This window comes from Pantherophis guttatus, chromosome 2 (genome assembly GCF_059756535.1).
Source record: "Pantherophis guttatus breed Tessera chromosome 2, ASM5975653v1, whole genome shotgun sequence".
NCBI classification, from domain to species: domain Eukaryota; kingdom Metazoa; phylum Chordata; class Lepidosauria; order Squamata; family Colubridae; genus Pantherophis; species Pantherophis guttatus.
In genome coordinates this window covers 252,554,218-252,625,645 of record NC_142064.1, presented here as the reverse complement: position 1 = coordinate 252,625,645, position 71,428 = coordinate 252,554,218, and the positions used below count along the sequence as shown (strand labels likewise).

Below are 71,428 nucleotides of genomic sequence, written 5' to 3'. Positions count from 1 at the left end.
TTGCAGGCACTGATCTACTCATGTATTTTTGCAGGCACTGGTCTACCCATTTATTTTGGCAGGCACTGATCTACTCATGTATTTTTGCAGGCACTGGTCTACCCATTTATTTTGGCAGGCACTGATCTACTCATGTATTTTTGCAGGCACTGGTCTACTCATTTATTTTTGCAGGCACCAGTCTACTCATGTATTTTTGCAGGCACCGGTCTGCTCATTTGTAGGGCGGCCCTTTGAAGCCCCTGCGGCAAGAGTTTAAACAGGTTTTTCCCCTCTAGCCATCAGCTGGGACTCAGGAGGCAGCAATAGATTGGGGGTGGGGCCAAATAAAAGGTAAGAATAACTGCGGGGGTGGGGGGCGGGGGGGCAGAACTGGCTCGGTGATGTCATATCATCACCGCTACCGGCTCAGTGGAACCGGGCCGAACCGGGAGGAACCCACCACTGACAATCATGTTATAAACTTAACAACTATAGTGATTCACTTAACAACTGAAAATATGACAAGAAAGGTTGTAAAATGGAATAAAAACTCAACTTAACAACTGTCTCACTTAGCGAGAAATTTTGGGCTTAATTGTCATAAATCAAGGACTACCTATAGTTTGCAGGGAAGGGGGTCATCCGGGATGATATTTGATGAACTGTCTAAGAGAGGAAGGGGTCAACTTATTTTCCAAAGCACTTGAAGGCAGGACAAGAAGTAATGGATGAAAGCTTAAGAAAGAGAGGTTCAATCTAGAATTAAAGATAAATTTTCTGACAGTTAGAACAATCAATCAGTGGAATGGCTTGCCTTCACAAGTGCTCCAACACTGGAGGTTTTTAAGAAGAGATCGGAGACCCATCTGTAATGGCATCTGTAATGGCATCTCATTCTAATCAAGAGCCTGGTGGCGCAGTGGACTAAGTGCTGTTAAAGTAGCTCTTAGTTGCCAGCTGCCTGCAATTACTGCAAGTTCAATTCTCACTAGGCTCAAGGTTGACTCAGCCTTCCATCCTTTCGGAGGTAGGTAAAATGAGGACCCAGATTGTGGGGGCAATAAGCTGACTTTGTATAAAAAAGAACACTGCTTGGGGGGGGGGGGGGGGCAAAGCCCTACTAAGCGGGTATATACAAAAGTATGAAGGCTATTGCTTAATGCATTGTAAGCCACCCTGAGTCTCCGGAGAAGGGCGGCATATAAATCGAACCAATAAATATAAATAAATAAATCTGTAATGGCTTTTGCTTGAGCAGGAGTTTGGACTAGAAGACCTCCAAGGTTGCTTCCAACTCTGTTGTTCTGTATTCTAACTCATCTACATTTTATTTGGTTTGGTTTTTCTGTTTGAGACACGTTTACTGCTTTCTAGATGCCTCCAGTTTTCCTTATCAATTCCCTGCTGTCTAAAAAAGCATCTTTATCTTTTCCTTAATCTCTCTCTCCATTTTGCTTTCGTCTCTTCAAGTATTTTCTTTATTTATTCTCTTTCCTTCCAGACCGCTACAACAAGAATCTAGCATTCAGCCCCTTTTCTTTTCTTTTTCGAATACCTGCCACATTATACCACAACTTCATTCATTCGTTTATTGTTCGGCTGTAACCAACTGGTTGTTTTTGTACCTGCTTTTATTCTTTTCAGATGACCACAGGAATCTCTGAGGAGCAAGAGTGTCTCCAAGGGAGAACAGATGTGAATTTGTGGTGGAAAGAAGGTCCATGTACTTCAAAGGAGAGAACAGGTGCGTGCTTTAGGGGAAAAAAGAGAAGGTATGGCCCCAGAAAGGAAGATAAAATCTTGTTTTAGCCTCATATGCCTCCACTCAATTCTTTTGTTTAGTATTTTGGAAATTAATTGTGTATTTAGATGAATCTTCATTGACAGGAAATATTGAACAGGGGCATGCATCTTTCTCTGTGTTGTTAATGTTGATCATTAGGCCTTACTACTTACTATGTACCCCAAAAGGTAGAATTTGGTAGAATTTGGAGTAAATTTTTTAAATTTACTCCAAATGAGCAAAACAGGATGATGCAAAATCCCAAAGGCCACAGCTTTGTTGAATAGCTACAGCTTTATTTGCTAAAGAAGTTCAAGGTTGGTTAAATCAGTGGTATCTTTTGGCTGTCATGGAGCAACAGATCCTGAAAAATTAACTTTTTTTAGTTGTATAATTGCATTTCCTTTTCTCCTTCGTTTGGCAATCTATACTGGAAAAGCAGAACTGGATAATTCTTCTCCACAAAGTGTCATAGTCTTATGGTTACTGCAGCCAAAGGTCTAGATCTAGTGTATGAGGCATATTTACCGAATATGATGCAACTGGGGACTCTCAGGTTGTGTAATCATTTATTGTTTTAACTATTGACCAGCTGCAAATGTTTGTTTATTTTAAACTTTAGTATGTTTAGAAATAGGAGGGAGATGGATTGTTTACAGGGTGTAAAATTCAAGGCCTGCAGGCTGGATCCGGCCTACAGGGCTGCCCTGGAAAAGGCAAAGGATTGGCCTACAGTGCCTCTGCCAATGAAAACAGAGCTCCATTTTCACTGGCAGAGGGTTGCAGAAGGCAGTTGCAGCAGAAAACAGAGCTTGTGAGGGCTGCGGGCGGGCCTCCCAAGCTCCGCTTTCACTGGCAGGAGGCCGTCGCAGCTGAAAATGGAGCTCGGGAGACACAAGTGATGTCGAGTTGGCCACACCCACTCCGGCCCCTCGAGGTCAAACACAACCCTGATGCAGCCCTCAATGAAATTGAGTTTGACACCCTTGGTCTAGAAACATGTGATATAAACAAGCAAACAAATGTCTACAGGTTTGGCTGATCCACATTGTGGACAGGACCTTTTGAGTCAAACTTGATTTCTGATGACTTCATTCGCATGTCTTTGTAGTTCTTCCAGCAAAAATATGGAAGGCCTCTTCAGTTCCTTCTTTGGAGATAGCTTTCCTATTTCCCAGGCAAGCCCATAGCCTTACCATTCCTGGAAGAATTCCCTAACCAAGTGCAACCCTATTTGTCTTCTGAGGCCAGGTACTGCCATATGCTGTATCCCATTGACTAATGACTAAAGATGATGGGCTAGATTTTACAGCAGCTGGTTTTCTTTTCATTTTGGTCTCTTTCTGTCTTTCAACAGATCAGAGCCAAGGTGTAAATTCTGATCCTGGGTCATATACGTTCCAATTGCTGTCATGCCTATTCTCCTCCCTGCATTCCTGGGACTTTGTTTCTGCCAACTGATTTCCGGCGACATCTCTGAAAATGACACCGTGGTGGTCACCAGCTCTGGATCCATTAAAGGCATGAGAGTCCTAACTAGATCTGGTGCCGTAAATGCCTATCTAGGAATTCCATATGCTGAGCCTCCGGTAGGGAGACTGCGCTTCCAGAAACCTGTCCCACATCAACCGTGGAGCCATGTCTTGGAGGCTACCCGCTTTGGGAAACCTTGTCACCAATGGACCTTTTTTAGCTATCCTTCAAGAATATGGGTTGCCAATAAGCCCCATTCCGAAGACTGTCTTTTCCTCAATATTTGGGTGCCTCACCCCCAGCCCTCTGTGTCAGTCCCTATCCTTGTTTGGATCCATGGTGGAGGATTTACTGTTGGTGCAGGGTCTTCGGACTTATACAATGGGTCAACATTAGCTGCTACCGAAAATGTCATTGTGGCGTCTATGAACTATCGGGTGGGGATTTGGGGCTTTCTCTTCTTCCCACCGGAAGCCCCAGGGAACATGGGCTTATGGGACCAATACCTGGCACTGAATTGGTTGAAGGAAAATGCAGCAGTCTTTGGTGGAGATGCAGATAAGTTGACTCTCATTGGCCACAGTGCTGGAGCAGCCTCTGTGGGTTTCCACCTCCTCTCTCCTATAAGCCAATCCCTTTTTGACCGAGCGGTGCTCCAGAGTGGAGCTCCCAATGCACCCTGGGCTTCGATGCCACCTGAAAAGATCCAGAAACGTACCGTTAATATAATTGGTCTGTTGAACTGCAGAAAAAGGAACGACAGTGCTGTGATGAGCTGTCTCCAAAATAAGGAAGCCGATGCGTTTCTGAATTTCAGTTCTTTTTTCTTACCCACCTATGATGGCGATTTCCTTCCCGAAGATCCAAAGATACTTCTACAGAAGGGGAAAATTCCAGCAAAGCCACTACTTATAGGTATTACAAGGGAGGATGGCACAGTCTTTATACCTCGAGTTCTGAACAATGTAGATGACAAAAATAGGACCTGGGAGCAGGCCTTATCAGCTGTAGGCATCATATTACGAAGAGATTTTGAAGAAGATATTGTCAAGGCTGTATTGCTTAAGTACAGTGAAATGAAACACGGGTCAAATCTGAACCGTCAGATCTTAGCTCATTTTAGCAGAGATTACTATTTTGTGTGCCCACTCATTGAAGTTGCTGCAAGGATGGTGGCAGTGGAGGGCTCTGTGTATGTTTATTCCTTCGATCACCAAATTTCGACTTCCGTCTGGCAAGAATGGATGGGTGCAGCTCATGGAGTTGAGGTCCCTTTTCTCTTTGGAACCCTCTCATCACTTCCAGGACTCAATCAATCAGATGAAGAAGCTGACAGGGTACTAAGTCAACGGGTGATGCACTACTGGGCCCAGTTTGCCAGAAGTGGGTAAGACACACTTGTGAGATGTGCTTAAGCACAGCACTAGGGCAGTTCTTCCATGAATCTGGGGTTCTGGTATTTTTATTAGATAGACAGTATGGAGGAACTGGGTATGCCTAGTTTAATGAAAAGAAGGACTACGGGTGACGTGATAGCAATCTTCCAATATCTCAGGGGCCACCACAAAGAAGAGAGGGTCAACCTATTCTCCAAAGCACCTGAAGGCAGGACAAGAAGCAAAGGGTGGAAACGAATCAAGGAGAGAAACAACTTAGAACTAAGGAGAAATTTCCCGAGAGTGAGAACAATTAATTAGTGGAACAATTTACCTCCAGAAGTTGTGAGTTCTCCAACACTGGGGTTTTTTAAGAGATTGGATAACCATTTGTTTGAAATGGTATATAAGGTTTCTTGCTTGAGCAGAGGAATGGATTAGAAGACCCCCAAGGTCCCTTCCAACTCTGTCATCCTGATGCTGAAATGACAATTTCACCGAAGTCAATTTTGGCTCACATCAACTTCTATTCCTGAAGGAATGAATAGTAAATACCAGGGATGGTATTCACTTACCTTCGCTACCGGTTCGCAAATGTGAGCGTGCGCGCTCGTGCGCTTGCTTCACTCACACACACCACTTTTGCGCATGCGCAGGGCCTTCCGCACATGCTCAGAGCATCAAAAACAGGACGTGATGATGTCCAGACGGGTGGGTGGAGCCTCCTACAGCCACCACTATGCTATGCTGGCTGGAGAATTCTGGGAGTTGAAGTCCACAAGTCTTAAAGCTGCCAGGTTTGAAGACTTCTGCTCTAGGCACTGTGACCTGCCTTGTGATTGACTTCCACTGCTGAAAATAATTGATTTAGGAGTAACCAAAACTAATATCACTTAAAAATGCTTGTCAGGAGGGAATGTGAAGTTGACATGTCAGTCACTGTATCCTTAATCTTGTAGTTCAAGTTGACTGTTGTTTGTAATCTGATCATTTTATTTCCTTGACAGGAATCCTTCCAAATTCACTCCCGGTGAAGTTCAATGGCCACATTACAATGCTACTGAACAAAACATCTACCATATCAGCACTGAGGCACCTCAAATCATGCAGTTTTTGCCACGTGAGAAGTGCAGTTTTTTGGAAACCCATGTTTATAACACAACAGGAATTGGTGAGTTACTACTCCGTTCCTTTATGTCAACTCAAATCACTTCACATCAGCCATTTTTCCTTCCTATCATATATAGTTGCCAAAGATGCATTTGATCTCAATTGGCCCCCAGAATCACTAGCCTTGTGCCACTGAATGGTGTAAATCCGAATATTTTGGATTACGTCTTGATTAAAGTTTGATTTAAACTGTGAGTGGCTTGAAAATGCACAAGGCAGTTGTATCACTTTAAGGATTTTAATTTAGTTGTTTTTTTTTATCCTGCCTTTATTATTTTTACAAATACCGTTAACTCAAGGCAGCAAACCTATCTCATACAGGTAAACCTCAAGTTTAAGTAGTGACTGTTTGAAGTTACACAATAAGCGCCCCCTAGTGTTTACGACCAAATCCTGAAATTATGAATGTTGTAGCACCATGGCAGTCATTCTTTACGAATGACCGCAAAGGCTCTGCAACATTCACTCTATTTCCCCCCTCTTCCGCTCCCCACAACTGCTTCCTCCCCCCCATCCTGCTGCACCAGACTCATTTACTTGCAAAGATTTGTCTCCTCTCTGCCATGGTTTCTTTCCCTTTGAGGGAGAGGAGAGCAGGATGATTTTGCATCCAGTGTCTGGTCAGCTTGCAAACGCTTTTCATGCCAAGAGTGAAATGATCTTGTGGGGAGGGGGGAAGCATGAGGTATCTCAGGGAGTAGGGGAGGCCTTGGGAGCTTGTTCCATCACTAGCCACCCCCTCCATGGCCTTCCCCGCCCCGAGATACTTTGTGCACTTAACGACTCACACATTTTATTAGCGAATGCATGGGTGAAAGCAGGAAGTGGTCATGTTCCAGTTACGTGATTCACTCCTATGAATCCTCGAGTTATGAATGTAATTGGCAGACTCCATTACATTTGTAAATTGAGGATTACCTGTACTCCTTCCTTCTCCTATTTTCCCCACAACAACCTTGTGAGGTGAGTTGGGCTGAGAGAGAATGACTGGCCCAAAGCTACCCAGCTGACTTTCATGGCTGTGGTGGGAGTAGAACTCATAGTCTCCAGGTTTCTGTTCTGACCTAGGCTTCCCAAGAGCATGAAGCAGACTCCTTGTCCCGACAAAAACCCCTTTCTATTAAGTTACTGTGAATTCCTCTCATTCACATCCAGCAAAGTCTTTCAAGGGAGAATTTACAGTCACAGACCTTATCTGGCTTGGAGAGCTGCCAGGCCGATATCTTCAAAACTTGACAAGAAGTCTCTGAAAGTCACAAACCAATTAAGCGAACTAATTGTCTCCTGCAAACTCCCCTCCCCTTTCACTCCTCTTTATGGGAGGGGCCATTCACCGTCTACCTGTGGCTTTACTCCTGAGTCGACCCTTGTTCCGTAGTTGTTTCCTTCTCCTGGCAGCTCTGACATGCACACACTGGGTACAGGCTCCAGCTGTTCTTCTGCCCCACTGATGTCCGACTCCAAAGGCAGCTGACAATTGTGAGATGGCCCTGGCTCCATCTCTGCCTCCAACGCAGAGCACTCATCAGAAACTTCCCCAGACTCCAGGATTGGCCCACGTTCCTCCCCAACCTCCTCACTGTCTGAGTCTGCCACCTGCTCCGCTGGCTGTTGGCGGCCCACAACAGTTTCATCTCTAGCTTTATGCCACTGAGTGGTATAAATCTGAATATTTTTTATTATGATTTGATTAAACTGTGAATAGCTTGAAAATGGACATAGCAGTTGTGTTATTTTAAGTAGGGTGATATTATGCCAGTGTTTCTGCAAAGCATTTGTACAAGGAAACTCCACTGAACTCTGGTGTTTTTGTATCATTACTACTGTACATACATTGTGGAATCACTGACAGTTACACAGTAATGGCTCTAATAATTTCTTTTTCCCTTTTTCAGGTGCAGCATAAAGAGATCAGACCAAACCAAAGACAACCACTGACCAGAATTTAATGAAAGGAATTCTCAGGCAACTTTACCGTGAAATATGTACAGGAAAATATAGTAAAGGAGATATACGGAGAACAACTGAAAGTGGATGTGAATGGAGAGGATTTTCTTAAAAATCATACTCAAATAAAAGAGTGATAGAAACTTCAGGTGCATGATTTTGTGTGGTACACAAGTAGCCCTCAACCTACGACCACAATTGAGCCCAAAATCCCTGTTGTTAAGCAAGACAGTTGTTCAGTGAGTTTTGCTCCATTTTATAACTTTTCTTGCCATAGTTGTTAAGTGAGCCATACAGTTTGTCAGCCATCCTAACTTGGTCAGTTAGAAAAGAAAGACTCTTGAATCCATTGTTAATGAAAGTATACTTTACTAAAGTCAAGTGGTTACAGAGTAGCAAAGCCGGATCTGAGGTTTCCTGCTCAAAGCAGCTAGTGAACTTTTCCCTTCTCCCTACTTTTTCCCTGGCTATCTCAAAGTGTCCAATTACATTCAAACAAATGACACAAAGAGTAGTTTCAAGTCCCCTCATCCAAACCTCCCCTTTATCTCCCTGCAACTCCCCCCGCCCCCTTATCTATGGCAGACTGGCATCTGGCGAAACATGGCTGGTGCAGCAGAATGACAGTCCTGAATCAGTTGTTAACTTAGTAACATAGTTGTTAAGTGAATCTGTCTTCCCCATTGACTTTGCTTGTCAGAAGGTCACAAAAGATGATCACATGACCCCAGAACACTGCAACTGTCATAATTCTGAGCTTAATTACCAAACATCCGAATTTTGAAAATGTGACCATGGGGATGCTGCAATAGTCATAAGAATAGAATAGAATAGAATAGAATAGAATAGAATAGAATAGAATAGAATAGAATAGAATAGAATAGAATTTTTTATTGGCCAAATGTGATTGGACACACAAGGAATTTGTCTTGGTGCATACGCTCTTAGTGTACATAAATTAAAAGATAACATTCATCAAGAATCATAAGGTACAACATTTAATGATAGTCATAGGGTACAAATAAGCAATCAGGAAACAATATCAATATAAATCTTAAGGATACCAGCAACAAGGTTACAGTCATACAGTCATAAATGGGCGGAGATGGGTGATAGGAACGATGAGAAGATTAATAGTAGTGCAGACTTAGTAACTACTTGACAATGTTGAGGGAATTATTTGTTTAGCAGAATGATGGTGTTCGGGGAAAAAACTGTTCGTGTGTCTAGTTGTCTTGGTGCGCAGTGCTCTATAGCGTCGTTTTGAGGGCAGGAGTTGAAACAGTTTATGTCCAGGGTGCGAGGGATCTGTAAATATTTTCACAGCCTTCTTTTTGAAGTGTGAAAAATGGTCATAAGTCACTTTTTTCAGTGCAGTTGTCACTTTGAATGGTCACTAAATGAATGGATGTAAATCAAGGACTACCTGTAGTCTTAACTTCATGGACCGACAACCTCCTTCTGCCCTTTTGATTATTATGTAAATGGCTCCTCAAAGACTCCTGTGTAATGAATGAAGGCAAAAATACATGTCCCAGGATAATGTTGCAGGATCAAATCTGGGTTGGTGAGACACACACCCTCTGCCAGAGGGAAGTTCCCATGAAGATGGGCTCCAGCATGAGCCTGAAAGTTCGGAAGACAAAACCTCTGGTCCTGATGACTGACCCAGATTGGATCCTGCAACTCCTGTGTAAGTCATTAACCTTAATTATGAGCCTTTATGTCTATCCAAATACATAATATAATAATAAAATCCAATAACATCACATCACAACACAACGTAACATAACGACATAACGGTCCAACATATTTAATGAAGAAATTAGTAGCAGAAAGTTTGCTGGATGGTTCTTATGGAAAACACAAGAGTGCACAGAATTATATAGTTGGAAAGTTATCTCAGAAGAAGCTACCTATTGCATTGGCTTACAATTCTTACCATCAAGAAACTCCTTCCAATATCTAACTCGAATCTCCTTCTTCATACTTTCAACCTTTTGGTTGGAGGCCTGTCCTGCTGAGCTGCAGAGAACAAGTCTTCTAACATCATTTTAAATGTATGAAGACTACTATCTTTCAGTGTTCTCTTCTGTGGGCTAGCCATCCACCATGTACCCTGTTTCCCCCAAAATAAAACATCCCTTGATAATAAGCGCAATTGGGCTTTTGAGCGCATGGCAATAAGACCAAGCGCTTATTTCAGGGTTCAAAAAAAATATAAGGCAGGGTCTTATTTTCGGGGAAACAAGGTAGCAGCCCCCCTTTGAACTATCTATAGTTTGTGAATTCGTCAAAGTCCTTTTTAGATGGCATTGAGGTATCAGAACAGGACACAGTATTCCAAGCAGAGTCCAACCAAGGCAGAGTAGAATGGGATGATTACTTCTTGAGATCTGGACTTAATGCTGCTCTTAATATGTCCCAAAATAACATTTGTATCACTCTTTGTTCTCTTCATCCACCTACTCAGGAGAGACACTATGTTGACTAATGACGTTAAAAACTCTTCCTCCGGATTTCAGTTGTGTGGGTTAGTTTTGGTTACTTAGTAGTGCAGAAAATGCCCATTTTAGGCCTTTCTTCATCAGCAATTTTAAGTATCATTTACACCTCTGAAAAAACATTTCATGGCCCAGGCTTGAAATAATAAATGATATATATCAATGACGTTCAAACAGACAATTATTTCTTGTCAGAAACTTAGCAAAGTGGGAGGGTTCCTTCCGGTTCGGTCCGGTTTGGCCGAGCCGGTAGTGGTGACGATATGACGTCACCGAACTGGTTCTCCACCCCCCCACCCTCCCAGCCCCCCACGTTATTCTTATCTTTTATTTGGTTCCACCCCCAATCTATTGCTGCCTCCTGAGTCCCAGCTGATGACTAGAGGGGGAAAAAACTGTTTAAACTCTTGCCACGGGGCTTCAACGGGCCATCCTACAGCTGATCAGTGTTAAAAGCAAACAAATGAGTCGGGTCGTAAGTGCGAGGACCTTCCAGAAATGACTCTGACCAGCTAGCCATGCCCACCTAGTCACATGACCTCCAAGCCACACCCACAAAATAAGCCACGCCCACAGAACCGGTAGTAAAAAAATTTAGAACCCACTCCTGGAGTGAACCCCAAACACAGTTTGACAGCCTTTTATTCATTTATATCCCGGCTTTATTATTTTTATGAACAACTCAAGGTGGCAAACATAATACTCCTTCCTCCTCCTATTTTCCCCACAACTATTATCCTGTGAGGTGAGTTGGGTGTTGGACTGAGAGAGAGTGACTGATTGGCCTAAGTTCACCCAGTTGCTTTCTTGGCCAAGGCTAGAATTCACAGTATTCCAGTTTCATTTGAGACAAATGGTTATCCATCATCTTCTTAAAAACTTCCAGTGTTGGAGCATCTACAAGATCTTGGAGGCAAGGCGTTCCACTGATTAATTGTTCTAACTGTTAGGAAATTTCTCCTTAATTCCAGGTTGTTTCTCTCCTTGCTTAGTTTATCTCCTTTTTTTTCTTGTTCTTTCTTTAGGTGCTTTGGAGAATAGCTTGACTCCCTCTTCTTTGTGGCAACCTCTTAAATACTGGAACACTGTGTCACCTCTTGGCCTTTCTTTTCTCTAGACTAGCCATACCCAACTCCTGCAACCATTCTTGATCCAGTTAGATCATTCCAGATTTCAGAGATTTGGTGATGTCTTCTTTTTTTTTTTTGCAGTATTGGTTGAGGAAAGAATAATTATAGCCGGTGGATTCCTGAATGTCTGAGTGCTTGCCCAAAATTTGAGAAGCAAGAAAGGGATCTCAGAGTCATGTTACATTAAGGTTTGGGAATGCTTCAAAAACCAGCATCTCTAGTGATGGCAAAAGCAAAATTCTCTTCAAGTCTTTATTTATTGATGGAGACGGCAAAGCTAATTGATTTAATTAAAGAGAAGCACTTATTCAGTTTGGTTTTCACCTGGAAACTTTTTCTGGACTTTATGCTCAAAATATGTATATGTTTATGTTTATGTTTATGTATATGTATATATGAAAACTTGATTTTAAGTTTTGATGACCAAATTAACTTTGTAGCTATAGAAATCGCACGGATGTACTAGAAATGTAAAGCATAAATTGAGGTTGAAACTGTGCTTTGTATCCTATTGCATTGAAAAATATTGGAAGTATTGCTCTCTTTTTTTCTTTCCCCCCCTTTTTTTCTGACCTTTATTTTTATTTGTACTTTTTATTACAATAAACCCTAATTTAAAAAAAAAAGTCTTTGCTTATTGATAGGTGCTTTAAAGGGCACTTCCTTTATGTTAGCTGTACCACTTCTTACAGTTCTTAGTACAAAACAGACTCAGGCCCTGAGGAATTCCATTTCATTTAGATCCTAATGGTCATGATAAGCTACCCAGGAGGAAGACCAAGGGCTCAATCCCTCCTCCAGATTTTGCTTGGTAAGCAGGTTGTCTGCCTGAAGAACACTTAGCCAAATGCTCTGTGGCACCTTAGAAGGCAGTCTAAGTATGCAGAGAGTCCTTCATCTCACAATTTGCATTTGCCTTGGCTTTGCACTCATAGGTAAGTCCTGTTAAACTACAATTATATGCCTTCAAGACTTTCTTTATTTCTAGCAGGTACAAGGAGTATAATCCATGTAGTTTTCTTGGCAGGATTTTTAAGAGTAGTTCATATGACTTCTGCAATAGAGTAGTAAATGTCTGGAACACTCTACCTGATCCCGTTGTTAGTCTCTCCCCCATACCTTTTACCTTAAACTGTCTACCGTGGACCTTTCATGTTTTTAAAGAGGTCCCTAAGGGGGCGTGCATAAGCGCACCAGTGTGCCTACCGTCCCTGCCCTACTGTCCCCATTTATATGTACTCATGTTATGTGTTTATGGCTATGTTTTGCTTATTTATTTCCTTTTATTTGTGCCAATTTTTTTCACGTGTCCATGTCTATATCTATACTGTTACTTGTTTTCTTGTGCTTGTTGATAAACAAACAAAAAACAAACAAATTAATCAATCAATAATAAATAAATAAATTGTTGCCCTTTTCTTCCTGGGGATGAGAGAGGGTGATGGTCCCAGGATCAATCATTTCATGTAAGCCAGGACTAGAACTCACAGTCACTGTTTCCTAGGCAGCATCTCTTCCCCTCCTTCCCCAAGGTCAGTCACACATTCCACCGGGTGGAAAAACCAAAGGTACAAGCATAGATTAGGCAACACGCAGCTCCAAAACAGTAACTCTAAGAGGGACCTTGGAGCAGTGGTGAAGTGCTACCAGTTCGCACTACTGGTACCGGTTTACTACAGGTAAACTGGTAGTAAAAAAAAAGCTACCGGTTTGTTCGAACTGGTATTTCCGACGATCAGCTCTGGGAGAAGGGCGGTATAGAAGTTCAATAAAACTAAACTAAACTAAACTGATTGAGCAGGGGGCTGGACTAGAAGACTTCCAAGCCCCTTCCAGCTCTATTCTGAATTGAAAGTCCACATTTCTTGAGGGTTGCCAAGCTTGGATACTCCTGATGTAAACTGTAATTCTGGAGAGTTTGTGGGCACCAAGAAATGGCTGCTTGCATCTATCAGATCTCTCTCTCTCTCTTTTTTTTTTAAAAAATTTGATTTATATGCCGCCCTTCTCCGAAGACTCAGGGCAGCTTACAATGCGTTAAGCATTCTCTTCAAGAAGAAGAATACGCACTCAGCCAATGCATGCAATAACATTCCAAAAATATATAAAAACATGGTACCTTCATACACAACAGCTTATAATCACCAAACCAGCTGAGTTTTGTCTTTCTGCTTCTGCAGCATATAGTTTGAAGTGCCACTATTGTCTTCGGAAGGATCCTGGGAAAAGCTGCCATAGGAAAGCCACTATCTGCTTTCCAAAGAAGGAACACGGATGCATAAAAATCCAAATTATTTATAGTAAGTTGAAATATTTTAGAACAGCCGTGTTCCAATATGGCAGGGGTGAGGAACTATGGCCTTTTATGACTTGTGGACTTCAACTCCCAGAATTCCTGAGCCACCCAAGTCATAACGGGGCCCGCATTCCCCACCCCTGCAGTTGTGTATAGAATAATAAGGATCAAGGATGCTGAGTACAGCCACAAAGGGTGCCTTGAGTACAAATCAATACATGTGCGTCAGAATATACTGTATTTGAAAATGTTTAGCTTCACTTGGCATCCATTTTTTTTTTTTTAATTTGATTTATATGCCGCCCTTCTCCGGAGACTCAGGGCGGCTTACAATGCGTTAAGCAATAGCCTTCATACTTTTGTATATTTATACAAAGTCAGCTTATTGCCCCCACAAACTGGGTCCTCATTTTACCTACCTTAGAAAGGATGGAAGGCTGAGTCAACCTTGAGCCTTGGAGAGATTCGAACCAGCAGAAATTGCAGGCAGCTGTGTTAATAACAGGGTGCACTAAACCCCTGTACTATCAAGGCTCCTATTGTTATTGTTTGCTTTAGGCTTTCTATCACTTGTCTCTACGTATCTTTCTTTGGTGACTGGCCTTTTTAAAAATATCTCCCCTGGGTATCCTTTTCGTTTTCAGATCTTTACTAAAATTTTTCCACGGCCATGTTGACCTCTGCTGTTTTTCAATCCTCCACTGGAATAATTTACAGTTGTGTTGTACAGGTAGTCCTTGACTTACAACAGTTTGTTTGGTGACTGTTCGAAATTACAAGAGCACTGAAAAAAAAAGCGACATATGACCATTTTCCCATTTACGACCATTGCAGCATCCCCATGGTCACATGATCAAAATTTGGATGCTTGGCCATTGATCCATATTTATGGGGGTGGGGGTGGGGGGTTGGTGTCTTTTGCAACCTTCTGACAAGCCAAGTCACTGGGGAAGTCAGATTGACTTAACAACCATGTTACTAACTTAACAACTGCAGTGATTCACTTAACAACTTTGGCAAGAAAGCTTGTAAAATTGGGCAAAACTCATTTGACAGTTGCCTGCCTTAGAGACAAAAAATGGGGCTTAATTGTAGTCATAAGTTAAGGACTACTTGTACTTTAATGTCTCCTTTCGTAGGAAAATGCATCCATGCTGTGTTCATTTTACTTTAGCTTCTCCTTCTATGGAATACCATTTATCATTACTCTGAGTTTATTGAAATCTGCATTCTGAAAGTCCAAGATAAACCTTCAGTCACACTCTATTTTAAATTCTCGTACGGTTAGGAACTACACCACGATATGATCATTTCCCACAAAGATCCTCATGTTTTCACTTCCTTAATTAAGTCTTACCTATTTGTTATTAACCAACTTAAATCTAGCTTGGAAAGCAGGGGTGAAATCCAGCAGGTTCTGACAGGTTCTGGAGATCCGGTAGGCGGTAGCGGAACTTTTGAGCAGTTCGGAGAACCAGCAAATACCACCTCCGACTGGTCCCAGAGTGGGGAGGGAATGGGGATTTTGCAGTATCCTTTCCCTGCCATGCCACCAAGCCACACCCACCAAGCCACGCCCACAGAACCAGTAGTAGAAAAATTTGGATTTCACCACTGTTGGGAAGGTTCTATTGAGAGAAACAAGCCATTTTTCCTAAAACTGTTCCTGTTTTGGTGACTTTTGGTGATATCTAATTAGACTTTCAGTGAAAAACAATGGAACTAAAATCAAATATAAAGAAGACGACCAAATTAATAACAACAGGTATCACAACCAGAACTGGCAATTTATTCATTTGTTACATTTCTGTAGTATTCATCACACTGCCCAATGAACATATTGAAGTGAAGGGTAGCGTCTGCCTTTTAACCACCAACAGTAAAGGAAGAAGCATCAAGAAATACACCACAGACTAATTTGGTGGAGCAGCCATGCAGGGCTTGGAAAAGACATTTAAATACCATGATGTGTCTCTGTCTACAAAGATCAGAATAGTGCAAGGAAAGGTATTTGCTGTGATACTCTATGGAAGTGAAAGTTAGACTTTGAAGAAGCAGGCTAAGAATTGACACCCCTGAACTTCGGTGTTGGAGAAGACTCCTGGAAAGTACCATGGACAGCAGGGACAGGTTTCAAAACCCATCGCTACTGGTTCGCTTGTGGGTGCTTGCATGCGCCCGCGATGCTTCTGCGCATGCACAGAAGTGTCTGGGAGGGTGGGTGGAGCCTCCCGCTGCTAACGATTCACCCGATCCGGGGCGAACCGGTAGCAACACACCACTGATTGACAGCCAAGAAAACAAACAAACAGATTATCATACAAATGAACCCAGAGTTCTCACTCAAGGCACAAGTGACCAGGCTCAAATTATTGTATTTTGGTCACATTATGGGATGACCCAGCTCTATGGAAAAGGCTCCAGTGCTGGAAAAGGTAGGAAGAGAAGAAAGAGGTTGACCAATAGTAAGATTGGTAGGAGCCTGGTTTAGCTCAACAGACAGAAGCACTGTAATTTAACACCATCTGTCTGCAAGTAAAGTAAAGCAAGATCGAATCTCGCCAGGCTCAAGGTTGACTCAGCCTTCCATCCTTTCTCAGGTAGGTAAAATGAGGACCCAGTTTGTGGGAGCAATAAGCTGACTTTGTATAAATATACAAAAGTATGAAGGCTATTGCTTAACGCATTGTAAGCCGCCCTGAGTCTCCGGAGAAGGGCGGCATATAAATCAAATTAAAAAAAAATATATGGATGGACTCAGCTAATGTAATAACGGGGGCACCATTGGAAGACCAGGCTGAGGACATATTGTCTCAAATAAAATTTCAGAATAAATTTTTACAACTTTTCTTGCCCCATATGTTAAACGAATCACTGCAGTTGTTAAATTAGGAACCCTGTTCTTAAGTGAATCTGGATTCCCCATTGAACTTTGCTGGTTAGAAGGTCGCAAACATCACCCCAGGATACTGCAACCATCACAAATGTGAGTCAGTTATCAGGCATCCGAATGTAAATCGCATGGGGATGCTGTAACCGTCATGTGAAAAATGGTCATAAGTGCACTTTCTTCAGTGCCATTGCAGGTTCAAACAGTCACTATGCAATCTGTTGTAAGTCGAGGACTATCTGTATCTCTATCAGTGGTGGGTTGCCCCCAGTTTGGACCGGTTTGGAAGAACCGGTAGTAAAACTGGCGGGAAACTCCGCCCACTGACCCAGATGTCATTAGGAAATTTCTGTGCATGCGGTCCTGTTGCGAACCACTACTAAAGGTAAGTAGAACCCATCCCTGATCTCTATGGTAGACACATTTTTTTTTTAATTTGATTTATATGCCGCCCTTCTCCGGAGACTCAGGGCGGCTTACAATGCATTAAGCAATAGCCTTCATACTTTTGTATATTTATACAAAGTCAGCTTATTGCCCCCACAATCTGGGTCCTCAATTTACCTACCTTAGAAAGGATGGAAGGCTGAGTCAACCTTGAGCCTTGGAGAGATTCGAACCAGCAGAAATTGCAGGCAGCTGTGTTAATAACAGGGTGCTTAGACCACCGTACTATCAAGACTCTTTAAATATATATATATATATTCAATCCATATTAGGGGGAACTATCTTTAGGGTTCTCTGATATTTTAATTGCATCCTTATTTTTGCATAGATTTCTTGTACAGTATTCGCTTCTATAGTCTTGATTGTATTACAATCCTTTGGTTCGTGATTCCAATAAATTCTGCACTTGCAGATGCCATAGTGTTCTTAATACCAATTCTGAAAACATCCGAACAGTTCTCAATGACATCTTCTCTTTTCTCTCTTGGTGTCTTTTTACAGGAAACATACTGATGTTCTCAAAGGCGGGTTGTACTGGTACTAAGGATGACTGTAATCGAGGAAGGAGAAGCAGATTTGGCTTCCATGTGAAAATTAATTGCTGCAATAAGGATCTGTGTAATAGCATATAGAATGATATTTGACTGTGGTTGTCTCTTAAGAACTTTGCCTTTTTTCTGTGTGTTCATGTCAGAAGGTCCCTGGGCAGATGCAGATTTCATTTCTATTTCCAGATAGATAATGCACTCATGCTACCTGGCTGATATAAAATTAAGGAGAGATGTATTAATATATCATATTAAATATATATTTATTTAAAATAAAATTAAAATATCATGGCCTTTATTTACCTATTCAGTATTAAATACATAAAGTAGAAGATAATATTTGTAGATCATGGTTGTAGCTGTGGGGTCCTTGGTACTCTCTGAGCTTGGTTATTTTCTTGCAGAAGTTTTATTACCCAACTAGGTAACATCATCAGAGCTGTGTCACACTGTAGCACTGATGATGTTATCTAGTTGGGTAATGAAATCTCTGCAAGAAAACAACTGCACTCAGAGAGCATCAAGGACCCCACAATTCATAAACAAACTCCATACTTAAAAAAAAAAAGAATCAGTTTTCTAATTCCTGCTAGTGATTCTTTTCTAGCTAAATTCTCTCTGGCAACATTTCGATTTTCTGTGTGGGTGCTTACTTTCCACCTCTTCAACACTTCAACACAGTTTAATAGAAATCCATGTTAGGTTTTCTGGAAGCTTAAGCTAGCTGGAATTCACTTTCCTTTCTCATTTCACCTCCTAGCTTTCCTGCAGTGATTTTATTCAGCGGAGTTCTTTTATTTTTTTATTTTTATTTTTTTATTGAACCCTAACCCTAACCCCCCTCAACCCCCCCTCCCCTTCCCACCCTCCCTTCCCCTCCCTCCCCCCACCCCCCTTCCTAGACTTCCCAGAACGAGCACAGGATATAGCATTCACAAACCAAGAACTAAAATGTGCTAACAAATTATTACATTTCATATTCTCCCTAGGTCCTTAACTCCTTATAACTCAGAAAAAACAAACATAAACTACTTAATATTATTTCATTCATAAGCTATATGAATCTTCTTATTCGGATACTTCTTCTGTATGTAATCAATCCATTTTCTCCATTCCGATATATATCTCTCATTTGAATGGTCTTTAAGGTATGATGAAATTTTTGCCATTTCCGCCAAATGCACAACTTTTAATGTCCATTCCTCAATAGTAGGTGGATCTTCCTTCTTCCAGTACTGTGCCACCAGTAATCTGGCAGCTGTTATTAAGTTCAAAACCAGCTTAGTCTCTATTACAGTACAATCCGTAACTATTCCCAACAGAAAAAACTGTGGTGTAAATTTAATTTTTTTCTTCAAAATATTTTGAATAATCCACCATATTTTTATCCAAAAAGCCTTAATCTTTTTACATGTCCACCATATATGAAAATATGTAGCATCTTCACACTCACATCGCCAACACTTGGGTTGTAAATTTGGATACATACAAGCTAGTTTTTTTGGGTCTAAATGCCATCTATAAAACATTTTGTAAAAATTCTCCCTTAAATTTTGTGCTTGTGTAAATCTTACATTTCTAACCCATATCTTTTCCCATGTTTCCATCATTATTGGTTCACCTACATTTTGTGCCCATTTTATCATACAATCCTTGACTAAGTCTGTTTCTGAATCTATTTCCAATAATGCATTGTACAACCTTTTTATGTGCATTTGACCTTCATCTCTTATTTGCTTTATCAAATTCTCATCCTGCTGCAAAATACCAATTTTTTGATCTTCTCTCCATCTGGCCAGCAGCTGTCCATATTGAAACCAAGTCTTAATAATCCCTTCTTCTTTTAATTGTTCCATGGATTTTAACTGTAGTCTGATTCCTTCCTTATAAAGGAGTTCCTTATATGTAATCTTATCTTGCTTTTGCTCTAAATTTATGTTCTCTATCGCGTGTCTGGGTACTGTCCATATTGGTAACCTATCATTTAGTTTATATTTATACTTTTTCTAGACACGCAATAGAGCATTTCTTAATATATGACTTTTAAAAGTCTTATCTACTTTCTTATCATACACTAAGTAAGCATGCCAGCCATAAACCAAACCATATCCTTCAATATTCAATATCTTTTCCTCCGTTAAGTTTATCCAATCTGTGATTGCTGAGAGGGCAGCAGCTTCATAATACAATCTTAAATTGGGCATCTTAAGACCACCTCTTTCTCTAGTATCTTGCAATATCTTTTGTTTGACTCGTGGTTTCTTCCCTGCCCACACAAACTTATTTATGCCCTTCTGCCATTCCTTCAAATTCTCATCTTTTTTAAGTATAGGTATCATTTGAAAAAGAAATAGAAATTTTGGTAAAATATTCATTTTTACAGCAGCTATCCTTCCCAGCAAAGACAGTTGTAGTTTTTTCCAGTTGTCCAACTCTTTCTGTATTTTGTGCCATAATGGTTCATAGTTATACTGATATAATTTCGTATTTGCAGTCATAATATAGACCCCCAGATATTTAACCTTCTTAACTACTTCAAATCCTGTTAACCTTTCTATCTCTTCTTTTTGGCTCCTAACCATATTTTTAGCTATTATTTTTGTTTTAGCTGCATTTATTTTAAAACCAGATACTTGTCCGTATAAGCAGGTTATATCCATCAAGGCTGTAATCGATTGTACTGGTTGGGTTAAGGTAACAACCAGGTCATCCGCAAATGCTCGTACCTTGTATTCATGCTGTCTAATTTTAATTCCCTTAATTGTATTCATCTCGCGTATCTTGTTTAATAAAATTTCCAGCGTCAAAATAAACAATAACGGGGACAAGGGACAGCCTTGCCTTGTTCCTTTTTCTATGTTAAAAACATCTGTTAAACCACCATTAAATATTATTTGCGCTGTTTGTTTTTGATATATTGCCTTAATAGATTGTAAAAATTGTTCTCCAAATTGCATCCTTTCTATTAGTTTAAGTAAAAATTGCCAATTCAATCTATCAAAGGCTTTCTCAGCATCCAAGAACACAAGCACTGCGGGGACCTGGTTGTTCCTTCCCAAATACTCTAATAGGTTAACAATTTGCCTTACATTACCCTTCATTTGTCTACCATTTATAAAACCAGTTTGATCATGGTGAATCATTTGCTGCATGACTGTCATTAATCTATTTGCCAAAATTTTTGCAAATATCTTATAGTCTGTATTTAATAATGAAATTGGCCTATAATTTTTAGGATCTGTATCAGCATGCCCTTCTTTTGGGATCAACGAAATAAATGCTGTCTTCCAAGTTGGAGGTACCTCTCCTCCCTGTTGTATATTGTTAAATAATTCTTTCAGCAGTTCTATCATTTCCTCCTGTAAGGTTTTATAGTAAATAGTTGCTGTCTTAATTCTTCCTTGAGTCTAGCTGTCACCGATCTGGTCTGTCTTTGATCCTTTGGTAACTGCGAGAAATCAATCAGCGCCAACTCTTGAGTAGCCATTTGAATTTGTATTTCTTCTTGATCAGCCAAAGCTCCCCCCTGAACTACTGTCAAGAGCTCTTCTGTCTCAGCTTCCATTACTTCTTTCTTTCTTTTGCCTTCTGGTGATTTAGTTGATTTGGGTGTGCCAGCCTTTAATACATTAGTATGAAAGTCTCTTGCTTTCCAAATTGTGTTAAGCCGATATCTCTCTCCTGAATAAGTCACCACTAGTCCAGTTGGCACCTCCCATCTGTACTGTATCTGACGTTTTCTCAGTTCATCCACCAGAAAGGCATACTCCCTTCTAGCTCTTAAGATCTTAGGGGGGATTTCTTTCATTGTCATTACTTCCTGGCCTTCCACCCGAAGCTTGTTTTTAAAAGTAGCCTGTAAAATTTCGTTGCGTACTCTCCTTGTAGTAAAATATATCACAATGTCTCTTGGTAGATGTTTCTGTCTAGCAATCCAGGAGTTAACACGGTACAGCTTGTCCATCTGCCAGCCCAGATACTTTTTGGACTCCCCCACCAGCGGTGCCAATGCCTCAGACATCATTTCTCTCAAATTCTCTTGTTTATTCTCCTTCACCCCTTTAAATCTTAAAGCAAATTCCATATCTCTGTATTGTACCATTATTACATCGTCTTCAGCCCTTTGAATTCTGTTTTGAGCTTCTCCTATTTTGCTATCCAAAATTTCAGAAGATTGTTTAATTTCCTCAACTCTGTCATCCACCATCTCAATATTGCTTGCCAGACACTTAAATGCCATTAATATATCATCCCTAATCCCCTGATTGCGAATTGCAATCTCATCTGACACAGCCTGTATCTTTTCATTAGTTTCCTTAATTTTTTCATTAGTTTCCTTAATTTTTTCATCAATCACATCAACAATTTTATTTTGGGTGATTTGGAGAGCTTGTTGCAACATTTCCAACATTAAAGTCTGTGGATCCGCTGGAGGAGCAGAAACTTGTGATCTAGGAATATGAGCTGGGGAGCTACCAGCACTCCCAGTTCCTTTAGTAGGAACAGTTTTTACAGACTTTGAGGCCATTTCCAGTTTGAAATTAGTCTTTATATTTAATCAGAGTCAAAAAGAAGAGTTCCTCAAAAGATTTCCCAATGTTAATTAACGTTTAAAATCCTCCTTCTGTCAGCACAAAAGCTTTTTTTTTTTTCCCAAGCGAAGGGCTGCCAGCAAAACGAAACTTTTCCTGTAACTTTCCGTTTCCCCCGCCCTTTCAAGCTTCAATTGCCATATTGTTGCAAAGTACTAAGTGATTACTTCCGAAGGAGGCTCTAGGCATTGGAATTAGGTAAAAAATACTTGCAGTCTGATTTCTCCTTGCTCGTTCCGCCTGCTGTTAGTTCAAGATGTTAATTCCCTCATTTCCATTCAGCAAGATTGGTCACGGCTTCTAATTCCGCTAATTAGCTAATTAGCGGAGACGTCCCTGGTCTGGAGCGGCTTGACAGGCTTTTAGGGAACGCGCGCCCTTCGCGCCCCAGGATTTTTCCTAGGGCGTTCGGGGGGGTTCTACCTCCACCTGCCTGCTCTTCTCTCTCCCCTTTGCCCGGGGAGAGAATTTCAAGCCTCCAGACAGCGTTTGTCGGCTGTTCTGGGGCTTTAACGGAGCCAGGGAGCAGACGCTCTCAAAAGAACGTCTTTCAAAGCTCGCGGAGCCAGCGGAAGTCCAGCGGAGTTCTTTTAAAAGAGCCAGTTTGGCATAAGGGTTAAGGGATCAAGCCAGAAACCAGGAGACAATGAGTTCTAGTCCCACCTTACACCCGAAGCCAATTGGGCGACCTTCGGCCTTTCCATCTCTCTCAGCCCTAAGAAGCAGGCAATGGCAAACCACTTCCAAAAAATCTTACCAAGAAAGCTGCAGGGACTAATCTAGATAGTTGTCAGGAGTCCACATTGACTTGAAGGCATGAAAAGGAACCTCAAAATACAGATCTATTTGGTATTTCAGCCCAATAGTCTTACATTGTTGCCCCTGGGAATAAGGGAATGGATTTATCAGAAAACTTGACTGCTATAATTGGAAGACTGTAAATTTATTTGTATTTGGATCAGCTGTACTTCTCTATGCATATTATTAGAAAAGCCTTTGCTTGCAGAAAGCATAAATCCCTTCCATTCCCCACCTTTTAGTTAGAACTGAAGAAGCTTCTTGGATGAGAAGTGAAACAACTTAAAAGAAAAATCAGAAGGTCCTGTAGGAAGAAATATCCTTCTGGGTTCTGCTCCAAGTGGGGAAAAAGACACTGGAAACATGGAGACTGCTTGGAAAGATGGTATAATGGTGGACAGGATCACATGGCTTGAGTTCCTGAACAGAAAAGGGCAGATACAGGAGTTTTTGGGTTTTATGCTCTCTCTGGCTTTGAACTTCCTGGGGCCCCGAAACAGTATCCTGATTGGTTGTCAGACTCCCAGGGGGTGGGGGTCTTAGCTAGCCTTGCTGGCTGATGGTCACATGTGCTTCCCAGGTCACATGTGGTGAGTTTCTGCTGCTATTGTGTAGAGGGCTAATCCTATCTTTGTTGGATCTTTGGCAATTCCTACTATGGCTTTGCCTGAAGGAGGTAGATCTTTGTTATGTAGAATAGACTGGCCCAGGCCTTAATGGCCCATTGACAAAGGGTGGAGGCAGGAAGATGGGAGCTGCTTCAAAACATGCTTATACATTTCTCATCCAGGGAAATATAATATTCTGCCTTTTTCATATTTCCTAAAATATTTCATTTTTCCAGGAAAGGGGTGGGTGCTAACTTCCTACAGTCCAATTGCCTTTTTTTAAAAAAAGCACTTTTGGAACAACCATGACCTGGATGACTGAGAACCTCCATAGATACCTTCAGGAAATTCTCACTTTCTCACAACTTTCACTTCTACACCGGCCACCTTCCATCTGGACCAGGTGTCACCAATCTTTCGGACCTCAGGGACCGTTAAATTCTTAATTTTAAATCCCACGGACCACTAATATGATTGGCTGGGTGGGCGTGGCTAGGTGGTCATGTAACTGGGTGGGTGTGGCCAACTCGATGTCACTCACATTGAGGGGCATTTTGCCAGCCTCTACTCACCCCTCCCCTCCTAGCCACTCGCCTCCCTGCCCGGGTTCCTTAGGGCCCCAACAGGAAGCACTTGCTGGAGCTAAGCAGCCACCAGGAGAATGAGTTGGCAAAACAGCTCAGTTCAAATTGGATCTGATCCTGAAGGAGGCTCAGCACAAGCACCTCACTGAGCACTAGGAGCATAGGCTTTCCAAGCAGAGGGAAGACCTGTGGGAATGCAAGGCCAGGTACAGGTGCCAGGAGGTTCAGTAGGCTGAGATGGTCAGCCAGTTCCAGGCCATGATGCAGTCCCACTGGAACAAGGCCCTCCGTCTCCTTGCCACCATCGGCACTTCCCTCCAGCCTTCGGCCAATGCCCCACACAGGAGGCCGAAGTAGACCCCAAGTCGGAATTTCTGTCCTCCCTCTGACCCACACAAAAAAACCCCAAAGGGGGAGACTCTCTGCAGCAACACAAATGTTCATTGCACGTATCTGTCCCAGGGGCTGTAGTTTGAGGACCCCTGATTTAGTGCAATAGAAAAAACGCAAATAATTTTTCTGCGGACCACCAAAATTTTCTCATGGTCCACCAATGGTCCATGGACCACCAGTTGGTGACAGCTGATCTGGACTATTGCAATATGCTCTACCGGGGGGGGGGGGGGACTTTTGAAGACCATTCAGAAGCAACAGCTGCTTCAGAGTGAAGCAATGTGGATAGTTATGCATGTATCTGGGTAATGCCTGTGTAAAACATCTCTGCAACTTGCATTGCTTCTCAGTGGCCTTCTGGGTGCAATTCACTGTTTTTCACTTATATAGGTAGTCCTCAAATTACGACCGTGAGACCCACAAATCATGACAGTCATAAAACAGGTCATACTGTTGACTGCACTGAATTTTACATTGTTAAGCAAATGCCATGGTGGGGCTTTTTTTTTTTTTTTTGCAAGAACCTGGATGTAAATGTTTCTGACAAAACACATCATAATTTGCAGTCATGTAACCATAGGGCACTGCAATCAGGCAGGCCTTTTGCCAAGCCCCCAAAATGCAGCCATGTAGTGGGAGGCAGATGTCAGAACTTTGAAACTGGGTCATAAGTCCCTTTTTTGAGGGTCCATCAGAACTTTGAACAGTTGCTAAGCCAGCAGTTGTAAGTTGAGATCTGTACAGCCCTTCTTGGCACAGGACCTAGTTATTGGTGAGACTGTCTACCTCCAATCATTTCTGTTCATCCCATGAGATTGGACATGGTAGGCATGCTCCAGATCCCTTTTGTGAAATAAATCATGTAATGTGACCCAGGAAATTTGCCTTCTGTGACATCACACCTGCGCTATGGAACCCCACATCCCTCAACATTCAGATGGACCTGGCCTCGTTGGCACTGAAGACTTGTTCGTCACTCAAAAGAGGGGCCAATTTGTTTTGGTCTTTCTACTCATATGTTGATGGGAATGCTACAAGTGCATTGGGTTAATTACTTTTAAATTGCTTCTTATTGCAGGTTATTTTGCTGGCCACCCAGGGCATATAAAAATATACAAGTAATAAGCTATTACAGTGATCCTATTTATTTAGCATTCAGTTTCTTGAATCAGTGAACAGACATACAATGTCAGAGAATGAAGCCACCAAATCATTCATTTCTTACACCTTAGTTCTTCTACTGATTGATGTTTTCCGTACATTAGACACACAAGTTAGGAGTCTAGCTCAGTTGCCCTTTTTAAAAAAAATGAAATAAGAGAATTACACCCATTGTGACTTTTCTATGCATTGTGTGCTTTTTTTAAAAAAGAAAACGTAAGAAAACATAAAGAATGGAAGTTAGAATAGCAAAACACAATCTCTTTTGATTGATTGGTTGCTCCAGGACTCATCCGTTGAGAATTATTAATCAAAATATTTTGATTAATAATCAGGAGGCTGATGTGTTAGATCCATTTCAGGCACAAATACAAGCTATTTTTAAATGGTAGCACTGCTTCCAGCTGAGTTTGGAGTTGGTTTCTTTGTCATTAATATTCTTCTATTGTTCTCGTTTTCCTTTTGTAAATAATATTTGCTGGGCTCTTGAAATATTTCCTGGGCCAAGAAAAGAAAAGAAAAAGATGTTGCTTTAAAAAATAGTAAACATCAAGAGGGTTTGCTACCTCACCCTCCCCAGTTCTTGGGCCTTCTCTGAAATTTGCGTTTCTTTTCCTCAAGGACAGAGATGTTGCACTGCCTTGACAAAAGAAGTGTTGCAACGTTGCACTTCAAACTCAGATCCTTTTGGATGTGCGTGGAATGTCATGATGCAAGTACAAAATTAGGTGGGTTTGTGTTGCAGTACAACAGTGGTGGGTTCCGCTTACCTTCGCTACCAGTTCAGAACTGAGCTCATGGGGGACGCTTCTCCGCATGCACAGAACCTTCTGCGCGTGCACAGAGCATCCGTGATGACGTCCAGGTGGGTGGGCGGAGCCTCCCACCTCCCACTACCGGTTCGCCTGAACCGGGGCGAACCGGTAGAGATCCATCACTGCAGTACAGGTAGTCCTTAACTTACAACCATTTATTTAATGACCATTCAAAGTTACAACACCAGGGGCTGGTTCCAAATCCCATTGCTACTGGTTCGCTTGTGCGCGCACACGGCGCTTCTGTGCAGAAGCGTCCAGGCAGGTGAGCGGAGCCTCCCGCCGCTGCCACTATCTGTTTGCCTGATCCGGTGCGAACTGGTAGTAACCCACCACTGTACAACACGATTGAGAAAGCTGGTTACAACTGATCCTTGCACTTATGATTGGAATTAGGGTGGATTTTCATTGGTCAGGTATTTGTAATTGAAAGACAGTCTTAATCTAAAGTTTGAAAATGTATTTTTTCCTTTATACTGTACATAATGCTTAAGTGATTCCTAAATGTTGTAAAATACTATTGAAAGTGGTATTTAAAAATATTGATGTTAAAAGGAAGTTAAAGAAAAAGATGTATTAGCTTAAAGAAAAAAATAGTTTTAAAAAGGATATATGCAAGAAGAAAAAATATTCTATGAGGGTAACCTGGAGGGAGTGATTTAAATTTAATGAGTGAATTGGAGTTAGTTGGAACTTTATTAGTCTAAAAGTGAACTTTAAAGTTTGTATGTTAAGAGAAAGTTTAAAAAAAGATCTATTAGAATGTTTTGATTTTAGAACTGTTTTTAAAGAAAAGCTTAGTGTTTTAAAATGGATGAAAAAAAAAGTATTTTTTCCCTTTAAGGTTAAAGAATCTGAAAGAATAGAGTGAATTTTGTTAATATGAAGATTATAAAGTGCAAATAGAAATACATATTATTTCAACAGCAAGGAAGATAAAGCAGAATGGTTAAATTGATGGTGCTATTCAAAGAGGAGAATATATATTTATGTTTTAATTGGATATCACATCTGTGCTTGCGATGAAAAAAAGAAACTTTGACTTTGGTTTTGATGATTAGATAGATTTGTTATTATAGAAATGGGTAAATTATATACTAAAGTTTAAAGGAAAAAATTGAGGTTGTAATGTTGTTACCTTGTACTGTGTTAAAAAGAGTCAGAAGTTTAATGTCTTTTTCTTTCTTCCCTTGCACCTCATATTTTCTTTCCCCCTTCCTTTTTTCTTCCCTTAGTTCCCTATTTTTATTTTTCTTTATATTTTATTCATTGATAAACAATAAAAGTAATAAAGAAGCAGTTGTGGTTATAAGTCAAGGGCTACCTGCCCTGAGATGCTACTTTTTCCAGACTCACTTGTCTGACCCCTTCCCACCAGCAAACAAAGCTATCTAGAACAAAAGGCAATTCACTGTACAAGCCTGTATATGGTCACTCATGCAGTGGTGGGTTTCAAATTTTTTTACTACCGGTTCTGTGGGTGTGGCTTGGTGGGCGTGACATGGCTTGTGGGGGTGGCTTGGTGGGGGTGGCAGGGGAAGGATACTGTAAAATCTCCATTTCCATCCCACTCCAAGGGAAGGATACTGTAAAATCTCCATTCCCTCCCCAATCCAGGGGAAAGTTACTGCAAAATCCCCATTTCCTCCCAATCAGCTGGGATTTGGGAGGCAGAGAATAGATGGGGATGGGGCCACTCAGAATTTTTACTACCGGTTCTCCAAACTACTCAAAATTTCCGCTACTGGTTCTCCAGAACTGGTCAGAACCTGCTGAAACCCACCTCTGCACTCATGAATAACTATTATTAGTTTACTCATTTCACTAAGGAAATAAATTAACTTCTATGAAACATCTTATTAAAGAAGCACTTTAGGATCAGCTCAGGATTAATTCCCCTTCAACAGTGAACAGAAAAAAATAACAGGGCCAGAAATTTAAAACTGGAAGCTTCTAATGAAAAGAAAAGAAAAGAAAAGAAAAGAAAAAGAACAGGGAAAAGAAAAATCTTGTGATTTTACTACCCTTATGGTACATATTGCTTTTGCAGTAGCAGCTTTTTGTGGGCAGAAAAGTCACAAAATTCTCGAGAAATTACAGGAGAGATCAGGAAAACTTGCAGTACGATAAATATGTTAAGGAAAACCCTTGGATCCTTGTTCACATTCAAGAGGACTAATTTTACAACTCTAGAAAGAAAAGTTTACCATGGCCGTATAAACGGCTTCCAATTGCATGAATTATAATCTGAGCAGCAACTCAATTTGTATCGAAAATGGGTCTTTGGATCTTCCCAGTAACTCCCACAATTATTCTGTTCCTTCTCCAAACAGGTTAGTATAAGCTTTTCCAGACGCGTATCTGCATTTAAAGAGAAAGGAATCACATTTCAATTCTCCCTACTAATTTCCCATGGAATATGCATCTTACATTTTTGTAAAGCCCTTTGTCCCAATACAAGCAGTCTTTGAATTACAACAAGTTCATTTTGTGACCATTGGAAGTTACAACAGCATAGCTATTTGCAACCTTCTGACAAGCATAAGCAATGGGGAAGCCAGATTCAGTTAACAAATGTCTTCCCAACTTAACAACTGCAGTTGTTCAATTAACCACCCGTGTCAAAAAAAGGTTGTAAAGGAATGGTTGTAAGTCAAGGACTGCCTGCATTACTCCTAGAAAAGCCAGCTCTGGCACAGGAGTGTAGTAAGAATCCTTACTTCCGAAGACTTGCAGATGGCCACACACTCCTTTAGATGTGAGGCAGAAGCCTTGAAGAGGAAGGCAAGGAGCCATTGACCATATGGACATGCAGTTTCGACAGGTCAAAGTATCTACTGGGAAAAAGACAGAAAGACTGTATTCTGCAACAGAGTTCCCCAATGTTTCCAGCTTTGCAGACCGGCGGGGTGGGAGGTTGGGGGGGGGGAGAGAGAATGGTTTTGCATGAGTGGCTAGCAAGCACGTGCGCATGCATGCACAGCTCCATTTGTTTGAGCGCCGCGCGCGAACGCCTGCCACTCACTTAAACAGAGTGCGCGCACTCACCCACTGCTCACACAAGTGAAGATGTGTGTGCTCGCCAGCCATTTCCACCACCTGGTTCCAAACCCCTCATGGCCCACTAATGGTTAGGAACCTCTAATCATTAGTGGCCAGTGGCCCCTAAGTATCATGGCCAGTGGTGGAATTAATTTTTTTTATTACCGGTTCTGTGGGCGTGGTTTGGTGGGCGTGGCATGGTGTGGCTTGGTGGGCATGGCAGGGGAAGGATACTACAAAATCTCCATTCCCATCGCACTCCAGGGGAAGGATACTGCAAAATCTCCACTCCCTCCCCACTCCAGGGGAAGGATATTGCCAAAAACTCAATTCCCACCCTGCTTTGGGGCCAGCCAGAGATGGTATTTGCCGGTTCTCCGAACTACTCAAAATTTCCGCTACCAGTTCTCCAGAACCTGCTGAATTTCACCCCTGATTCTGGCCCTGTGCCATGTAGGATTTTAAACCCAGCAAGCTACAGGCTGATAATGTCTTTAAAATGTGTTCGCTCTGCACTTTGGTTCTTCTCCCCCATTCATTCACTCTTCATGTACAATATTCAGATAATGTCATGTTTCCTGCTTTGCTGTTTCTAAACTACAACAAAGTTAGGTTATTCTAGTAGAGATATAGAAATCCGTATCAATAACAATAGCAATAACATTTAGACTTATCTACTGCCCCACAGCACTGCACAGCACTCAATTACAATGTCAGCATGATTTGCACATTGACCCCAACAATCTGGGTCCTCATTTTACCAACTGCAGAAGGATGGAAGGCTGAGTCAACCTTGAGCCCCATCAGGACTGAACTCCAGGCTGGCGGCAGAGTTTGCCTGCAATACTGCATTTAACCACTGTGCCACTAGGGCTCCATTAAGCTATCTATATATTACTAATACAAACAGTTGAAAAGGAACAAGTATTAATGGTAGATAATGTTTGGTTTAAACATCACTGCAAGTATCTGTTCTATAAAATACCTTATCGATGTTGGGCTCAGCTGGACTAATTAGTAATCCTAGTCCATAGGTCAGGGGTGAAATGCTCCCGGTTCGGACGTAGCGATGGTGGCGGGTGGTTCAGAGAACCGGTAGCAAAAATCCCTGTGCCACCCCCCCCCCCCATGCCCAGCTGAGTCGTATGATCATCAGAGGCTTTTTTAAAAAACTTTTAAAAGCATTTTTTCTACAACCTCTTCGGCCAAATCCCAGCTGAGTTGCCTGATCGTCAGAGGCTTTTAAAAGCATTTTTTTCTGCAACCTCTTTGGCCGAAGAAGTTGTAGAAAAAAATGCTTTTAAAAGTAAAAAAAAAAAAAAAAAAGTTGCCCATGCTCACCCAGTCACATTACCCCCCCCAAGCCACGCCCACAGAACTGGTAGTAACAAATTTTACATTTCACCACCGCCATAGGTATTACCTTCGTTGGAAAAGCCTGGCTATCCAATTCATTCCCATTAATTACATATTTGACAGGATATCGCAAAAGGTAAAGAGGATTTCTTGATCTGCTCAACTCCCAGGCTTTTTGCTTTATTCCCTCAGACCTGGTTGACCATCAGCAATTTTCAATAAAGAGAGCTTAGGGTACAATTGATGTCAGGAAATGTTTGTGAGGGTGGGAATAATAGATTGACAATATCCCTATTTTTATTAGGGACTTACCTCCCATTGTGATGAAGAGAAGAACACAGACTATAAGTAGCCAAAGCTGAACCATGCCTGTGTACTCCCAAGTCTGTCAGCAAAGACTTGGATAGACTTTGGCATGGAAAGAGAAGGGACTTTTTAATCTGTGGGCAGTTGGCTTTTTAATTTAATCACACATCTATATTCCAGAAATCAGCTTGTACTTGTGTAGGTGGATCAACCATACCAGTGATGGACATTGAGAACCTGGAACAACTTTCAACTGTTTGATCTGTAGATAAAATGTTTCAGTATCAACATCAAATGTGGAATTTTGAGGCCCTGGACTTACACCCACATATTGTTCGGAGAGTTTCAGAATTCAATATCCATCTCTCCTATTATAGATAAAGAGTTTTCACCTTAGACATAAATACCACTAGAAAAAGCTATAGAGGTCTCTAGAAAGAGGACAACACACCTGTTCCCCCTCATGGTTTCACTGTTGGCAATACAACAAGCACTCTTACTATCTCCAATCCAACTCCTCTTTCTGAAATTTCTAGCTATGAACAAGGGTTTTATGTTCCCTCTTCCGCACATTTTTCTTCTAATAGCAAAAAAAAAAAAAAAAGGAAGAGGGTAAGAATAGCACCGATTGTTTATGAAAACTGCAAACATCTCAGGGATGACAGAATGTTGTCTTTTCTCTCTCTGGATCTTCTCTACTAGTTCCTAACAATATATTCATGGAATTTTCTTGTCATTATCAGAACTCTGCATAACCTCAACCTGAAGGAGGGAAGTTCAAAAATCATGTTAGAAGGTATTGCTTCACAGAATAGTGGAAGCTTGGAATCAACTTCCAGCAGAGGTGATAAGTCAATCATAAGTACAGGTAGTCCTTAACTTACAACAGTTCATTTAATGACCATTCAAAGTTACAATGGCACTGAAAAATTGACTTATGACCGTTTTTCAAAGTTACGACCTTTGCAACATCCTCACAATCATGTGATTAAAATTCAGATGCTTGGCAACTGGTTCATACTTATGACCACTGCTGTGTCCCCAAGGTCATGTGATCCCCTTTTGCGTCCTTCTGACAAGTCAATGGGGAAGCCAGATTCACTTAACAACCAGGTTACTGGCTTATCAAATGCAGTGATTCACTTAACGACTGAGGCAAGAAAGGTTGTAAAATGGGGCAAAAGTCACTTAACAAAAATTTTGGGCTCAATTGTGTTGTAGGTCAAGGACTACCTGTAACTGAGTTTAAATATGCTTGAGATAAACACATGTTCACCAACCAACAAAAATTTTAAAAGTAACAAAATAAATTCTGTAGAGATTCTCAGTTATTCAGGTCAAGGTTGTCCCAAAGGTGCTTTTTCAGGTGGCAACTGGACTTTCTGGTTTTTCTTTGAAGACGTTTCACTTCTCATCCAAGAAGCTTCTTCAGCTCTGACAGGATAGTGGGGAATGGAAGGATTTATATTCCTTGCAGACCGCTGGTTATTTGCATCCTTTAAGAGGGTCCTTGAAGCCCTTGGAGGTTTATCTGTGTCCTCAGGGTCTCTACAGACTTTTAGAATACAGATACAGACTGAGAATCTCTATAGACTTTTAGCTATACAATTTGGGATGAACACCCTTTGAACAGTGTGGGATTAGGAATGGATTTCCAGAAAAAAAAATTGCAGACTACAGGAACCAGGAGCACTACTTAGGACACAGATAAACCTCCAAGTGCTTCAACGACCCCCTAAAAGGATGCAAATGACCAGCTGTCTGCAAGGAATATAAATCCCATTCCTCACAATCCTGTCAGAGCTGAAGAAGCTTCTTGGATGAGAAGCGAAACGTCTTCAAAAGAAAAAACAAGAAAACACAGTTGCCTCCTGAAAAAGCACCTTTGGGATAATAAAATAAATTAAAAACTCAAAGGGCAGACTGAATGGACCACCAGGCCTTTTTCTGCCAGCAGTTTTCTATCACAATCCCCTGTAATGGATGGAGCAGTGGTGGGTTCCTCCCGGTTCGGCCCGGTTTGGCCGAGCTGGTAGCGGTGATGATATGACGTCACCGAACTGGTTCTCTTTGTTCGGGAGCTATCTGCCCCCGCGTTATTCTTACCTTTTATTTGGCCCCGCCCGCAATCTATTCGCTGTCTCTCAAGTCCCAGCTGATCGGCTAGAAGGAAAAAAACTGTTTAAACTCTTGCCACAGGGCTTCAAAGGGCCGCCCTACAGCTAATCAGTGTTAAAAGGCAGTGTGGTGGTAGACCAGTGCACTCGAAAAACAAATAGGTAGACCGGTGCCTCCAAAAACAAATGGGTAGACCAGTGCCTCCAAAAACAAATGGGTAGACCAGTGCCTCCAAAAGCAAATGGGTAGGCCGGTGCCTCCAAAAGCAAATGGGTAGGCCGGTGCCTCCAAAAGCAAATGGGTAGACCGGTGCCTCCAAAAACAAATAGGTAGACCGGTGCCTCCAAAAACAAATGAGTAGACCAGTGCCTCCAAAAACAAATGGGTAGACCGGTGCCTCCAAAAGCAAATGGGTAGGCCGGTGCCTCCAAAAGCAAATGGGTAGACCGGTGCCTCCAAAAGCAAATGGGTAGGCCGGTGCCTCCAAAAACAAATGGGTAGACCGGTGCCTCCAAAAGCAAATGGGTAGGCCGGTGCCTCCAAAAGCAAATGGGTAGACCGGTGCCTCCAAAAACAAATAGGTAGACCGGTGCCTCCAAAAACAAATGAGTAGACCAGTGCCTCCAAAAATAAATGGGTAGACCGGTGCCTCCAAAAGCAAAAGGGTAGGCCGGTGCCTCCAAAAGCAAATGGGTAGGCCGGTGCCTCCAAAAGCAAATGGGTAGACCGGTGCCTCCAAAAACAAATAGGTAGACCGGTGCCTCCAAAAACAAATGAGTAGACCAGTGCCTCCAAAAACAAATGGGTAGACCGGTGCCTCCAAAAGCAAATGGGTAGACCGGAACGCTCCAAGAACAAATGGGTAGACCGGTACAGCTCTGCAAGCAGTTAAAAGCCTGGTAGACCAGTACCTCTGCTAAATCCTAAAGAATTGTCACATGACCATCAAATCACGCCCACAAAATAAGCCACGCCCACAGAACCGGTAGTAAAAAAAAATTAGAACCCACCCCTGGGATGGAGGAATGGACGGATGGATAGGTACATCCGCTCCAATAGACTTGCAGAAAGTCAAATTCAATGCACATTTACTCAGATAAAAAGCCCACTGGTTGAACCTTAGTTCAGTCTTCTGTGGAAGCCGGAGAGGCACAGCCACACTACGGGATCCTTTGAATCCTTACCATGGCTTCAATCTGATATCCCACACAGGCTCAGCTGAAATGGGCTCATTCAGACTGATGCCCTGCAAGTGATTCTGAGCTCCGCAAGGTCCATTCGCAAATCATTGCAGCTCGATCCTTTGCAGCTGCGTCAGTGCAGCTTTCCTGAACACATATATTTTACCCATAAAGAGCTATAATAGCATCTTTGGTGACATTTCTTCTGGTCTGGCAGGTATCTATTTCGTTTTGTATTATATCGTAACTATTTTTAACTATTTTACAACCGTTCCTCGCCCAGAGTCACGAGTTCAAGATGGGCAGCTATAGAAATAAAATAAAATATCTGCAAAAGAAGCCAGCCTGCTGAGCTTCAGCCAAATTGGGCTTTGTGCTGCCATCTGCTGAAGCTTTGTTGTGAAGCGTTTAAAGCAAGGCCTGTGAGGGTTGGCCAATGTGCTCCAATCTCAAGAAACTCGGTGGGAAACTGGGAATCCCTTCCGAGTTTCACCACCTTTGAAAAACATCATTGCCTTTTCCAACAAGACCCACAGCGTGGTCTTTAACCCTCTTTTTGGTATGTTAGTTTTTGCTAGAGACCTTGGCTGTTTGACGGAATGGAAAGGCGGGATCGGAATTGAATAAAAGAAAGCAAAGCACCCAGATAGGTTGGATATTTCTCAGAGCTTTTGGGGTGATTCTAACAATCCTCAGTCTTTCAAAATATGTGTCGGCCACACCACCGGCAAATGTATCCCTAATCCGGGGACATCCCTGCCTTTATCACCCCTCACGAAGCCCCTGAAGGCTTCTTCCCCAGTCAAATTCTTGCTCCTTTGCGGGCAATTGAGTGGCGGTTGCTGTTTTCCATCTGCACTTTGATTGGTTTTGATGCAAAGAGTGAGTCAGATGAGAGGTTTCTCATCTCTGGTTAACGCTTGTGCATAAAGTTGGCATGCGTGGAAAAAAAATCGCTCATAGCTTCTTACAGCCAGTATGCTGCTTTATCCTATTACTGCTCAGGGCATTCATTAAATTAGCTCAGGCTTCTATTTTCCACCACTAAGCAGGGGTGAAATCCAGCAGGTTCTTGCAGGTTTTGGAGAACCGGTAGCGGAAATTTTTAGTAGTTCGGAGAACCGGTAGCGGAAAATTTTAGTAGTTCGGAGAACCGGTAGCGGAAATTTTGAGTAGTTCGGAGAACCGGTAGTGGAAATTTTGAGTAGTTCGGACAATCAGTAGTGGAAATTTTGAGTAGTTCGGAGAATCTGTAGTGGAAATTTTGAGAAGTTCGGAGAACTGGCAAATACCACCTCTAGCTGGTTCCAGAGTGGGGTGGAAATGGAGATTTTGCAGTATCCTTCCCCTGGAGTGGGATGGGAATGGAGATTTTGCAATATCCTTCCCCTGGAGTGGGGTGGGAATGGAGATTTTGCAATATCCTTCCCCTGGAGTGGGGTGGGAATGGAGATATTGCAGTATCCTTCCCCCAGGAGTGGGGATTTTGCAGTATTCTTCCCCTGCGGTGGGGAGGGAATAGAGATTTTGCAGTATCCTTCCCCTGGAGTGGGGTGGGAATGGAGATATTGCAGTATCCTTCCCCCAGGAGTGGGGATTTTGCAGTATTCTTCCCCTGCAGTGGGGAGGGAATAGAGATTTTGCAGTATCCTTCCCCTGCCACACCCACCAAGTCACACCCACCACGCCCACCAAGCCACGCCCACAGGACCGGTATTAAAAAAAATTGAATTTCACCACTGCCACTAAGTATATTACATCTTGCATGCTGGGAAGTCTTGGCATTTGTGCCACTTGTGCCATAAAAGCATCAACATTTGCATCGCCTGAGGGCTGAGTGCCGTTCAGAAAGAAGTCTCAATAAAGAAGAATATTTGTAGCTCAGGGTTGAAATGAGGGAGTTCCTTGGTGCTCTTTTAATGCACGTGTCAGGTGGAACGTATGTCTCCATGCCTCCCTTAGCCGCGGGCGCTTTGCTTCCTCATTTGCTGGCGTGGTGGCTCTTGTCTTAAAATGAGGGCTCTCCAAACTTGGCAATTTTTAAGATTTGTGAACTGAACGGAGGTCTACTTGTTCTTGCCCAGGTTTCTCTTCCCAGTTGCATCGCATAAACCATGCTGGCCAGAGGTGGGTTTCAGCAGGTTCTGACCAGTTCTGGAGAACCAGTAGCGGAAATTTTGAGTACTGTATTTTTCGGAGTATAAGACGCACCTTTTTCCCCCCTAAAAGGGGGTAAAAATTTAGGTGCGTCTTAAAGATCAAATGTAGCCCCGCCCACCCACCCACTGCCCCCCTTTTTGGCCTCTGCCTCGCAGCAGTTACCTCCTTGCAAGCAAACAGCAAGAAAAACAGCTCCTTTCAGCTTCAGCACAGCCTAATTAGCACAAGTTGATTGGAGCAGCCTCCCCACTCTTAGCTGATTTGCTCTCAGCTGTGTAGAGGTAAATTGCTGAAGCAGATTTTTTTTCTTTCTTCTGCTAATCAAACTATGCTGAAAACGAAAATGAAAGTAAAGCAGGCTGTTTGCTGTTTGCCCTAACCAGGCAAAATTGCTGGGAGGCAGAGGCAGATTTCTTTTTCTTGTTTTCCTCACCAAAAAAGGTAGGTGGTTTTATACTCCAAAAAATACGGTAGTTCGGAGAACTGGTAGTAAAAATTCTGACTGGCCCCACCCCCATCTATTTTCTCTGCCTCCTAAATCCCAGCTGATTGGGAGGAAATGGGGATTTTGCAGTATCCTTCCCCTGGAGTGGGGAGGGAATGGAGCTTTTACAGTATCTTTCCCCTGCCACGCCCACCAAGCCACACCCACAGAACCGGTAGTAAAAAATTTTGAAACCCACCACTGATGCTGGCTGATGCTGCATTTTACTATGGTAAAATCCGCAAAGACCAAGCATTTCATATAAATCAGCGTTTTTCATCCTTGGGAATTTTTAAGAGAAACGGACTTCAACTCCCAGAATCCCCCAGCCAGCATGCTCATTGGAAAGCACTCTGGGATTTGAAGTCCATACCTCTTAAACAGCACATTCCCAAAGTTGAAAAAAAAAAGCGCTTTCCTAAACGCCCCGCCTTCTAAGGCAATTCGGAACGTGAAATTCCTTCGGCCAGGCTGGCTGAGGAATTCTGGGAGTTGAAGTCTTCTTTGGTTCGTTATTCTCTCACTTCCGCCCTAAAAATCCGCCCTATCCTACCCCAAAAGGGAAGTGTGTTTGTGTGTGTGTGTGTGGGGGGGGAGGGTAGAATCATCAAAGCGATCCCAGAAGTTCGCGTTCTTTATCACTCTACAGGTACGAGTCTACGGGCAACCGGAAAACCCCCTTGAACTTAGGCACCCAGGAAAGGGCTTGCCACTGTGAACCTCGATTTAAAAAAAAAAAAAAAAAAAAAAAAGCCCAAGAGTCCTCCTCACCATCGAGTCGGAGAGCAGAACCGGCCTCGCGGGATCCCATGGTCTCCGCGGGGCTAGAAGGGCCGCTTCCGGTGACGCGCAGAGCGGAGAGTCTTCTGCGTTGAGGGGTGGGGGGCGGGGAGGAGGAAGAGAGATGAGGGCGGCTGCAGGCGGGCTAGGCCGTGCCTGATTGCCGCCCGCGGGAACCGAGGCTTCGGCGGGGAGGGAGGCAGGGGAGGAGGAGGAGGAGGCTCAGGCCTGGGCTGCTGGCCGGGGCCTGATGGCAGCTGCCTAGCCAGGCTCGCCCGGTCCAGCCCTATGGCAGTCCCGCCTTTGCCCGCCTCGTTGGACCCTCGGAGGGTTCCAGCCTTTCCTGCGCCGCCAGCGCCGCTTCCCCTCTGACTCTCCCCCTCGCGTGGCTCTACACGGGGGGAAGGTAGGTTGATTTCCATTGCAAACCTTTGCAATTGTGTTACTGATAAAAGTACTAATTTTTTTTAATTGCTAATAAAAAAAGGGAGAATATTTTGGAGCTCAGGATTGAAATCCTTGGTTCTCTCTTGAGCTTGGCTGTTTTCTTTATATTGGCTTTTCCTTACCCAAACTGGGTAACATGGATGCTGGTAAAGAGTGTGGTTTGCTCTCAGTTTATATTCTAGTGGCTTGCCTGACAAGATGTGTTTTTTGACATAAAAGATGATACCTACATTCTTACCAAAGCCTTTTAAAACATCCCAACTAAGCTGGGAACTTAATTCCCAAACAATTTGCAGAGCAGTAAAAGCTGGAAAGAGTCCATTGCTGGAGCTCTTCCTGGAGAGATCCACGCTCCAATCTATACAAGATAATTCCCTAGCAGTCCTTGGTGTTCTCTCAGCTGGATTGTTCTCTTATAGGCTTTTCCTTACCCAAACTGGGTAACATCACCAGTGCTAGCTAGTAAGGAGCGGGGTTTGCTCTCATTTTATATTGTAATCTAGTGATTTGCCTGACAAGATGTGTTTTTTTGACATAAAAGAGCATAGTTACGTTCTTATCCGAAGCCTTTTAAAACTAGGCTGTGAACTTAACTCCCAAACAATTTGCAGAGCAGTAAAAGCTGGAAAGAGTCCATTGCTGGAGCTCTTCCTGGAAAGATCCCTGCTCCAATCTCTACAACATAATTATCTAGGAGTCCTTGGTGTTCTTTCAGCTGGATTGTTTTCTTAGACTTTTCCTTACCCAAACTGGGTAACATTGATGCTAGTAAAGAGTGGGGTTTGCGCTCAGTTTATATTCTAGTGGCTTGCCTGACAAGATGTGTTTTTTGACATAAAAGAGGATACCTACGTTCTTACCCAAAGCCTTTTAAAACATCCTAACTAGGCTGGGAACTTAAATCCCAAACAATTTGCAGAGTAGTAAAAGCTGGAAAGAGTCCATTTCTGGAGCTCTTCCTGGAAAGATCCACGCTCCAATCTATACAAGATAATTCCCTAGCAGTCCTTGGTGTTCTCTCAGCTGGATTGTTCTCTTATAGGCTTTTCCTTACCCAAACTGGGTAACATCGATGCTAGTAAGGAGTGTGGTTTGCTCTCGGTGTATATTCTGGTGGCTTGCCTGACAAGATGCGTGTTTGACATAAAAGATGATACCTACATTCTTATCCAAAGCAATTTTTAAACTTTCCAACTAGGGAACTGGGAACTTAATTCCCAAAGCATTGGCAGAGCAGTAATTGGATTGAATGTTGGACTAGCATAGGGGAGAATGCATAATTTTAAAAAGCCATTTTCAGATTAGGGTAAGGTCCTAGTCCTGTCTGAGAGGCTTTCTAGTGTGGAAAAGCTGGAGAGAATCCAAGCTGGAAGGGACTGGTAAAAGCTGGAAAGAGTCCATTGCTGGAGCTGTTCCTGGAAAGCTCCACGCTCCAATCTATACAAGATAATACTCTAGCAGTCCCTGGTGTTCTCTCAGGTGGATTGTTCTCTTATAGACTTCCTTACCCAAACTGGGTAACATCGATGCTAGTAAGGAGTGTGGTTTGCTCTCGGTTTATATTCTAGTGGCTTGCCTGACAAGATGTGTTTTTTGACATAAAAGAGTATAGTTACGTTCTTACCCAAAGCCTTTGTAAACATCCCAACTAGGCTGGGAACTTAATTCCCAAACCATTGGCAGAGCAGTAATTGGAGAATGTTGGACTTAGCATAGGAGAATGCATAATTTTAAAAAGAGTTTTTCAGGTTAGAATAAGGTCAGAAGGCATCCTAGCCCTGTCTCAGAGGCTTTCTAGTGTGGAAAAGCTGGAGGGAATCCAAATTGGGACTGGTAAAAGCTGGAAAGAGTCTGTGTCTTGAGCTCTTCCCGGAAAGATCCATTCTCCAGTCTCTACGAGATAATTCTCTAGGAGTCCTTGGTGTTCTCTAAGCTTGATAGTTTTCTTACAGACTTTTCCTTACCCAAACTGGGCAACATCATCAGTGCTAGCTAGTGAGGAGTGTGGTTTGCTCTCAGTTTATATTCTGGTGGCTTGCCTGACAAGATGTGTGTTTGACATAAAAGATGATACTTTACATCCAAAGCCTTTTTAAACTTCCCAGGCTGGGAACTTAATTCCCAAACCATTGGCAGAGCAGTAATTGGAGAATGTTGGACTTAGGGAGTGCATAATTTTAAAAAGAATTTTTCAGGCTAGGATAAGGTCAGAAGTGTCCTTGTTCTGTCTGCTTTCTAGTGTGAAAGAGCTGGAGAGAATCCAAGCTGGAAGGGACTGGTAAAAGCCAGAAAGAGTCAGTTTTTGGACCTCTTCCTGGAAAGATCCATGCTCCAATCTCTACAATGTAATTATCCAGGAGTCCTTGGTGTTCTTCCTTGATTGTTTTCTTATAGACTTTTCCTTACCCAAACTGGGTAACATGGATGCTAGTAAAGAGAGGGGTTTGCTCTCAGTTTATGTTCTAGTTGCATGCCTGACAAGATGTGTGTTTGACATAAAAGAGGATAGTTGCATTCTTACCCAAAGCCTTTTTAAACACCTCAACTAGGCTGGGAACTTAATTCCCAAACCATTCTCAGAGAAGTCATTGGAGAATGCTGGATTTAGCACAGGAGAGTGCATAATTTTAAGAAGCCATTTTCAGGTTAGAATAAGGTCCTAGTCCTGTCTGAGAGGCTTTCTAGTGTGGAAAAGCTGGAGAGAATCCAAGCTGGAAGGGACTGGTAAGAGCCTCTTCCTAGAAAGATCCATGCTCCAATCTCTACAAGATAATTCTCTAGGAGCCCTTGGTGTTCTCTCAGCTTGATTGTTCTCTTACAGACTTTTCATTACTAGGTAATACCATCAGTGCTAGTAAAGAGTCAGGTTTGCTCTCAGTTTATATTCTAGTAGTCTTAGAGATTCTTTGGTTGGGCTGTTTACTGTTGGCTTCTTTGGCAGTTTCTCGATTGAGGTATTATTTACTTGATTGTGGTCTGATGTTAACCTTGGTAATCTAATCGGTGCTGATCTGGGTGCTGACTGCTGGTGGGGGGTGTGTGTGTGCTTGGGTCTTTTTGTTCCTTTTTGGCTGGTTGATTGTCTCTTTTGCATAGATGTCATTAATGTCTAGGTGTCTGTTGATGGCTGGTTTGTCAGAGTGCCAAGCTTCTAGAAATTCTCTGGCATTTTTGGAACTTAGCTTGGTCTAGGATGGCCACGTTTTCCCCAATTTAAACTATGGTTAAATCTGCCTCTATGTTGTGCGATTAAAGAATTTTCATCATGTCTTCTGACTGCTGGTTGGTGTTTGTGCCAGTCTTCTGCCTCTTTGTCCTACATCATGGGTGTCAAACTCAAGGCCTATAGGCCGGGCCCAGACCACTTGGGTGCTTAGATCTGGAAACAGCAAAAGACCGGCCTGCGTTGCCTCTACTGGCAAAGCGTTCGGGCCATTACAGGTGCCCCCAACATAAGTGATGTTGAGCTGGCCATGCCCCCCCCGGCCCCCCGAGGTCAAATACAACTCTGATGACACCCCTGTCCTACATAGTAATTGTTGCACTCCTTGCATTGTATCTTGTAGATGGCTCCTATTTTTTCTTCTGGGGTTGTTGGGGTCTTTCTCGTCTGCTGGTGCGGCTGTCCTGGTTCTGAAAATGATGAAGCCACTTTTTCAAATCTGCTAGAGCAGGGGTCTCCAACCTTGGCAATTTTAAGACTTGTGGCCTTCAACTCTCAGAATTCCTCAGCCAGCTTTGCGCTGGATCAAGCCTCCTTCCCTGCCCCTTCGATAGGCACCCACTCACCCATGGTCCTTTTCTAGGAGGACGGTGCTAAACAACCATGTGGTGCTACTACAATACTGATGAAATGAAAGTAGTCCTTGACTTACGACCACAATTGAGCCTAAAATTTCTATTGCAAAGCAAAACAGTTGTTAAGTGAATCTTGCCCCATTTTACAACATTTCTTGCCACGGCTGTTAAGTGAATCATTGCCATTATTAAGTTAGTAACATGGTTGTTAAGTGAATCTGGCTTCCCCATTAACTTTTCTTGTCAGAAGGTCGCAAAAGGTAATCACATGACCCTGGGACCCTGGAACCGTCATAAATATGAGTCAGTTGCCAAGCATATGAGTTTTGTTGTCATGACCATGGAGATGCTGCAACGGTCGTAAGTTTGTAAAATGGTCATAAGTCACATTTTCGTTGTAACTCTGTTGAGGGAGAGGATAATTTCTTGTCATTCAAGTAAAGAGGGTCTCTGGAACAGTTGTTCTAAGAAGCAGGTTGTTGTGCGTTCTTCAGGGGATTGGTATAAATCTGTATCTCAACAGACCGAAGGTGACAAACTTTGTTGTTTTCACACAAGCACAACATTCTGAAGGAAAAGGGAGCAAAGGCAAATTTTAAAAAGGCAGCCTTTTTTGGAAGTGAAATTTGGAAAGCGGATGGAATATTTGGTATATCATCAGTTGTTTAGATGCCTAAACCAGGGGTCAGCAACCTGCAGCTCTGGAGCCGCATGTGGCTCTTTCATCCCTCTGCTGTGGCTCCCTGTCACCTATCAGCTCCACAATTGATAGGGCTTTCAGTTAGGATAGGTAGAGGAAAAAGGACGCCGCTCTAGGAGGAGACTCTTATGGTGGAGGGAACCGGACTTCCTGTCGGCAGAGGAAAAAGGATGCCACGCAAGGAGGAGACACTGGTGGAGGGAACCGGACTTCCCGTTGGCTCCAGAATTGAACGGAGGGCTTCCGGTTAGGGCCTTTGTGGGTCTTTGAGTGTTTAAGGTTGCCGACCTCTAGCCTAAACCAAAGTTTGTCCCTTTGTAAGCCCTCTTCTGGTAAGCAAAAAGTGCTCAATGTTGTCAACCAATTTGGGATATTAGCCATTTGTTGACTATGACACATATAGCTGTGAAATATGTTTTTCCTACAATAAATATATCGTACTTTCCATGCTATGGAGAGGAATCGTGTTGTTAGAACACATTTAAAATAGTAGCATCAGTATCCTTTGCAGCCATTGAACAGCCTTACACTTTTGACAATATCACTGATTGTCTAGGAAAATCCTAATAATGATCAGGAATTTCTACAAAATCTGTGTAATAGTATCTCTTGCGAAGGTAAGGGCTGAGTCAAATGATTGTGAATTCAGATTTTTCTTGAACCAGGAATTACTTTTAGGTCAGGGAGACATTTGCAATTTGGGTGAAATAATGTAAACTTACCATTGTTCATTTAGTGATTCTCAACCTTGGGATTCTGGGAGTTGAAGTCCACCCATCTTCAAGCTTCCAAGTTGAGAAACACTGATTTAGAGTTACAACCACATTGAAAAAAGTGGCTTATGACCAGTTTTCACATTTATGACCATTGCAGTATCCTCAGAGTCACATGATCAAAATCTGGGTGCTTGACAACTGGCATGTATTCGTTTCTTTTTTTAAAAAATTATATTGCCCCCTACTTGCACATATAGTCACTATTTGTAACCTTCCTATCCAGCTGCCGACAAGCCAAGTCAGTGGGGGAAGCCAGATTCACTTAACAACTGCAGTGATTCATTTAACAACTGTGGTGGTAAAGTAAAAAAAATGCTCAATTTAGCAATGACAATTTTGGGCTCAGTTGCGGTTGTAAGTTGAGTATCTATCTCTATTGGTGTTCTTTAAGGTTAGTAGATAATATATTTAATGTGCTTTGAGCTATAGAAGCTGTTTTATGAATATGAAGTACTGTATTTATTAATTTTAATTTTGTTTTCTTTTTGGCATGACCAGATAAGCAGATTATACAAGAAATATCTTATTTTGCAAGATAAATTGGTTTTTAAAGAAGAAACGAAAGGAAACAACCTTCATGTTTGGGCTGCTTTTACTCATCAGTTCCTGTGGATAAATCTCGACTATCCACACTCCTGTCCAAAGAAGAAGATGCCTGTGATAATCGATCAGCTCCAGATAAATCAAGCAGGTAGAGTATTGTTAAAGCCATTGATCACAGCTACCCAACAGTCTAATCTCATGTAGGGGTGAATATTAGCTTGTAATAGTTTTGCTGTAGGGCATGATAGACATTCTGCTACCTCCTTCCTCATTGCTAAAGCCAGATTAACAGAGTTTGATTTAAGTGCAACTCTGCTTATAGTTTCCATAGTGAGGGAACTGTGTAATCAAGAGATGTTCTAGAGCAGGGGTGTCAAACTCAAGGGTGGGGGGTGCTTAGATCTGGCCCACAGGGCCACCCTGGAAACAACAAAGTACTGGCCCGTGGTGCCTCTGCCAGTGAAAACGGAGCTCAGGAGGATTGCATGTGGGTTCTCCTGAGCTCCGTTTTCGCTGGCAGAGGGTTGCAGGAGGCCGTCACAGCTGTAAACGGAGCTCAGGAGCCAGTTTTCGCTGGCAGGGGCAGCGAAAACCACAGGTGCCCCTGACATGAGTGACATCGAGCTGGCCACGCCCACCATGGCCATGCCCACTCCAGCCCCTCAAGGTCAAACACAACCCTGATGTGGCCCTCAATGAAATCGAGTTTGACACTCCTGTTCTAGAGAAACTCTTGGCTCAGTCACGTTTTTATAGCTGATGTGGAAATTTTGATTGCTCAGGGTAGAGTAGAAGTTGGTTGTGTATGTTGTTGGCTAATTGCTTCATTATGTAGACTTACTGTAGAACCCTTTGGATTTTTGTTTGTTTGTTTGTTCTTTGAATGGTGTTTCCTAGAAATGCTGTAGAAGTTGCATATCCTGTTCAAGGGAAGGTGGTCCAGGTTGACATGATTTTCATTCAACCGGATCTGAATCCCTTTCAGGTCTATAGTAATGTGATTGTACACTACTTTGACCAATGACTGAGGAGATAAGATTTTAAAAAGTGGATTAATTTTGGTCACTTGAACTTTTCCCATCTTTGGAGATCCCCTGAATTGGCCCATTTAGAATTCTGGATATCCTTGTCAACTTCGAAACCAGTCTGTGCTGCCGCAGCCATCTTTTCGTTTCTCAGCTTGCCACACAGTATGTGGGGAAGGGGAGGGGAGAGATTTGGAATGTTAGCACAGACATCAACAAGAGATCGGCCAGTGAGAACCAAGAGCCTCGGTGGTGCAGCGGACTAAAGTGCTGTTAAGTGCCAGCGCTTAGCTGCCAGCTGCCTGCAATTAGTGCAAGTTCGAATCTCACCAGGCTCAAGGTTGATTCGGCCTTCCATCCTTTCGAAATAGGTAAATTGAGGACCTGGATTGTGGGGGCAATAAGCCAACTTTGTATAGAACAACATCGCTGGGGGAGGGGGGGCACGAAAGCCCTAATAAGCAGGTATATACAAAAAAGTATGCAGGCTATTGCTATAATGCATTGTAAGCCACCCTGAGTCTACAGAGAAGGGCGGCATATAACTTGGACTAATAAATAAATAAATAAATAAATAAATAATAAATAAATAAATAAATAAATAAATAAATAAATAAGGTCATCTCAATGGGTGTTGGCCAGAGACTTGACGGAGTGACCCTGGAGACACCAGAACACTTAATTTGGACAATGTGACCTGTGCTAAGGAGGGGAGGGAAATACCTATTCTTTAATTGTGCGAAAATTGCGGGGAAATATTGATTTTGCTTCATGCGTGCTGAAATGATGTACTCAATAAAGTTACGCTTAAAGAGATCTAATCATCTCTATTTGTTGGCTTGGTTGGGTTTGTCAGTCGGAACCCTAACAATCCTCTAGCTTCTGATATCTTTAGAACAGGGGCGTCAAACTCAATTTGATTGAGGGCCACATCAGGGTTATGTTTGACCTCGGGGCTGGGAGGGCGTGGCCAGCTCGACATCACTTGTTGAGGCTCCGTTTTCAGCTGCGACAGCCTCCTGCAGCCCTTTTCCAGTGAAAACGGACCCTGGGGGATTGGGGGGGGGGAGCACATGCAGCCTTCCCCGAGCTCTGTTTTCACTGGCAGAGGGTTGCAAAAGGCTGTTGTGGCCAAAAATGGAGCCTGGGCAGGCTGCGCACAGCCTCCCTGAGCTCTGTTTTTGCTAGAAGAGGCCCCACAGGCTGGTCCTTTGTTGTTTCCAGGGCGGCCCCGCGGGCCAGATCTAAGCACCCTAAGGGCCGGATCCAGCCCACAGGCCTTGAGTTTGACATTCCTGCTTTAGAAGGTTTATTAGCAGTCGTGCCATCCATTTCTTGGCTTCTCAACCTCTTGGCTATCTAGATCCTTCACAGTCCTGCTGTCAGCTTTGGAAACCATATTAGGCCGGAAGCTTCCATGCTGCCACCTTCTCATGTGGGGGAAAGTAGGAGGGGGGATTTAGTAGAGGGGTTGTCTGTAGACATAATAGCATCCTTCCTGTCGGTCAAGGACAGGGAGATCCTGCATCTGGAGAAGGAGTGGTCGGAGTGAGGTCTCGAGATGGGACAGCAGTTGATTGGAGCATGTGATTGACTGAGGAGTGAGGGGATGGTTTGGGGGGGGGGTTGATTTACTGAGGGAAAACCTGGACCTCTCGGTTTTCCCAGACATGCCAGTTTACCTATTCTAGTAAAGAGAACTTTGAAAAATACTTGCTTCAGAGTCTTTACTTGGAGTTGGGGTCTTGGGTCCATGGCATAGGACCCAGGTACCTTCGAGACCAACTTCTGCCACCAATAGCCTCCCACCGACCAGTCCGCTCCCACAGAGAGGGTCTCCTCAGGGTGCCATCGCCCAAGTTATGTCGGCTGGCGACACCCAGGGGGAGGGCCTTCTCTGTGGGAGCCCCAGCCCTGTGGAATGAACTGCCCCCGGAAATACGTAAGATCTCCGACCTCCGGGTGTTGCGCTGCGCACTGAAGACCCTGTTGTTCCGCCAGGCCGGGCTATCAACATAATAATTTTAAATTGGGGTATTTTAAATTTCTGGGATTTTAATTGGAGCCTAATTATTTAATGATTTTAAATTTTAATCGTTGTTTTGTTTTGTGTTTTAAATAGGCTGTACACCGCCCTGAGTCCTTCGGGAGAAGGGCGGTATAGAAATAAAATTATTATTATTATTATTATTATTTTCTGGAACGCTGACACCTGCTGTGCTTGTTGGTAGGATGCCCACCTCAGCTATCATCTTTGTTGGTGTTGACCTTTTTGAAGTGAAACCTCCTTGAATTTCAGAGGGGGGACAGGTAGCCCTCGACTTACAACCATTTGTTTAGTGACCGTTCAAAGTTACAACTGCACTGAAAAGAACAACTTTTTCACGCTTAACGACCGTTGCAGGATTCCCCACGATCACATGATCAAAATTTGGCCACTTGGCAACAAGCGTCCCAGGGCCGTGTGATCCCCTTTTGCGGCCTTCTGACAAGCAAAGTCTGGGAAAGCCAGATTCACTTAACAAGTCGTGTTACTATCTTAACCATTGCAGTGATTCACTTAACAACTGTGGCAAGAAAAGTCGTAAAATGGGGCAAAGCTCACTTAGCTACAGAAATTTTGGGCTCAATTGTGGTTGTAAGTTTTAGGTTTGTTGAATCTAAAACTCCCAAGTTCAGGGAAGGACCAATTTCCATTTGCCATCACAATCTTTCAGTGTCTTACAAGAAGAGCACATGTAAGCTTTTCTAGAGTTTTCTAGAGAAAGGATGGGATCTCTATACGATAAAATATTAAACCGGGAATTTGGTTGATTCTGACTAAAACGTTCCTTCCCTTCTGTGTTACAGGAGCCATGGCCACCACAAATCCTCTGGAGAACCTCCAAGTGGAAGCCAGCTGTTCTGTTTGTCTGGAGTACCTGAAAGACCCCGTGATCATTGATTGTGGCCACAACTTCTGCCGGGTGTGCATCACCCGCTGGTGGGAGGATTTGAACCGAGACTTCCCTTGCCCCGTGTGCCGTAAGACTTTCCGCCACCGCTCTCTGAAGCCCAACCGGCAGCTTGGCAACATGGTCGAGATTGCTAAGCAACTCCAGGTCACCAATAAGCGAAAGATACGGGATGAGAACTTATGCGAGAAGCATAACGAAGTGCTTCGCCTCTTCTGTAAGGAAGACCAGGAGGCAGTTTGCTTAGCATGCGAGATCTCCCACCAACACCGTTCCCACACAGTTGTGTCCTTGGATGATGCCGCACATGAATACAAGGTAGGATGATGGCATTAGCACACCATGGGTACAAAGCTTTCCTACAACCAAGAGGGAGGAGTAAAAGATCACCATGACCAGCAGTGGGATGATATACAGGTAGTCCTCGACTCATAACTGCTTGTTTAGTGACTGTTCAGTGTTATAATGGGTGCTGCCCATCTCCTGTGATCACATGACCACATGTAGCTGCGCAAGTTATAGTGGGTGCACCTAGATACACCCACATTACACCAATTCTCTGCGAGCTGCACTGGCTCCCTATTGGTCTCCGGGTGCAATTCAAGGTGTTGGTCATTACCTTTAAAGCCCTATATGGCTCAGGACCAGGCTATCTTCGAGACCGCCTTCTACCACATAGCTCCCAGCGACCGGTAAGATCCCACAGAGTTGGTCTCCTCCGGGTCCCATCATCTAAACAATGTCGGCTGGCGGGCCCGTGGAGGAGGGCCTTCTCTGTGGCTGCCCCGGCTCTCTGGAACCAATTACCTCCTGAGATAATTTTGGGCTGTTGGCAGGATCCCACGATCACGTGATCACAACTTAACAATTTTTTTGCCAGAAATAGACATGCAGCAATAGCACTTAGACTTATATACCGCTTCATAGTGCTTACATCTCTCTCTCTAAGCAGTTTAGAGAGTCAGCATATTGCCCCCCCAACAATCTGGCTCCTCATTTTACCAACCTCGGAAGATTGGAAGGCTGAGTCAATCTTGAGCCAGTTAAGATCGAACTCCTGGCAATGGGCAGAGTTAGCCTGCAACACTGCATTCTAACCACTGCGCCACTGCAAAAAATGCTTCATAGAGAACAATGGATTTGCTTAGCTTCTGCAGCCTTTGCCATATGATTGCCATAAAATTTAGTCAGTCATGTGACAACCCACTTTATGACTATCACGACTTACAACCATAATCGGCAGGCTCCATTACGGTCATAAATTGATGACTACCTGTATACCTCTTCTCTTCTTGGGTTCTGTATCAAATGAGTTTGCATAGTATCGGTGTGTCTTCTTTTGATCAGTTATATTTTGAAGTTTTCCTTTAAAAAATGATATTCAGAGCCTGTTTTGTAACTAGAGTGTTGGTGATCATGTCTTCTTTCGAAGTATCTTAGAACAATCTTTTCTAATCCAGGATGCTCCAGAGGGTATTGGAGTCTCAGTGAAGGTGGCCTTTTCATGCTGGTTTGCAGTTCTGTGGTTCCCACATAGCTAGAAAGTGCTAGTGTGAGAGGCAACTTTAAACTCACGAATGAATGCAAATATATACGTGTCCCAGGATAATGTTGCAGGACCCAATCTGGGTCAGTCACTGGGACCAGAGTTTTCTTCTGAGCTTTTGGGCTCATGACCAACAAATCCCCAATTTTAAACTGTTAAAGGCATTTTGTTTCAGCCTTGCCCTCCCATTTGTTTTTTTGTTTGTATCAACCCCCCCCCCCCTTTCAAGTATTCAGTAGCTCCTGGTGGCCTTTGAGCAGTTGTTAAGTTTTGAGATTTATTTTTATATTTCTTCAAATCTCAGTATTCCCCTGAATGCCTGCTTTTGCTTGGCAATCTCATTTGGGTTCCAGTTCTGTTAGCTCCTTGGGAAGAGGCCGGTTGTATCAGTATTAGTTACATTAAATACATCAGTATGAAAGATCAAGTGGTACTAGATGAAAATATTGACTGTTGATAATTCTGGTTTGTTTATTAGAGAGTTACAACTCTTCAGGACCTCAGGCAGAATTCAATAATTGGATATGAGATAGAGACCGAACTTCTTGCATGCAAGACTGAGCTGTGGCCTTCCTATAAGATTGAAATGACACCTGTCTAATTCTGGCTGTGGGGCAGCATTAATAACTTCAAAAAAAAAGTAGTACGGGTATTGGGTATTGGTTGCTTGATCAAAGATCAATTCTTAAATTCATGGCTGAGTAAGATTTGAAATGGGAGATATATTTTTTTAAAAAATCCCTCTTTGCATCATTCCTCAATCTAGGGTTCTCTGCCAGAGTCCTGGGAGTTTGAGGGTTCTGTGCAGTATCTTTGCTGTTCCTAGCACTTCACTCTTCTGGACAGAGAGCATTGAGGTTGTTCCTGGGAACTGTTGGAGCTGAAAGTGTCCCAGTTTAGGAGTCATAACCCCAAGTGCTCCTACCACCACTGAGACAATTTTGGCCTTTACTGTCCACATGCCTTCTAATTCCTCTTGCAGGCGCTGACACTTTTCCAGATTCTCACACTCCTTCTTCCATGATGTTACTATCACAGCCTGCCCTCTTTCCGGCTGGTATATAGTCTCTGCAGTTGGACTTCGGGTGGAAACCTCTCCATACTTTCTGAGGAGCTTCTGTTCTGACCTAGGCTTCCTGATACAGTAAAAGCACACAATGAGTCCCAAAAACCCTCTTTATTTTAAGGGCTGTGAATTTTGTTCATTCACAGATGAGTCCCAAATAGTTGTAAAGAGTCCGACAGATGCTTGCCGCAGTCTTTCGGGATAAAGCTGATAAGCACCCACCCTTGGCACGTCAAAACAGAGCTACAGAAGTGAAACTGGCCAGCACGAACAACGTTGCTTCCTGCAAAGGCCCACGTGCCTTTGCTCCTCCTTTATGTCTTATGGGAGGGGCCAATCTTCTCCAAGCCCTACTCCCTAGTCGTCCCTTTTGTTTTAACTCTTCTTGCCTTTTGGAAGCTCTGCGCATGTGCGCAACAGACTCCCCCTGTTCCTCTGCCTTGTTGATATCTGACTCTGGAGGCTCCGGAGTCTGCACATAACTCCCAGATGGCCCTGGCCCCATCTCTGCCTCTGACGCAGAGCCCTCGTCCGAGCCTCCCCCAGACTCCAAGACTGGCCCATGTTCCTCCCCAGCCTGCTCACTGTCCGACTCTGCTGCTAGCTCTGCAGGCCGCCAGCGGACCACAACAGCTTCTAGGTCTTCACATTAGCTACAGTAAACTCTCAACACTGATTATCAAGGCTCAGGGAAGAAGTTTCATTGGATAATATGTTAAAAGACGCCAATGACAATTCCTGTTACCGTGTTTCCCTGAAAATAAGACCCTGGTTTTTTTTTTTTTTTTTTGGAACCCTGAAATAAGCGCTTGGCCTTATTGCCATGTGCTCAAAAGCCCGATTGGGCTTATTATCGGGACGTCTTACTTTGGGGGAAACAGGGTATTAATGAACTGATACATACACAGATGCTGTAGTCCTAGAAATGCTTGGCTACAAGAGCAGCAGCACACACCCAAAAGAGGACATGGAGCCTACCGATGTGAAGACCCAGAAGCTCCTCAGAAAGTATGGAGAGGTTTCCACCAGGCTCCGTGTTCCCTTTTGGGTGTGTGCTGCTGCTCTTGTAGCCAACAGGAATTGTCATAAGACCTCTATTGGCATCTTTTAACATATTATCTAATGGAACTTCTTCCCTGAGCAGGGTGGATTAAAAATCAATGATTTTTAAAAAAATAAAATAAAAAAAAATCAGATTTTTTTTATTTAAATTGGATTTTTTTTTATTTTTATCGAATTTATTTTAATAAAAAACTTTTGGGGTAAAAATCTATCGTAAGATAGTTTTCTATTTAAGATACATAAATAATTTAGTTTATTCAGCATGAAATGGAGCTTAGTTATGTAGCATGAGGCTGTAAACTCTGCAACACTGGGACTATCGGTGAGTCAACAGTGGGTCAAAGGAGCAGCAGAGATGACAGTTGCTCTTTAAAAATTATGGTTTAAATCGAGTTGATTTAAATCAAGCCTTTTTACTAGTGATTTAAATCATGATTTAAATCAACTCGATTTAAATCAAATCCACCCTGTCCCTGAGCCTTGATAATCAGTGTTGAGATTTACTGTAGCTAGTGTCAACTTCGAAACGGATTGGCCTGTCTGCAACCAGTTTCTCAGTTTCTCAGCTTGACATACTTTGGGAGGGAGGAGGGAGCTTTGGAATGCCAGACCAGACATCAACAACTTACTATCTTGTGTAACCAAGGTCATCCTATCAGGTGCTGGCCAGAGACTGGAAGAGGTTATCAAGGAGTTGTCAGAAAACCTAATTGGACAATATGACCAGGAGGGAGGGAGCTATCTAATCTTTAATTATACTGAAAGCGCGGGAATTAGCCGCAGCTGGTTTGGTTTTTTTTAACTCTGCCAAAATGATGTATTCAGTTCTTTGAGAAAGCTAAAAAGTCTCAGAATTGCTGAACTGGCAGCTAGTTTATCCATGATCTGATGCTTCATATCAGCTGCTGTGCTTGTATGTGCATTTTCCCAAAGCAATTGTAGGCTCTGACGCTCATTCTTTTAGCTACCTTTGCAGACTCTGACTCAGATATGGTACTTTTGGTTTTGTTTTGCTTTTAATTCAGGCAAAGATGCAGAAATGTTTGGGGCCATTGGAAAAGAAATTGCAAGAGATCGCCCACTGCAAATCCCGAGAAGAAAAGAAGGCTGGGGAACTCAAGGCAGGTGTTGAGTCCTCTGTTCACTGTCGAAGGACAGAGTATTTATTCCTAATTTAATTCTTCACCATAGCCAAAAAGAAAAACAGTTTTAAAATGTAATGTTAAACTTCAGCCTTTTGTACCTTTGTCCCCACTTTAGTTAATTTACACATTTTTCTTACAGCTGAGAGTGCTTATGACATGATCAAATCCTTAAATGATACCCAGGTCGCTGATAAGAAAGGTCGCTCCTGCTTTTAGAAATGTTTAAAAAATGTAATATTCCAAATAGTAACAATACAGGTAGTCCTTGATTTGCAACCATTCATTTAGCGATCATTCAAAGTTACAATGGCACTGAAAAAAAAAAGGAGTTATAACCAGTCCTCGTAAATACAACCGTCAAAGTGTCCTCACGGTCACATGAAGAGAATTCAGGAGCTTGACAACCGGCATATATTTACAACGGTTGTCATTTCCAGGGGTGACGTGATCGCCATTTGCAATCTTCCCAGTCAGATTCAGCCAAGCAAAGTCAATAGGGGAAGTTGGTTTCACTTTAACAACCAGGTGATTCATTTAACCATGGCAGTGATTTCCCTAACCATGGCACAAAGGTCATCAAATCAGCCTCGCTTAACAACTGCCTTGCTTAACAATGGAAATTCTGTCCCCAATTGTGGTCGTAAATTGAGGACTACCTGTAAAGAAAATTTCTCCGATAGGAGTCCGAATGTAAATTCTTCAGAGATATTTAGAGGCATTAAGAACATTCAGAAAAATAACACAATAGTACTAAAGCTTATTAAAAATACCGTATTTTTCAGAGTATAAGATGCACCTACCTTTTTTGGTGAGGAAAAGAAAAAGAAATCTCCCTCTGCCTCTGAGCAATTTTGCCTCGTTACAACAAACAGCCTGCTTTACTTTCAGTTTCAGTTTTCAGCATAGCTTGATTAGCACAAGGGAGAAAAAAATCTGCTCCAGCAATTTACCTCTTTGCAGCAAGCAGCAGAGCCTGAGCAAATCAGCTGAGAGCAAATCAGCTGAGAGTCGGGAGGCAGATCCAATCAAACCCTGATGTTCCAACAGGCGGGGCTAAACATATGAACATGTGAATGTTTTTAAAATGTTATCTAATTTTAGATTCTATTTAATTGGGTCAAACTATGTTATAATAATAATTTTAATTAGCAATTTTATGATGTTTGTGTATCTATATTTTTCTTGATTGTACACTGCCTTGAGTCCTATGGGAGAAAGGTGGTATAGAAATTATTATTATTATTAATAATAATAATAATAATAATAATAATAATAATAATAATAATAATAATAATTTGTGCTAATTAGGCTGTGCTGAAGCTGAAAGGACCTGTTTTTTCTTGCTGTTTGCATGCAAGGAGGTAACTGCTGCGAGGCAGAGGCCAAAGGGTGGGGGCGAGTGGGTGGGTGGGGCTACATTCGATGTATAAGACGCACGTAAATTTTCACCCCCTTTTAGGGGGTGGCGCAGTGGTTCGGGTGCAGTACTGTAGCTACTTCAGCTGACTGCTAGTTCAGTAGATCAGCGGATCAAATCTCACTGGCTCAAGGTTGACTCAGCCTTCCATCCTTCCGAGGTGGGTAAAATGAGGACCCAGATTGTTGGGGGGCAATATGCTATTTAGTATACTGTCGATTGTTGTAAGCCGCCCAGAGTCCTCGGAGAGTGGGCAGCATAGAAATATGAATAATAAAATAATAAATAAATAAATAATAAAAAGGTGCGTCTTATACTTCGAAAAATACGGTAACTGATCCATCGAAGAAGGTCAAGAAACAAGAGATAGAAATGTTTTTTTTCCCAATATTATCCAACTGTTTCTTCTTATGCATCTGCAGCGGAAGGTTGAGGACCGTCGTCAGCTCATCATTAATGAGTTTGAGGAGCTACACCTCTTCATAGCCGACGAGCAGGACATGCTAATGCAAAGCCTAGAAAATGAGGAGAAGGAAATTTTACAGAAGTTGAAGGAAAATGTGACGGAGCTGTCAGAACAACGGATTGCCCTCAACAGCCTTATCACTGAAATCGAGGAAAAGTGTTTGCAGTCAGGCATGGACATGCTCCAGGTATGAGCTCCCCCCAGGAATTTTAAGTGCTGCTGTCTGTGAATTAGAGAACAAAGTGTATTCTGGGAAGAAACTGGGCATTTCTGGTATAATTCAAATTGTTTTGGCATATAACAAGGAGTGGGTTTAGAATTGGAGGGAAAAATCTGGGAGATTTTAAGAAATTTCCACAGGAAAATGCTTTCTGAGAATATATATCAACTTTTCAAGAGCTCAAGACACTACACCTAATTGCCTGCCTACCCTAGCTGCTTCTAGGTAGTCTTGAGTTATGACTGGACATTTAATGACTGTTTGAAGTTGCAGTGGCCTTGGAAAAGTCGGTTTACAGCCCATTAAAGCCTTTCCAGCTGTGGTAAAATGTTGCACCAGGCTACAGTCACATGACCACATTTTTTGGTGCTTGGCAAGTGACTATCACAAACAGTTGCAGTATGCTGCAATCATGTGGCTGAGATTTGTGAAGTTTTTTATTTTGCTGATTTTTGACAAAAAAAAACCCCTCCCATTTGAGAGAATGGATTCACTTAACGATTGTGTGATTTGCTTAACAGCCACCATAAAAACCGTCAAAAAATTGGATCCAATCACATGGATTTCTCAACTTATGACCGCAACAATTTATAACTGAAATTCTAGTCTCAATTTTGGTTATAAGTTGAGGTCTACCTGCATTTTTACAGTGGGTTTATAAGGACAATTAAATTGAATGATGTAAAGAATAAATTCAGGATTTTTTGGGGGGTGGGGGGTTGAGTCAGGGCTCCCTTAGTCCTAGTCTAGCATTCTTGGAAGCGTTTAATAGGAATGTTGGACCCTTCCATCTCTGTCATTCTAAACTTGTGCCAAAGTGTTTATTCCCTTGGAAGGCTCAAGAATTACAATGTTATTTACTTCTTTAAAAGATGTGTATGGCTAGAAAAAGTGATTGAAATAAAAGAACCAATATTACATGATCACACAGAGTAATTTAATTAGTTTTGAGTGTCTGCTACTGCTGCAGCTTCAAAATTGCACTTTTCTTTCATTTAAAGTGATTTTCAAATGCCAGCTTTAGGTTGCTTGTCAAGGTTGTGTAAGCCTATCTTGTTTCCTGTGTCCATCCTCTTTTGACTGATATTTATTTGATGGTTGATGAGGCTAGAGCTCATTTCTGTGGCTTTGTGAGTGCAATTTGTGTAGTTCTTGTAGTTTCCTGTTCAAATGTGTTGGTTTCTAACTCTGCAAACATGCCGTGAGAGGACAGAATAAGTTGATGGGGATCCTCATGCAATGGGATTTTTTAAATTTAATGTGTGGGATCTCCTAAGATCAGATGAAATCTTAATATTATTTCCTGTCTTTTTGCAGGACGTGAGGAGCACATTTGAGAGGTAAGGAACAAATTCCTTTTCAATGAATTCGATAGTTCAGTTGCTGCTTCTTATAGAAGCAGCAACTATAGAGGCTGGCAAGATTGTTATTGTTTCCATCAGTGAAGCAATACAACTAATTTAAAAATGAAAGGTCAAAGTTGAGTATCTGGAGAAATGTGCATGTGTTCCTATATTGACACCATGTTTTTAATTCATTTATTTTTTAAAAAAATGAAGTTAAGGTGGGATACTTTACACCAGGATTCACAGTCTTTAGTGACATTTACTATGTCACTTGGGCTTTGAATTGCATTTTGGGACCATTTTAAAAAAATAATAATACCAAGAAAAATGTCCATTTGGCTTAATGTGAATGTTAGTTACAATAAATTATTAAAAATAGTTTGTACCATCTGGTTTGATGTTATCCGTAAGCATACAACATCGAGCTCTTATTATTAATAAAGTAAAAACAAACAAAAAAACTTAAAGGGCAAACTCGATGGACTGGTAGGTCTTTTTCTGCCATCAGTTTTCTATGTTTCTATGTCTTTAGCCACAATAGGATAACTCTGAAATTCAATTCAGTAAAGGCATAGATGTAAAATAGAGGTTTGCTCACGATGTGTAGCTGATCAGATCTTCCTCGATTCAACTTGATTATAAATAGTCCTCGACTTATGACCACAATGGAGCTCAAAGTTTGTGTTGCTCAGCGAGACAGTTGTTAATTAACTTTCCCCCCCAGTTTACGACCCTTCTTGGGACAATTGTTAAGTTATATTAGTAACACAATTGTTAAGTGACTTAGGCTTACTCATTGAACTTTGAGGTCACAAAAGGGGATCCCATGACCTCAGGACGGGGCCACTGTCATAAACACATGCCAGTTGCCAAGCGTCGAAATTTTGATCATGGGGGTGGTGCAGGGGTTGTAAGTGTGAAAAACAGTCATAAATCACTTTTTTTCAGTGCTGTCGTAACTTTGAAATATCACTAAGCAAACTGTTGTAAGTCGAGGACTACCTTCCCCGGCCCCAGAAATTGTTTCAGTAGCGTGGCATGTTTATCAGCTTTGACTAGGTGGCCAGGAAGAGCCTTATTTAGGCAGAGATAGGCTGGGGTTAAAAAAGAAAAAAAGTGGGGTGCATTCTGAGAGTTGAGATTGACTGGATTTTACCCAGTTGCTCTGTTCTTTTCCACGCAGATGTGAAGAGGCGCAAGCCCACAAATCAAGTCAGGTCTCCATTGAGCTAGAAAAAAATTTCTACAGTTTCCCAAGACAATACTTTGTCCTGCGCAAAATTATTAAGAGACTCACAGGTGAGTTATGATGCTGCCTGCAGTATTTTTTTCCATGTGGATGGAAAGAGCTTTAAGGGGGAAAAAAATCTACCCTTTTTGATCTGGAATCTGGCAGGTCTTGGAAAATGGCTATAGGTAATCCTCAATTTGCCTGGAATTTTGGTTCTAAGTCGAGGCCATTAAGCAGGTCACTTACATGGCCTGACTTTATGGCTGCATCCTGGCTTTCCCAGTCATGGTCATTAAGTGGAATGCATTAAGTAGGGTGCAGAGTGCCTCAGTGGATGGGGGAGACCCTGGGAGGCCTGTAATTTTTGAACAGCCACTGAATGAATTGTTGTTAAGCGAGGACTATGTGAGTACTTGCCCAATCACTAAATAATCATCATGGGCATTTAAACTATTACACAGTGCTTATTTACTAGGAGGCTGCCTGCTGCCTCTGGCTGCTCCTGTGGAAGTACACCTCCAGATGTGTCTTTTTTATGTTTCTGGAGAATGTGGCACATTTCCAGGCAAAACCATCCGTTATCTAAGAAAGGTGGTGCAGTCCAGAAGTGCTGTATCCCTTGGGTTATACTTTGGGGCAAAAAGCATTAATCAGAAAAGTTATCAACCGGATCTTCCAATACCTCTAATGATCTGTCATACAATGCTGTGAAATAACAATAGCTAATGTAGATCAGTCTTTCACAATCCGTTATTTTACAGATGTATTCCTGAGAATTCGGGAATTTGGTATCCCAATACATTGGGAAGGTACCAAATTTGGAAGGCAAATTGAACTAGTCATGTGGTCCCAGTTTAAACTATTTGTAAATAAAGAGTATTTCCTGAAAAAACTCAAGAGTCCAGCTGCTACATTGGCTTATATCAGGGATGTCGAACTCAAGGCCCAGGGGCCGGATCCGGCCCATGGGGTGCTTAGATCTGGCCTGCGAGGCTGCCCTGGAAACAGCGAAGGACCGGCCCGCAGTGCCTCTGCCAGTGAAAACTGTCAGAGTTTGCAGCAGCAATCATCCAGAAAGCACACACAAGTAACTGATTCAGCAGGATTCAATAACTTCTCTTTATATATAATATAACACATGAAGTAAATAAACAGTACCAAAAGCAGGTTTTCCAATGTGGTAGCAGGTACAAGCAAACACAAGCAGAGTTTCAGTTTCAGTTTCCAAACAGCCCGCATTGGCTGACCCAGTTGCCATGTCTCTTCATTGGCTGACCTTGTTGCCATGTCTCTTCCAGTCATGAACTCTCATACACACTGACAAAAACGAAGCTTGAGAGGGCTGTCCGTGACCCTCCCGAGCTCCGTTTTCACTGGCAAAGGATTGCAGGAGGCCGTTGCAGCTGAAAGCGGAGCTCGGGAGCCCCTTTTCGCTGGCAGAGCGCTTGGGCTACCACAGATGCCCCCCGACACGAGTGACGTTGAGCTGGCCACACCTACCCTGGCCTCCCAAGGTCAAACACAACCCTGATGCGGCCCTCAATGAAATCGAGTTTTGACACCCTTGGCTTATATCATAACATATTTCTTATACCTTTACCTGCTTGTTTGTCTGCCAAATTTTAAACGTTGATTTCATTAGCCAACAAAAATTTTGCTCCCTGAAAACTTTTTGGTGTTATCTTGTAGTTTTTTGGTTGTTAATCGCAAAAATAACCTGTAATTTAACGTATCAGGTACCGTTCTATAATCTTCTGTTTTTACACAAAGGCAATGTACAACCATCAGCACCTGTTGGCCATGCTGCAGATATGAATGAAACAAATGAATACATCTCGAATATCTGTAGAATTATAAAAGAAGTGAATCAGCTGCATGGAATTTCACAATGAACTGTTGTTACATATGCAATTGGGACAGCCGTGCAAGAGATTCCGCATTACATTAAAAACAAATGGCCACGCTGAAGGAATTTGGTTCCAGGACTGAAAAACATGGCAGATGAACCTCTTGTTGACCCAGCAGTTATTATTGCCTCCACTCCACATAAAACTCGGACTGATGAAAAATGCTATGACAATGATGAACAAGGAAGGTGATGGTTTTCCTTATTTGAGACAGATGTTCCCAACAATACCTGATGTCAAGATTAAGAAAGGTATTTTTGTTGGTCCACGGATCAGATATGTCGTCAGTAACAAATTGTTTGAAGATGTGTGTTAGTGGGGCCAGAGAAAATCACCTGGAAAGCATTCAAGGATGTCGATAAGAATGGCCTTGGCAACGACACGGCAACAAACCATATTCAGCTGGTTGACAAACTTCTTACAGCATACAAGATCATGAAGTGCAACATGTCATTGAAGATTCATTTTCTGCATTCACACCTGGATTTCTTTCCCCAAAATCTAGGTGCATTCATTGATGAACATGGTGAGAGGTTTCACCAGGACATTGCCACAATGAAAAAAAATAGTATCAGGGCAACTGGAATCCATCAATGTTGGCTGACTATTGTTGGACATTGCAACAAGATGCATCAGACGCCGAGTATAAACAAGTCCTTAGAACTAGATCCTTTTCATACGAATGGAACTGAAAAGAACCTATCTTGAAAGGGTGATTTGAAAGCAGCCCCTTCTGTTCTTGGAAATACAATGATCCTATAAATGTTACTTTTTTTTTGAACTATCTAAGTTCCCCAGAGGGTATCTGGGTTTTCTCATTGAGATAGGAGTTTATGGCTGTAGGAGTGTTCCAGCACACGATGCATCATTTTAGACATAGATCATGAGTAAGAAGTTGATAGATACTTAACAATCTCAAAAGGAGTTGTGGCTCTTCCAAACACATTCTATAAAATCACAAATGTTCGCATTTATTACTTTGTTAGCATTTGCCACTTCTTGGGAATAGGGATATGTAATCTCATTTTACCCTCCATCATTTAGGATTTTCTGCACACATTTAATACACACACACATAATTATTATTCATCAAATATACTTATTGGAAAATAACAACTGGAGGATAGTAACGGTGGGATGGTTAAGGTACCATGGGTATTGTAGAAGCTTCTACTACCACCAGGCTTTCCAAATAAGCACAGTCTCCATCTTTAAAGGACAATGTAGCGGTACAGTGGCACATCTCCTAGAGAATTCGTCAGAAGATTGGAAAATGCTTGCAGATCCTCTTAGCTGATCTCTTACATTGAACTGCAGAATTTGGAGACCCAAGTCCTTTTTCCTTCCTTTGGAGAACTGAAGTTTCTATTGAATCTCAAGATTTATCTCACATTTTTTAAGCCCTGAATGACAGACAACCCGATTTGTCTCTACAGGATCTGAATTTCCAAGTAATATGGGACAACACAACCAAATTGCAGCATATCAAAAGTCAAGGATGATGGCTCTCAGTTCTTTTTCCAACATACTATCATTGTTGAGGCACCACAGTCATGTTCACCGCAGTCATGTTCACAGAAGCTTGTATTCCCATCCTAGTCAGTCAGTCATTCTTCTGGAAGGTACATGTGCTACTATTCAAAGACATAATAGAGACTTTCTCCATGACATCTGGCAGAATTTTTATTCCAGCTATGTTGCTGCCCTTGAGGACAGACAATTGGGGCCCATCCTGGACATGAGGGATATGAACTCTTTCCTCCCATCAACATTCAGGATAATATTTTATCCTTCCACCATTACAAGAAGGGTGGTGCTTTGCATCCATCAACCTGACGTGATAGGTGTATGTTTTCACATTAATATCGTTTTCAGCAATCAAAAATCCTGATGCCTCTCTTTCAGCTAAACTATGGCTTATGTTTTTCAATATCTATAACAGCAATAGCGGCATCTCTACATGCATGAAATGGTGGTTATCGAATACTCAGACTGGCTGTCAATCGTTTCTACCTGAAAATAATTATATAGGGCATATGTATGGCCCCAATCTTGCTTGAAAGTTAACTTCAGAAGAAACCATACTTCTCTTTCTCTCAGGTTCCAAAGTTCCTTGGAGCTAAGATTGTTGAGATTGACTTCAGACAAAGTTTATACAATCTCTACACTGGTCCCATGCAGGTTTTGCTCGTGTGGCCTTACACCTCCTGAATCAAAAGAGAGCAAACTACAAGACTTCATTTGTGACTTGGTGCTTGGTACTTCCTACTGGTTGCAGAGATATTAAACATCTGTCAGGTGGCACTTTACACCCCAGAAGAGTAGGTGCCTCACTAGAATATGTGGACAATTTAGTAGAAGATGCACAATTTGATCAAACCCCCATCTCTCCAGCTCTGATTCTGGATGCCTGCTTCATAAAATGGTGGACATATTGTCTATTCCTAGGAATAAAAGGGTCATAGTTAAAGAGTAGCTTAAGACAAGCTTAAGACCTCTAGTGCTACTTAAGACCTAATTGTTTTTGAAAGTATCACTGAACATTCCATGTTGGGCAACACAGTTACAGTCTGTAACATACATGAGCAGGAAGGAACCAAGTTCTCCCCTTAATTATTACTCTCACTGCACCTTTGGAACTGATGCATGAAAAAAGTGATTAAGGTTTCTGGATGCCCATCAGATGTTCTAAGCTGTTCCTTGCTTACACAATATGGATGGAAAGTGACAAAGTGATGTAGGTACACTTCTCTGGCATTGTTCCTCCAGCAGATGTTCTATTTGCCACTGTAGCCAAACTCATTAGTGCTGCAGCTGGTTAAGAGATTCCAAAATCCTTCTCATCCTTGTGACCGGATTATTTCAAGTCATAGAGACAGAACTGATTGGATCTTAATTGCCATAGCCTGAACGGCCCCGATTTACATGGTTCGGTGTTTACTATGTCAGCATATACATCTGTCTACCAAAAACTTGTTGGAACTTTATAAGGACTGAATGAAATACCTGGATTTGCTGTCACTCAAATTCATGGCATGGCAGAGTCAGACCTGAATTCTACTTGATTTCAGTTGGGAAGTCTTTTATACAACACAAGACGCTCTGCCTGTAAAGGATATACTTTGGATGGCAGACATCCATGAAATTTGCAGCATGTTACCATTGTATACTTAATCGTTTTTGTTATGTTCAGCATTGTCTCTCTTTTTCCTCATTAAAAGTTGATGTCACCTTAACATCCATGTTTAGGTAGACAGTGCTTCCATTTTCTCAGATAATACTATTCGTGAAGTGATTGTTTAGTGATTGTTTCTCTCTCTTTTGCTTCTAGCCTGGAGTTTCAATATTTACATTTAAACCTTTTGAACTGAAAACTTGTTTCTTATCATTCCTCAGAGAGAATTGCCTTCCTCATGGCAATTGCTTTAATTTGTACGATGAGGGAGATATTTCCTCTCACAATTGTTCCTCCATTCAAGTTCCATCCTTCAGCCAGATATTTCTTATCTCCCTAAAGTTTTTTCCCTCCTTTGCAGATTATTTCACTAACACATTCAACAATTTAGAACACTCGATTTAGAGTGTCCTAAATCTGGAGAGGATTTTATCTTCATTGTATTGTATCACATAGCAGGAAAGGGAGGGAGGGAGGGAAGGAGGAAGAAAGGAAGGACCCACTGCTATGGAAATGCATTCTTGAAATTCTGAAGCTTTGTTCTGAGATAGCAAAGCTTCACAAAACTGACTTCACAAAGAGTGTGAAGTCAGTTCATCAAGATTGGGGCCACATCAGGGTTGTGTTTGACCTCGGGGGGTGGGGGATGGGATGGGCATGGCCAGGGTGGGTGTGGCCAGCTTGACGTCATTCCTGTGGGGGCACCTGTGATGGCTTGAGCGCTCTGCCAGCAAAAATGGACTCCCAAGCTCCGTTTTCTTTTTAATATTTATTCATTTCTTATTAAAATATTGGACACAGTGCGATCATCCTGGCATCATCTCCGCCATACGCACTAAAATATAAAACAAATAACATATATACTCTTCAAACATTACTAATTATATATAATTATTCTACTCAATGTACTCATATATTACATCACATTTCAGGTTTACAAATCCTGGTTATTTCCTGTTCCAACGCCCACCTCTTAGTTCCATCCATTGGTAAAATCTATTCCATACATCATGATATTCTGTTTCTCCTTTATTTTTTAATTCTAACGTCAATTTATCCATTTCTGCGCAAACTAATACTTTTATTATCTCCCTTTCTAAAGGTATACTTTCATTTTTCCATTGTTGGGCGTATACCATTCTCGCTGCCATTATGATGTGTAATATTAAATATGTTGACCCTTTACTATGTACTTCTGTTATGATTCCTAATAAAAATAATTCTATTTTTAAATTAAAGTTTTAATTTAAGAATATTAAGAGCCTTGATAGTACAGTGGTCTACGCACCCTGTTATTAACACAGCTGCCTGCAATTTACTGCTGGTTCGAATCTCTCCAAGGCTCAAGGTTGACTCAGCCTTCCATCCTTTCTAACGTAGGTGAAATGAGGACCCAGTTTGTGGGGGCAATAAGCTGACTTTGTATAAATATACAAAAGTATGAAGGCTATTGCTTAACGCATTGTAAGCCGCCCTGAGTCTCCGGAGAAGGGCGGCATATAAATAAAAAAAATAAAAATAAAAAAATAAAAAATAGAATTTAAATTCTAATCTTTGTCCAACCATTTCTTCTAACCACATCTGAATCCGTCGCCAAAATTATTTCGCTTTTTTGCATGTCCACCACATGTGGTAGTATGTGCCTCGAACTCCATTTTCGGCTGCCATGGCCTCCTGCAACCCTCTGCCAGTGAAAACGGAACTTGGGAGGAAAACGAGCCCGTTTTCGCTGGCAGAAGCACCATGAACCGGTCCTTTGCTGTTTCCAGGGTGGCCCCATGGGCCAGATTTAAGTACCCCCGGGCCTTGAGTTTGATACCCCTGATCAAGATAGTGTCATGTTCTACTGTTTTTCTCAAATATGCCACTTCTAGTCTTAATGCCAAGCAGCTTTCATCTCAGTTCTCAATGTTTATGAGATACTGTGGATTCTCTATTAGCCCCAGGAAAGACTCTTTTCCTCTCTTCAGCCTTTCTGAGCACTTACTTCCACACGAAGTACAAGGTTTATAAATCACTATGTTTGTGAATCACAGATGAAGAGCTGGTTTCTTACCCATAATTAATTATTGGAGTGGTTTATCTGCTAGTGCTACAGTGCATTCTGTTCTGGTGCCAAACATATTGATTGGTATTATTAGGTTATGTTGAAATTGATGAGACAGGTGACATCTGTATCTAAAGATGCCTACTGGTATAAGGATACGTTTTTGCCTAAAATCCTAGGTATGCAATAGTCCAAACATAATGCTTGCATGGCTGCTATAGTTATATTTCTGAATTCATAGAGGGCCACTTAGAGAACTGAAGGTACAGGTAAATAACCAGTTTTTACCTTGCTGGATCAGGCCACAGTTCATTTTCTCCTAGGTAATGTGGCACCCTTGGGAACGAAGGCATCCAGACTAGCAGCAGGGTCTCGGGGGGGGGGGGGGAGTATAATTTAAGAAAAATATTTTCAAGCAATTTATTTGAAAATATAGAACCATCCTAGATTGTTATTGTTTAATTTTTGAATGAAAAGGTCTAAAAAAAGTAATGCTTGGTTTTAAAAACAATTGGCAGAGTTCAGAGTTGACTGGTGTCCGTTGATACTTAAGTTAACACCACTGTTTGGTTTCTGTTAATAGTTGGGCATTTTATTTTTGTAATCTCACAAATAGCACAAGTCACGTATTGCCCTTTCTTGGGCTCATGTATTCTACTTGGAAACAGCAGGTAGAAAACAAAATATCTGCTGAGCAGTGAACGAAATATCTGCTAGCTTGGTAACTGGGATTCGCTTGGCAGAATATACACTGCTCAAAAAAATAAAGGGAACACAAGCAGAAGACATCCGAGATCTGAATGAATGAAATAGCCTTATTAAATACTTTGTTCGTTACATACAGTAGTTTTGTGTTCCCTTTAGTTGTTTGAGCAGTGTATAAACTACTGTATGTAAAGAACAAAGTATTTAATAAGGCTATTTCATTCATTCAGATCTCAGATGTCTTCTGCTTGTGTTCCCTTTATTTTTTTTGAGCAGTGTATTTAATTGGTACCATAGAAGATGCACTGCCTTCTAGGGCATTTTTAATAAAAAAAAATCAAAAAGTGAGGAATCTTTTGAATGTTGGGACCGGAGTATACAAAGATGTGTGCTTGCTTGCACCCCCACCCCCACCCAAGGTTGCAGTTTTCTTCCAACTTTCCTAAAGTAAGACACATGTCAGGGTTCCGACCAACGCCCTAATAAAATCAGGAGCCTCAAGCCATTTTGCAAGAAAAATCCAGTTGTTTATTAGGAGCGCCATGTCAGCCCGACCTAAGTGAAGCAAACTCTGACTTCACCCAGTTCGCGCCTTGCCTCTGACCCTGTTGCCCTCCCCCCCCCACGGTGTGCCACCCGTCACATTCCCCAACGAAGCAATTTCGTGGGTCATGCAGGTCTCTGTGGAGATGGCCTTGACTTCAGCCAGCTAAGATATGTTTTGTTTTGACTGAGGTGTGAATTCCTTGGTGCAGCTGTGAGGTGCAATTTCCCATCCCCCTGCCTATGGCAACTCGGGAGCAGGTCAGGAAAGCTTTGGGAGTTGACAAAACACAGTTGAAAGGGAGTTTTTTTTTGTTTGGGGCATGTCTCACCAAAGGAAGAGCCTCTGTGTCCTCGCTCTGATGTGCTTGTTGCACCAGGCAAATGTTTTAAATATATTTTCTGAGTCTTTTATGCTTCTGAAGGTTGCAAGGTATTTTTCCTGCTTCCAAGGGTTGAAGGCGGCATGGCAGTCGCAAAGTACAGCTCTCCATTTCATAGAGTTGTTATTCTATAAAGCGAAATAAATGGCTTCCAGGTGACTTCTGGGTGAGGACTGTAGCAGGAGTCTCCAACCTTGGCAGCTTTATGACTTGTGGACTTCAACTCCCAGAATTCCTCAGCCAGCCATGCTAGCTGGGGAATTCTGGGAGTTGAAGTCCACAAGTCATAAAGTTGCCAAGGTTGGAGACCCCCTGGATTATGGAGAACTAAGACTCCATGGAACTCCAAGCCTACTTAGAGATTGAAGTGCATATGTGTCGGTTGTGAATACTGCTTTTTTAAAAATATATATATATTTGCAGCCTCATTTCATTGTGTAAAAGAACCTGCTGAATGTTGCTATTGAGGAAGCCTGGGGAGTTGATAGCAAAAACCAGATCGTAAAAGACTTTTAATGGCTATAATCCAAATCATCTGTGGGGAACAAAACGAGCCAAATGAAGAGAGGACATCCTGTAATAGTCTAATCATGAGAGAAATGGCAGAGGCGAATGAATATATGTCCTGTTTTTTTCCCCCTTGCAGGAGATTTGACCCTCGACCCGGAAACAGCTCACCCCAACTTAGTGCTCTCCGAGGACCGCAAGAGCGTCAAGTTTGTGGATCAGCGCTTGCGAGATCTGCCCGATAGCCCGAAACGCTTTACAATCTATCCTTGTGTGCTGGCCACAGTAGGTTTTACTTCAGGCCGTCACTACTGGGAGGTAGAGGTGGGAGAAAAGACTCACTGGGCCCTGGGAGTTTGTAAGAACTCAGTAAGCCGTAAAGGGGAGACAACCTCTCTCCCGGAGACTGGCTATTGGCGGGTACGGCTACTCAATGGAGACAAATACGCAGCTACCACAAACCCCTTCACTCCGCTGCACATCACTGTCAAGCCTAAGCGAGTAGGCGTCTTCCTGAACTACGAGGCAGGCAAGCTCTCCTTCTACAATGTGACGGACCGTTCCCATATGTATACTTTTACCGACGTTTTCACCGAGAAACTTTGGCCTTTCTTCTACCCAGGTATCCGGGCTGGGCGCAAGAATGCAGCCCCCCTAATCCTCCGTCCGCCCACGGACTGGGAATAAGGAAATGACCAAACCCCCATCTTCCTTTGCTACGCTTAGCCCTTGAATTATGTAGAGAGAGAGAGAGAGAGTTTTTCCAACTCGGCTTCTCCGTGGGAAAGAAAGCAGGCATCAGTGGCCTGCCTACTAAGCCACGCCCAACCAGAAGCAGCAAAGCATCACAGAAGGGAAGGGTTTTCACACCTAATGTTTAATGTCAGGCTTTTAAGGCTATTAAAGACTAGGAAAGGTTTGGAGAAGGCAAACCTTTGTTAAGGGGCAACAAAGACCATGTCCTTTTCTGTAATCTACAACTTCAGTTTCTGAAATTTTGGATTGCAGTTAAATCTGGGGGGAAGAAAACCTGTTAAGCTTAGTCTAGTGTTTGGCAACGAGCCATATAGGATTGCATTGGCAGTGGGCAAAGCTGGTCAAATGTGGGAAAGGTAAGCTGTTCTGTGCACTGTAGAGGGAGGGAATCTCCCCTTGAAGGGGTTACAAACGTACTTAACATTTGCTTGTATAAATGGTGGACATTATTTCTCGACAGCCTGTTTTTACTGGCAGGTGGAGTGGATGCAGGATAGGAGGAAGCTATATAGTGCATAGCGAGAATGCTATAAACCAAGGAAAATTAAGGAAATCGTTCTCTCCAAGCTGATTCTTCAAAGCCACCAATGAATTGCTGAAGCTTTGTTGATCACTTGTGGCTGCAATCAAGTGTCAGAAGCAGCCTCTGACAGAAAAAGTATTGAATCAGTCATGATATTGATTTAGCTACTGAAGGAATGGCTTTCTGGTGGTATGTTTGACGGCGTGTCTTACGAGTCGAATGCATTGTGATTGTATCAGAAGGGCTAGTGCACAACCTCTCCCAGCTCATAGATTTTGGCCTGCAATATTTCAGCTACGTAACCTCAGTTGCAAGTAGACTCCCTCAGAGCTAAATTGAGTGTTGGGCACCTGGATGGTGAGACAAATAGCTTATGGCATTTGCCTAGTCAGGGAAATTCCAGATTCAAAAAGAAAAACAGGGATCAGAAATCAAATACAGTCACTTTTCAATGGCATTTGAATGTCTTCCAGTACTTCGCCACAGATATAATCCCCTGTCCTGTGCTTTCTTCAGTATAATCCCTAGCGCCCATTGACAGGTACTGCTGAGCCAAAATAGACACAGGAGGACATTTTCAGTGTAAAACTTCCCACCGATCTTCTCCTCCCCCACTAATCAAACACATCTCTCTTCAGATGGACATTGGACAAAAGCCAAAAACTTTGCACATTCAGAGTCCAGGTAAATTGGGTTGACTGTGCAGTGACGTGCTATCACCCTGCTGGCTACAGGATCCGTATTGATCACTCTCAAAATATTCTTTGCTAATTTATTGCCCTCTATGTTTGTTAGGGGACAGCTTATATAATTCCCAGATATCATGACCAATGCTTGTACATCATGGAAACTTTAATCCCAGTATACCCAGCAGCAACAGTGGAAGGCTATCTACCTTTGAAAGAAAAGCCTGTCTTGCTTTGTATTAGTGTTTGGGCAAAAAATACAGACGAGAAAAGATAACAGCAAATATGTGGTTAAACAGCATGCAAAATAATAAAGTGGGAGATATTATGTGTGTACCTAATTCTCTTCCCTGCTCCTTTGACCAACCCCCCCTCCTAATACAGTCTTTTGATAAAGGAACCTCAGCTGCCTTCATTTTAGCCATATATATATATATATATGTAGGTCTTTGGTTATTCGGGTTTTCTCCCGCGTAAAATTGGAGGTGTCTTGGCAACGTTTCGACGAAGTCTCATTCGTCATCTTCAGGCTGGTGTTTTCGGCTTCGTGCTTGCTCCTAGAAGCACGAAGCTGAAAACACCAGCCTGAAGATGACGAATGAGACTTCGTCGAAACGTTGCCAAGACACCTCCAATTTTACGCAGGAGAAAACCCGAATAACCAAAGACCTACATACAAAAACCCGTGAAAACCTCAGAAAACAATTATACACACACACACACACCACACACACTTTGTATGTAAAAAAAACAAAAAACATCTATAGGATAGAACAGGGGTCTCCAACCTTGGCAACTTTAAGATTTGTGGACTTCAATTCCCAGAATTCCCCAGCTAGCATGGGGCATTGAGTTGAAGTCCACAAGTCTTAAAAGTTGCCAAGGTTGGAGACCCCTGGGATAGAAGGTGCTGAGTTGAGCAAGACCAGGTCCACCCTTCTTGCTTCTGGGAGAGTTGGTAATGGCCTTTCTGAGCTTCTGCAGCATATGTGAGTTAAGTCTGAACATTAAAAAAAAAAAAAAAAGACTTTTCCAAGCAATTGTTACATGAAAAGAAAATTCTGCTTGGTAGTCAAGGATTAGGTAAAAAGGTAAAGGTTTCCCTTTTCAGTCGTGTCCTCCTCTCGGGCATGGTGCTCATCTCCGTTTCTTGGCCAAGGAAGCCAGCATTATCGGAAGACATTTTCTGTGGTCATGTAGCCTGCATGGCTATACACCAAAGGCGCACGTAACCCTGTTACCTTCCCCCTGAACTGGTACCTATTTATCTACTTGCTTTTACATGCTGTCGAACTGCTAGGTGGGCAGGAGCTGAGGCAAGGAACGGGAGCTCATTCCTTGTGGCGCTCAGGTCTCGAACTCAGGCTGTGAGCTTTCCAGCTGACAAGCTCAGTGTCTTTAACCCCTGAGCCATCACGGATTAAAATAAGAGCGCCCCCAGGTGGAGCTTTCCTGAATAGCTGAAGGAGTTAGCAGTTCAGAAGCGACGACCATATTTTGAATGTGGAGACCTTGCTGCTTTCTGAGCTTGGTTGGCTGTTTGCAGACGTTTCATTGTCCAATTAGGTAATATCATCAAGTGCTGTACTGAATGTGAAAATTCTTGAATGTCAGAAAATATTGCTACCAGAACCTTTCAGTTCGTCCAGTCTCAAATTAGTACTTAGCCGATCAGACTCAAAACTTATCAAAGTGATAACATCCTATATAAATGTTGTTGGGCATCTGGGAATTGAGAATTAGACCTGTTGAATTTAATTTGCTTTGCCTTCTTAAAGGTATGGTATGTACGTATGCACATGCATGAATGCAACAGTCTATAAGGTGGAGCTTTGAATATGACTGTACTGACAGTTCTCCAGCAACCCACAGCTTAACGCAAGATATCAGATTGTGGCTTTAACATTATTAATAAAAAAAAAATAATTGTTTTAATTGACAGTGGGCTATCCATGATTTCTCATTATGGGAATGTATCAGGGTAACTTAAGATTTGAGACGAGCCAAAAGTATCACGAAGTTCAACACAGACCATTTCAGACTTAATGCTTGAAACTAACAAAAGAAGAAGAAGCAAGTACTGAATACCAAGAATACCTGAATACTAAGATCAATTTTAAGTTATATGGGTTGTCTTTGTCTTAATTGAAATGGGCCAAATTATTTAATTCCTTTTAAACTGTTTTAAATTTTATATGTGTTCGTTTTTATTTTTGGCTGTGCACCGCCCTGGGTCCTTCGGGAGAAGGGCAGATAATAAATAAATAAATAAATATATTTATATATATATAAATATACACACACACACACACACACACACATACATACACATACTGCAGCCCATAAGACCGGACATGACACTAGAAGGCAAAATCACAAAACTGTGTCTCTTTGGCCATGTCATGCGTAGGAATTCCCTGGAGAAAACAATTGTGTTAGGAAGAGTTAGCCGTAAAAGGAAACCAGGCTGCCAAAGAACACGATGGCTGGACAACATCAAAGCTGACACCAGCCAGAGCATAAAACAACT

At 42.3% G+C, this 71,428-nt stretch overlaps 2 protein-coding genes and 1 long non-coding RNA gene across 4 annotated transcripts; 2 read left to right on the top strand and 1 right to left on the bottom strand.

Annotated features, from left to right (window-relative positions):
* Nucleotides 1-1,635: 1,635 nt before the first annotated feature.
* Nucleotides 1,636-7,877, top strand: LOC117667997 (cholinesterase-like). Of its 2 annotated transcripts, none has more exons than XM_087888060.1 (4): nt 1,636-1,726; nt 3,123-4,621; nt 5,622-5,785; nt 7,680-7,877. In XM_087888060.1, exons 2-4 carry the CDS (start codon nt 3,178-3,180, stop codon nt 7,731-7,733), a joined length of 1,662 nt encoding a protein of 553 aa, XP_087744186.1. In that variant the 5' UTR covers nt 1,636-1,726; nt 3,123-3,177; the 3' UTR covers nt 7,734-7,877. The 2 variants fall into 2 exon arrangements, with proteins under 2 accessions (XP_087744186.1, XP_034277552.2); XM_034421661.3 differs by having other exon boundaries at nt 3,123-4,625.
* Nucleotides 7,878-25,650: 17,773 nt separating this feature from the next.
* On the bottom strand, nt 25,651-29,331 carry LOC148115592 (uncharacterized). Its single transcript, XR_015731703.1, has 3 exons — nt 29,218-29,331; nt 28,705-28,858; nt 25,651-26,180 (listed from the first exon to the last, which is right to left on the bottom strand). It is a non-coding gene; the product is annotated as an uncharacterized LOC148115592 (long non-coding RNA).
* An 8,639-nt stretch (nt 29,332-37,970) lies between these two features.
* Nucleotides 37,971-70,839, top strand: TRIM39 (tripartite motif containing 39). Its single transcript, XM_034421667.3, has 8 exons — nt 37,971-38,330; nt 44,144-44,336; nt 48,064-48,485; nt 52,867-52,962; nt 54,826-55,056; nt 56,407-56,429; nt 57,619-57,734; nt 67,073-70,839. Exons 2-8 carry the CDS (start codon nt 44,297-44,299, stop codon nt 67,618-67,620), a joined length of 1,476 nt encoding a protein of 491 aa, XP_034277558.1. The 5' UTR covers nt 37,971-38,330; nt 44,144-44,296; the 3' UTR covers nt 67,621-70,839.
* The last annotated feature ends 589 nt before the right edge of the window (nt 70,840-71,428 follow it).

Coding starts and splice junctions, on each gene's coding strand:
- LOC117667997 (XM_087888060.1), top strand. CDS start 3,178: ATGCCTATTCTCCTCCCTGCATTCCTGGGACTTTGTTTCTGCCAACTG. Junction 4,622..5,621: donor CTGGGCCCAGTTTGCCAGAA/GTGGGTAAGACA, acceptor TTTCCTTGACAG/GAATCCTTCCAAATTCACTC. Junction 5,786..7,679: donor TTATAACACAACAGGAATTG/GTGAGTTACTAC, acceptor TCCCTTTTTCAG/GTGCAGCATAAAGAGATCAG.
- TRIM39 (XM_034421667.3), top strand. CDS start 44,297: ATGCCTGTGATAATCGATCAGCTCCAGATAAATCAAGCAG. Junction 44,337..48,063: donor GCTCCAGATAAATCAAGCAG/GTAGAGTATTGT, acceptor TCTGTGTTACAG/GAGCCATGGCCACCACAAAT. Junction 57,735..67,072: donor AATTATTAAGAGACTCACAG/GTGAGTTATGAT, acceptor TCCCCCTTGCAG/GAGATTTGACCCTCGACCCG.